The 72,089-nt window shown below is 32.2% G+C and overlaps 2 protein-coding genes across 2 annotated transcripts; one reads left to right on the forward strand and one right to left on the reverse strand.

Annotated features, from left to right (window-relative positions):
- Positions 1-10,044: 10,044 nt before the first annotated feature.
- LOC120214129 lies at positions 10,045-10,719 on the reverse strand. The gene is made up of 3 exons (XM_039212099.1): positions 10,529-10,719; positions 10,343-10,448; positions 10,045-10,269 (listed from the first exon to the last, which is right to left on the reverse strand). The coding sequence occupies exons 1-3, from the start codon at positions 10,565-10,567 to the stop codon at positions 10,139-10,141; spliced, it is 276 nt and encodes a 91-aa protein (XP_039068030.1). The 5' UTR covers positions 10,568-10,719; the 3' UTR covers positions 10,045-10,138.
- Positions 10,720-26,498: 15,779 nt separating this feature from the next.
- On the forward strand, positions 26,499-27,404 carry LOC120214124 (zinc finger protein ZAT11-like). The gene has a single exon (XM_039212095.1). It carries the CDS (start codon positions 26,874-26,876, stop codon positions 27,378-27,380), a length of 507 nt encoding a protein of 168 aa, XP_039068026.1. The 5' UTR covers positions 26,499-26,873; the 3' UTR covers positions 27,381-27,404.
- Positions 27,405-72,089: the final 44,685 nt, after the last annotated feature.

Raw genomic sequence — 72,089 nt, forward strand, 5'->3', positions numbered from 1 at the left:
TCTTCTATGAACTCAAATTTATTAGAGTTTGGCTCGAATTCAAATAGGCACAAATTAATATTTAAATTTTAAAAAGTAAGAATCCTAGTTTAATTAAAAGTAGATGACTAGATTTCTATTATATTTAGTTTTTCTTTGTTATCAAGTATCTAGACCTATAAATAGATACTAAAGGTAAGAGTTAGATATCAAATTTTTTTTCTTTCACCAAAATCCTCTTGTATTTTCTTCTTTCATATCACTTAAATTCTTCTCATCTACATGTGGAGTTTTCATGTAAATCTTAGTGTTTTTTCAATTGTTGATAATAGTTTCGATATTATAACAAAATCGTTAGTTAACAATTAATTAACGCTCCAAAATAAAGTATTTTTATCCTAAATAAAACATTGAGTGTCAAAATGCTCCAAAGAAAAAAAGAATAAGGGCTAAAATGACATTAAGTCAAATGTCAGAGGTATGTTTGCCCTAAAATAAATTGTTAGAGTCAAAATGCTCAAAAAAATAATAGGATCCAAAATGAACATTTTGGCAAACTTAGAGCTTAATTTTAGCATTATGTTATTTCTATTGATAATCTAATTTCACACTCCTAAAATTTTGTAATTTATTTCCTCCTAAATTTTAAATATAAGTTCTTAAGTTTATACCCATAGAAAATTCTACAACGTTCGATGAACACTAATGAGCACCATTAACAATGAGTGTCATTAATTTAATTTATAAAAATTAAAAATTCTAAATGATTCAATGTATAATTATAAATTAGATAAAGTTTAAAGGTAAATTATTTAAAATAAAGGGTCAATTATACCAGTGACCACCTAACTATTGCCCATTTTCATTTTGACCACTATTTTTAAAATTTTATCAATCATATCACTCAACTATTTAAATGCATTCAATTTAGTCACTTGCCATTAATATTTAACATAGACATTGATGTGACAGTTAAAATATTTGGTATAATTACACATTTGGTCACTGTTACTTATATAATCTATCAATTTGGTCCTAATTTTAATAAATTAAAATAAGCTTAACCCCCAAATCAAATGGTGTCATGTGTCACTGGTGCCAAGTGTAATGAAATGTGTCATCATTCGATTGAATGATTAAATTTATTTTAATTTATTTTTAATTTAATATTTGGTATAATTTATTTTAATTTATGTAATAAGTTAAGATAAAATAAATATATGTTTTAAGTTAAGACAAAGACTAAAATATATTTTTAAGTTAAAATAAGAATAAAATATATTTTTAGGTTAAGATAAGAATAAAATATATTTAATAAGTTAATATAAAAATAAAATATTTTAAATGTTAAGATGTAAAATTAATTTAATACGTGAATTTAAGTTAAGACATATAAAGTATTAAGAATTTAAGTTTAAACTAATATATACTATAAGTAACGTATGTAATCAAATTTAAACCAATTAACTACTTCGGCTTAATGGTTGGGCCTTGCTTAACAACCCAAAAATCCCGTGTTCAATTTCCGTAGGTATTATTTAAGCGCCCAAAATTTTCTTTTCCCAAATTGGGGAGTGTTATTTCAACAAATAAACCCCTCAAGTATGTAAATGAAGCAATGCCTTCAAGTTTGTCTCTTTCCTCTCAGCATTTTCTCCCAAATTGCAATAAATTTTCTTTACCTATTATCCTACATGATTGGTATGGGCAGGCCAAACCCATACCAAATATATGAGACAGGAAATGCAAAAATATTAGGCCAAGAAGCAATCCTTTTTGGTGATGTTTGTTTCTTGTTGTGTCCCAAAAAAGCAATCTTTTTTACTGTGTATTCCATCAAGGCATATGATTAGTTATGAACACCTTTACTTCAGTGTAAAAAGGCAAAGGCAAAACAAAAGAGTAGCACAAGAAGAAGAAGAATGATGGTTGTCTCTCAGGTCTACACGATTAAGAGTTGATTAAAGCTAAGTTCCGCTCTTCCATTCCATCACAATGATGGAAATTGGAGAATGGAGAGTGCTTTTTTCCCTATGATATGGGATCCAAAGGTTGATTTGTATCAACATGTCGATGAAACAAGGTTTGAGAAATTTTCCATGCTAATTATGATAGCTTAAATTGAAGATATTAACAATATAAATACATAACTTAAATCCTAAAGTTGATTCAAGTGCTAGGATGAACAATATTTTCAGCTACATGAATGAAAGAAGCACTAATTCAGGCGGACATGGCCTGTCCTGTATGTGCATGAATGTTTCTCCTATCAATTGCTCAGCAATTACTATGAAATATCATTATTTTTTTGTTGCTTGCTAGAAAAACAAGAAAAATGGGAAAAGAGAGAGATGGTCAAACATCAACTAAACCCTAAAAGCTAAAGCTAAATAGATTTGACTAGAGTTGAACCGGAGGCCGAAATCATGGCTTTTTGAATCACTGAGTATAATTATTTGATACATTTTGACAGACAAATTAGCTTAATTAAGAAGCAAAAAGATGCCCACAAATAAATACTAGGCTAATCAAGTAGAAATATGGGTTAGTTTTCATCGTTCGTCTCACGTTAATCTTTCACTTCATAACATGTTATTTGGTTCGATGATATTATTGAAAGAATAATCATGAACTTCTGAACATAAAACGGATCGAACACAAATATAAAAATATATTAAAAAGGACGGAGTGGATTCATTGACATTAAAAGGTTGGGTATCGGAACATCCACAAAATAGGAGTTGTGATTTATAATAAAGAAGCTCCAAGTAGTGTAAATATACATACATACATGCATGCAACGCAAGTTGCCAACTTGCATTATATGGTGTACATGGTTGACTCAACTCTGAATCAACTTTGGCAGTACGAGAACCCCAATAAAAAGGAGTCCCCTTGCCCATATGAAACTCCAGTCTATATAATTCTAGAATTTAAATTAAATACAATATTTTTATTTATATAATTCGAGTTACGATCTCTAAAAAATCATTTGATTCCTCTTAAGGGATGGCCTATACTTAAGTTGATCAAATGAAGATGATGAGGATGATATTGATAGGGAAGGTGAAGCCATGAGGGAAGGTAACGTGAATGGTGAGAAATTGAGAATGAATCGAACTTAAAATTGACATGGAATTTAAAATTTATTAATTTAAACTTGAATTGAGATAAAATTTGAATGATTCAATCTTATTTGTTGAAGTGTTTGTTTTAATAAAATTGATAAGCTTAGTTCGTTTTTTTTTATAGAAACAACTAATTTTATTTAAAATAGGAAATATCCCAAATTACAATAAAGATTTACAATCACAATCGTAAATTAAACACATAATTAGGACAAGTTCCTACAAAGATTGAAACAAAACTAGTAGGTTAAGATCACATAAGAACCATACAAGGAAAGATTAAAATCTAAACAAGAAACTCAAACAAAGATAGATACAAATAGATTTGATCGTATCGACAAATGAACCACAAAAAGGGATGAAATTATTGAAAGACTACCGATAAACCGTAAATCAGTCTCGAGCGATGTGAAAGCTATCTACAAACGCAAATCGGGTATCCAAATGCAATCCGAAAGTCTAAAGTAGGGAAGATCAAGAAGATATCAAATAAGCGCTATTTTAATCAGTCGTGACGATATCAAATCAATCTTTAGAAAAATAAAAAGAAAAAAACCCGACCAAACGACCAAAAAGCATGCCACTAAGACAGATGAGAACATACCATTAAAGAAGATGAAAACATGTCATAAAGACAAATGAAAATACCCCGTAAAAACAGATAAAAACGTGCTATACAAACATACTTATTGAACATAAAAAACAAAAAATAAAATACAACATAAGAAAAGAAAAAAATAATAAATAATACTGATAGTCGACAACTAATTTTAAAATTAATATAATTATCTATCAATAAATACAAAAAAGAAAAGAGATGAGGAATTCACTGAAAACTAGGTTTTTTTAACTTAATTCACATTCTTTACTTCAAACGTAATTATTGAATTCTGAGTATGAATTGATTTTTAATAATAATTAAAAATAAAAGGAATTGTATCAAGCACTAAAGTACTTATTGTGAACCATAAAAATAGTTAAAAAAAAAAGAGAAAATAGAGAATCCATAATATCTTTTCAACATGAAGTGTATACAAAATATTCTTTAAACTAGGGGATGTTTAAGGTACAACAGTCATAATAAACGATTAAAGAAAGACGTTACTGGAAATATTAATATTCTTTTAACATTTTCGGTAAGACGTTTCCTAAAATATTATTTTTTTCGACCGAAAATATTAATATTGGGCGTTACCTAAAATGTTATTTTTTCTATCAGAAATTAGGTAACGAAATTAACATTTCAGGTAAAAAAAACTATTATTTCAGATAGCGTTTTACCGAAAATGTTAAAAAAGTATTAACATTTCCGATAAAATTTTTCCTTAACTGTATATTAAGACTGTCGTACAACAAAACTATTCCCTCGTTCACCCAAGAAAAAGGGAAACTACAAAGCGGCACGTGATAGTGGAGATGCCCAATGGTTTATGGTTTGAAATGCAACGTTTTACACATTTGGATTTGAAGTTCCCAGTGATACTTGTTCCACGCTATTAGACCTGTAAAAGCCCAATTTTAGCAATTTTCCTTTTCAAATTCTTTTCTATCTTTTTCAATTTTATAAATGGAAAATTATTATCGAAAATTATTGTATTTATTTTAAATATATAATATTATCTTTTAGTATAAGTAGGGGTATTGAATTTTTATCTGATTAATCTAGATTAAGTATTGTAACCATTCATATGAGGACAATATCTTTTTGTTGCTGTCTCGGATCTTAGTGTTTCGTCTTGGTTAATTTAGATTGATCCATATTGTACACTTGATTTTGGTGGGTGAGTCTCTCAATATAATTTTTTTAGATACAAAAAGACTCGAACTTGAAACATACTTAAACGATATCAATCTGTTTACCACTTGAACTAACACTATTAGTATTATTTCAACCTAACATATAATCCAATTTTTCAAATGAATTTTAATTTCATTAATAAAATATATTTATATAATTTATAGTATTTATATTTTAATTTCATTAATCAAACGGTCCATATATGTGTTTAAAATTGTATTCTTGGGTCAAATTATTTTATTAAAAAATCTTGAAATACTATTAAAATATTTAAAATATATTTTTAATAAGGATAAAGCAAAAGCCATTACATTAAGCTCTTTTGAAGCGGGTATAGGGAGGATAAGAGAGGTCTCTCTGAAGTAAACTAAGGGTACGTTTGTTTTACTAAAAACGTTTTTTTGAAAAATGTTTACCGTAAAATGAATTACATTTTATGAAAAATATTTTTTGAAAAACGTTTTACGATGTTTGAAAGATGTTGTTTAAAGCGTTTTTCCACTAGTTCATGAATTTTTTAAAAATTATTTATTACAAATGTTAAATACAATAAATAATATTATTTATCATAAAACTTATTATTATTTTTTTAAAATATTATATAATTTATTTATTATTAAAATGTTATTTTTATAATTTTATTAATAAAAATATTAATATTTTTATATTTTATTGAAATAAAAATATTATAAATTATATTAATTATTTATTAAAGTAATAGTGTTATATTATATTTTAAAAATATTAATTAGTATATTTTAAATATATTTATTAAAATATTATTTTATTAATATTAAATATATAAATAATATTATTCATTATTAAAAAATTAATAATATTATTTCTATGAAATTAATAAGTAATATAAATTTTATTAATAATTTATTATATTTATTAAAAAAAATATAATATCTTATATTATTATAATATAGTTGATTATTTGATGAAGTAGCTACAGGTGTAATATTGGAAGCAATTGCATGACCAGAAATATGTTGATTTGGAAGAGCAGAAGAAGGTCTTCTCTGTGGAGCAAGAGCTTCATTGTTATCCACATTATAAATAGGGTTAACCCTAGATGAATTACCTTGTAGGCTGGGTGAGGATTTAGAAGGAGGGGGAACAACCGTGGAAAAGTGTTGGAATTTCCTATTCACGTATCCATGGCCCATAAGGTTCTTGAGGGGCTGGGGGAACAATGAGGGTGGGAGTCAAAGTAACAGTTGTCATATTATCCGAAGTATTCGATTTGGGGCAGAGCACCTCAGTATGGTCAAAAATACCACAACCAAAACAAACCACGAAGAGGGATTAATATTCAACCACTTGCGTTCTTACGTTGATGAGAATTTTGAATATCAAAGGTTGACGTAAATTAATCTTGATGTCCATTCTAACAAAATGCCCACGATTACCATTATCGGTTTAGAAGTAGATTTTAACAATGGTACCAATTGGGCTACCAATGGTTTCAGTAAAACTTCGCTTATAGCTAGTGATCGGCAATCCCAGAAGGCAAATCCATGCAATAGTGCGATTGGGGTGGGATTGATTGGTGCTAAAATCAGTCGGCCATGGTTCAACAGTGATATAATGGCGTAATATTGTCCATGGTCCATCAGTGAGAACTTTGAGATAGTCACTACGAGAGACAAACTTTACTAAGAAAGAATCATTTTCAATATCGATTAGTTTCAGAGGATGGGAAGGCTTTTAAATATTAAATATTCGATTGAACACCGTGCTGAAACTGACTCGGCGGCTGAGGATTTAACAACCAGGGTTAACTCCATGCTTTTGAGGGCCAGTTCCTACACTCGGTCTGAGAAGTCGATTGCTGGAATGCCATCGATAACACTCATTCGAACATCCTCATAAAGGATTTCTATATCATCGTCATCTAATGGATAAAGTTCATCATCAAGGCTATCATTAGAGGACCCGGTGACCTTGTCCTTGTAAGAGACTTGGACGAGGGTTGAGAAATCGCAATCCATGCTAGCTGGCGGTCCAGGCAGTTGGAGGGAGGAATTCGGATGGAGATTCATTAGGGTTTTTATATTTAGTTTTTTTTAATAAAATGTTAAATTTAAAAAAAATGTGAGCATTCGAAAATATGAATTAAACTTTAAAAGCAATCATTCAAAGTTCAAACTAATTTTACATTGTTTTATGTGTTAATTCATATTGTTCCATTAAATCTGTTTTTTTTATTAACTTTTTTTTAATTTTTTTCTTAATTTTGATTCATTAATTTTTAAAATTTATTATTGATAAAAATACGTGAAAATATATTTTAAAAATTTTCAATCAAAAAATTTTTAAATATAAATTTTGTAAAATTTAATTATTTAAAATAATAATGATTAAACTTTAAATTTTTAAATTTTTAAAATGACAAGTTTAGTATAACGAAGTAGGGCTGTTCATGGACGGTTAACCGTACCGTTTAGCCTAAATGGTCGGTTAACCATTATAACCGCTAATGGTTAATCATTATCAACGGTTCGATTATAGGTGTAAGTGAATAAAATAAACAAGTGTATCACTTAACACATACTTACACCGGTGTAAGTGAATAAAACAAAAAAGTGTAGCACTTAACTCATACTACACTGGTGTAAGTGAATAAAATAAAAAAAATGTAGCACTTAACACATTCTTACAACGGTATAAGTAAATAAAATAAAAAAGTGTAGCACTTAACACGTACTTACACCGATGTAAGTAGGCACATCTTCCAATACATCTTTCATTATCTTAGTATCTAACAATAAACATATAATTATATTGGTGTAAGTATGTTTCTATATTTTTAAAGAAATAAAAAATAAAAAATATATTAAGTTATTTGTATACAAATTTTATTAAAAAATATATATAAATTATAAATAATAGAAAATTATATTAAATTTTTTATGTAAAATATAATAAATTATAAATATAATTATAAATTTCATTTATTAACGGTTAACCGTTTATCAAAATTTGTAACCGTAACCTTAATCGTTAACCATCATTTTTAGCGGTTCGGTTAGCCAAAACCATTTAATATTAACGGTTCGATTAATTAACCTGTTAAATATAACGGTTATACTGGTTAACGATTACGGTTAACGATTTCGGGTTTTTTTGAACACTCTAGAACGAAGTGAATAATATATATGATAGTGTATGATATCATATACTGTAAGTGAACATATAATTAAAAGCAAATTTAATTTTAAATTTTTATAATAATTTATTAATATTTAATTATATTTAGAATTTTTTTAATGTATTTGTATATCTTTACAAACACAATTGTATTATTTGGGGTTGATTACATAAGATTATAATACTATACTTTTTTAGGTTTCATAATTTCGTTTAATAGTCTCTCTACCATGATTCTTTCTTTCGTATGAGCTTGTATGTTTCCAACAACAAGAATAGAATATATATAATTTGTCTGCAAATTTTCAGCGAATAAAAACAATTTTCGATTGATATTTTACGTTTCAGTGTGTGATGATTGTTTTTATTAGTGGATTGTTGACTATTACCGGGGCAATTTTCCCCCTTTGAAGCATTACTATAAAATAGGTTTGTAGTAACATTTTTAGCGCCGTTTCGAGAAAAAAACGTCATTAAATTTACACATAACATTATGTTATTATAATTTTGACTTTATTAAGTCACGTGATCGAGAGCATATTTATTGTGCTAATAGGAAACAATAAAAGTTTACTGACACAACTGGATCGAAGAGCTTTACTCATGTAACTCATAAGGAAGTATTCTTTTTTATTATTATGATTATTCAATAGTGACGAATATTTTTTCCTATTATTTATTATTTTTTGTAAGTACTAATTTATATTATACATTGTAGGAAATTACGTCTGGTAATAAAGTTGGATGAATAAAGTTATTCAAAATGACACATACAAAAAAAATGTCTCCCCTATAGCTCCTGAAGCTATAGAAATCATGGTATATTTATTGGACTTAAAATTTGAATTATGTTATACTTATAGTTATAGTATAACATTTTTATTTTAAGTAATGTTAGAATTCGTTCTAAATTCTTAATTGATTTTTAGGAAAAATTGAGTGATAAAAGGATGGAGTATGAAGCTATAGGTTCATCTTATGGTTCCATTAATGTGGACGATATTGAAAATTAAGTTATTGTTGAAGTTTCCGGTCTTGAAAGATATGATCGAATTCTTTGTCAGGGATAATTTATTAACCCATCCAAATATTTTTGAATCTAGTTTGTCTCAGTACATGCTATCACAGAGTCAATCTTCTCAAACATAATTTATTCGATTAAAACAACAGTTGACTGAAATGAATAAAAAATTTGCTCAACTGAAAGACGAAGCTGAAGCGAGAGAAGTAAAGAGAAGCAACATATCAGAAAAATACGATGAACTTAAAAAACAACTTGAAGTTGTGAAGCAGATGATGCAGCAAAATCAAATGAGAAATTCATTACCCTATGTGATTTCTTAGGTTCATGCCTTGTTTATTCTAGTTGTTAAATTGTATTACATTTCACTTGAATGTTGAACTACATTACTTGAATGCTTGTAAACTTTTATTTATTTATGTTGTTAAATATTTTTACTTAATTCGAGTCATATCAAGGTTATTATTGGATATTGTTATAGGATATATTAAATTTAATATCTGTAAAATAGTTTCGATTAACAACATTTTAAGATGAAAAACGTCACTAAAGGACTATACATTTGCGACATTTTAGCTCTCAAACGCCAATATATGGCCTAACATTTTGTGGTGTGTTATTATCACAAACGCCGCTAAATATCATGGTATATAGCGTTTTATTCACAAACGTTGCTAAATGATCTAACCTTTTGGGGTGTTTTTGATTTACAAAAGCCACTAGTTTTTGTGATATTAGCTTTAGTGGTGTTTTTCGTGATGCTTTTTTTATATTAAGAAGTTTTTTTGCGGTGCTTAAAAACGCCACTATATAATTAAAAAATCGTCGCTATTGAATTGTCTGTGAAGTTTTATTCTAAAACGATAAAACTATATGCGGAGAAGAACAGATGAATCCTTGATTCTTGATAATTAATCCATCTGTTGTCTGAAACTGTTATTATACTATCACGATATCGTAATAACACCTATTATTATCATCGTAGTTTTAATAAATGTAACCGAAAATAAGATTGCAATTTTAACCGTACTTTAAATGGCTGAATCAGTCCTGCCATTATTCTCCCTTGTGTAAGCATTCAGACTGTTCTGGATCCTGTCTTTTCTGTATTTCAGTAGCTCTTTCATGGCTTCCCTTTGTGTAAGCCTCAAAGAAGTCTTTGTTCTCTTTCTCCAACTCATTCCAAACTGTAATCAAATCACAGATTCTATTATGTAGTAATGCAAAACCCTTTCTTCCATTTATAAATATACAAATTACCTGTACAAGTGATGACTGGTTTTATATTTGCATGCTTAGACAAAGCTTCCATGCACTCTTCTTTGCTCATGTTAAATATCAAACATTCTTCTATCAGACGGTGCACCTGCGTTTATATATTGTTCTTAAAATCATATTTGATCATCTTAATTAACCAACAAAAATATAAATAAATACAAGATTTACCATGTGGATATACGAAGAAGACGAAGAGGAGTCAGCCATAATAGAAGCTCTTCAGCTGGAGTTAGGGTTATAGGTAGAACTAGAAATCTGGAAAACTGGGAAAGTGCATATCAATAAGAGAGATGAAGAAGAAACTAGAGAACGAAGGGTCACAGAAAAATAGAAAGTAAGAGGGTAGAGAAGGGATAACATGGCAGATTTCAAAATTCAAGAGAATGCCCTATATATATATATATATATATTAAATGCAGGAATGATCAAAATTTTTAGAAATTTGTTTTTCAGTATAAGACCTTACATCCGTTAAAAGATGAGTAAGAAAATCGAAAAACTGATCTAAATTATATTATATGGATTAATTTAGTTCAATTTTTTTTATTATTGGATTTATATTTAATAATTCGATTTAATAATTTTAATTTTTTTCATATATAACATATTTATTTCAAATTAAATCAAATTAAAAAATATATTCAAATCAAATCAATTTTAAATAAAATTAATAATATTATTTTATAAATTTAAATTTGTGTGTTTATATTTGATCTAAACTTGATAGTTTTTAATTAAATCTGATAAAAATTACAAAAACGAATTAATAAATCAAAAATTGCTTTTTTATCAATTTTATTTTATTTTAAAAATTACATAATATAATTTAATTAATCTTTTATAAAAATAAATAAAATCTAATTAAATCGAATACGCTTATAACGTCTGTCCCTGATTATGTTGGATAAGTTTTGAATTGGAAAATAAAATAATAAAACTTTGTTGTTATTATTTTGATACTATGAACGATATCATAGATTGTTTGGCGGGGACCAAAGTGGCACGTGGAACGACGTCTTTGATTGGTGGAGCTGACATTTTTTACTCGTTTGTCTCTTACGTGGACATTATGCCATCCTCCACGTGACGCTTGGACCCACTCACCTTCTTTCTTTATAAGCAATTCTTTACTTGGTATATAAATAAACTCAATATTTGTATTATTATTAGTAGTCGAAAATAGTACAATGTTTTCAGAACAACCGTAATAACAATCATTGTAGTCAAAGATGAATCGATACGGCGGATTGGCCGGTCGTATCATTTAAAAATTTTAAATTATTATTATTATTATTCCAAATTTGGTTTAATATAAAATAAATATTTTAACTTTACCTCAAAATACGATTTGGTATTTAAATAATTTTTTATTAAAAATAGGCATATAACATTTTCTCGGTTATATTTTTAGGTTCCTACTGTTATATTTTTTAAATTTTAATAATAAAAATATTTTTTAAAAGAAGAAAAAAGTTTAATTTATTTATAAAAACCCTAATTTTTTATTAAAAAAAACTAAAATCTCTCATTTCAATCACCATTACCAATCGTCGTCGGCCATCTTCGGCTACCATTATTATAGCCGAACGATCACCCACTCATCATCCCCCACCCATTGATTAATTGTCACCCTTATTATCACCCAAATCCCCTAAATCTCTAAAATTCCCAATATCCAAATCCCTAATCCTTTAAAATCCTAATCCCCACAATGGAACGACGGAGGAGCACAGACAAAGTGATGGCGAGGAACACGACCACTTGGGTTTTGATCGGAATTGCACAGTAGATCAAATGATGGTGGCAGTGTGGCTTATGGACGTCAAGATCAGCCAGAGTTGATGAAGAACAACGAAGGTGACTTAAAATCTGATGAATCTTAGAACGTTTCTCCACGATAAACGGTGGCAGATTACGACGAAAGGCAACAAGAATTTGATCAGGGGTTGACGATGGTGTTGATGATGGTAGCGGTGACGGTGACGATCATAGCTGGCTAATGATTATGGAAGGGGGAATGGAGAAGGAGAGGGGGAGGGGAGTACGGGTTATTTAGTTTTTTTAATAATTTTTTTTTATTTTTTTATTTTTTAAATAAATTCTCAAAATTACCAGAATATGACATGTGTCACTTAACGAAGATTTTTAATGACGGTTAATGCCCAGACACCTAAAAGTATAACGTTGGAAACATTAGACACTTATTTTTAGCGAAAATTTCTTTAGACACTAAAACATTTTTCGAAATATAGTTTGGCCACTTATTTTTGTATTGAGCATTTTATTTTTTTTATTTTCTATTACAAATTTGTTTCCATCCTTCTGAAATTTTATAAGATCAAGTTCGTCCTTAAAATTTTAAAAGTTCAAGTACGCTCTCATAACATAAAATTTTGTGTCTGCGCCAGATTGTAGCCACATTTATCTTTATTTTGTATTTTTATTCTATTTTTGTACAAATATAACACCCCAAATTTTGAGTTATTAGTTTGGGATCTACCCGAGAGGTATATGGACCTCTTGGAGTCTACAATTAAAGTCGTTGGGCCGAGTGAGAGTGTATTCGATTTGTAAACTTTGAGTTGTGTTATTTGATTTGAAATATGTGTCATGAAGCTCCGGTTTATAAAATTATTTTGCAACTGTTTTAGTATGTCATATTTGGTACCACATAATATGTTTTAAAATGGAAAGAAACATGTTTTAAAATTGTGGGTTAGTTACTTTAGTGATTATGTGTGACACTTAGATCATCCAGACTTATATCGAATTCGAATTTGGGTGTCAACAAATGTACTCCGAAGGTTGTTAGAAATTTATACACAAAAAAATAATAAGAATATGATTAATATAAAATAAGATTCATATAATAGATAATACTTGAAGTGATTTTATTTTATCTATTTATAAGAATGAGAAAAATAAATAATTTATTTATAGAAATAAAGATCAAAAAAAATATAAAAATAGATGACATCATCCCTTATCACTGTACTTCTCTTTAAGGTCTAATTTGATGTTTTCTATATACTCTCTCTTTATAATACTTCGTTTTGTTATTTTTTAATGTTTCCTCACCATAAATGAATCCTTTATGACCTAAAAGTCAAATCAATTCGATTTGATCAAATTTATTAAATTTTTTAATTGTTCATTTTAATTAAATATAAATAATTATAATATTTTTAATAATTTAACAGAAGACAGCTTAATTGTATTCTATTCCATTAACAGCAGCGACGGTAACCAGTTTCTGAACCTATATCATATTCTTCCAATCTTACCCAAACATCTACCAATCTTCAATAAATTTCCTTCGTCGAGATTACCCAGACAGGACCCTTTATTTCATCAGTTTCTACCCTTTGTGCTTCGCACTTCACGTGAAAGCAGAGCCACCCTCCCATTTGTGTTTTGTTTATTAACGAAAAAGGTTGGAATAATTATGGCGTTCCTTTGATTTGTTCTTAAAATATTAACTTACCTAAAGCATTACACATTAAAATATGTTTGTTGGTGCTATTACAGCTAGAAACCATAACCCCAAAGATGTCTTGTCGGGTTTCATTATTATTAACAGTCGATTACTCTTTGAAGTTTCCACGTAACGCACATATTTAACACGATTAACATGATACATTTTGTTCATATATCGCTTTCCTTACTAAGATTTTGATTCATTTAATAAGTTTCCATGTGTTCAAGAAATTTATATACAACGATAGTCTTCTTAGTTTCTCGGTCTATTCGGTGCTGGATGAGGATGAATATGTATTTCCTCTAAAATTAAATTATTTATTTTATTAATTGTGTTTATTTTTAAATTTTATTTGTACTTATCATACAAATTTTTATCTTATTAATACATATGTTTATCTTTAAAAAATATTTTTAATCCATCACGGGTTCTATCCTTAGATGAATGGAAAAGGAAAGTGGTAATGAGCCCAAAGTTCTGCGCTTTGGAGGCTATATTAACAAGACAATAGGCTTCCATTGAATCACATGAAAAACAGCATACGTTAGCTGCTCTAAGTTATCATGAGTACAATTCAATGGGACCACAATGCATGTTAAGAACCAATCCAAAAAATCCACCCGGATTGAAATATCAAAATGCAATGTTTGACTAAAACACCCTCATATCAATGTTAGAGCTACTGGACCGTTTAACAGTCAAAAGCTAAGAAAAATTAATTTTTTTATTAAACCTTTTAAACAGTAAAACAATTATAAATAAACATACAAGTTCAGAAAAATTGTTCATATGTTAAAAACGGAAATTTCAATAGTATACAATATCATACAAGTTTCAGACTCAATATAAAAACAAATGTGACATGCATGTCTCCTAACTATATGAGTATCATACTCCGTAAGTTACGCTGAAGGAACTCCCATTACTGATGTCGATAATTGAACAAATCAAACCTTTTTAACATGAAATGGTAAGTAACTCAAAGCTTACTAATACAGAAATACCAGATGATGCTAAAGAATAAGTAAATATATGGTAAAACATAAAACTTTCTTGTTGTGTCGCAGTGGTGTAAGATATCACGTTGCTCCTCTTCGGGGACGCACCAGCGAATTATTTGATCGGAATATTGCTTGAATAAGTACGGCTCATCCCAAAAAATAGAACTTGGCATCATGCAGAAACCTCTTTTTGTTCTGGCTGTTTAGTTCATAAGGAAAAACACCACTAACAAGAAAATTAACCAGGTCAGCGTACCACGAAATTGCCGTGGCATATAAAATTTTCTTGTCAGGGAATTCTTCTTTAATATAAAAAATGTCATGGCATTCTGAAATGTTTTCTAGCCTAGATAGGTGGTCTGCAACCTGATTCTCAGTACCTTTCCTATCGATTACCTCTAAGTCGAATTCTTGCAAGAGTAATATCCACCTAATCAATCTAGGCTTGGCATCTTTCTTGTTCACTAAGTATTTTATAGCTGAATGATCAGTGTGAACTATGACTTTGGTGCCTATCAAGTATAGCCTAAACTTGTCAAATGCAAATACCACGGCAAGTAATTCTTTCTCAGTTGGTAGTGTAATTCATTTGTGCGTCATTTAAGGTACGACTAGCATAGTATATAACATGAAATATCTTACCTCTACGTTGCCCGACCACAACTCCCACGGTAAAATCACTTGCATCGCACATTAATTCGAACGAGGTCGTCCAATCTGGGGGAACTACGATCGGCGCAGAGATGAGTCTTTGCTTCAGTTCTTTGAATGCGCCATGACATTTCTGATCGAACATAAATGGTTGGTTCTGTTGCAGCATGGTACACAAGGGCTTGGATAGTGTGGAGAAATCCTTGATGAATCATCTATAAAATCCAGCATGTCCAAGGAAACTCCGAATGCCCTTTACGGAATTTGGTGGGGGAGCTTCTCGATCACCTCGATCTTGGCCTTGTCTACTTCAATGCCCTTTGCAGAGATCTTGTGGCCTAGAACAATGCATTCGGTCACCATGAAATGGTATTTTTCCCAGTTCAACAGTAGATCAACCTCTTCGCATCGCTTCAATACCATTTCCAGATTGCTGATGCATTTTTGAAAGTCGTCTCCAGAAACAGAAAAATCGTCCATAAAAATTTCCAAAAATTCCTCAACCATGTCCGAAAATATGGCTTGCATGCAGCGTTGAAAAGTTGTTGGGGGCATTACAAAGTCCAAAAGGCATTTTTCGAAAAGCATAAGTTCCATAAGGGCACGTGAATGTGGTCTTCTCTTGGTCATCTGGTGCGATGACAATATGGTTATACCCTGAGTAACTGTCCAATAAATAATAAAATGCCTTGCCAGCAAGCCGATCCAGTATTTGATCGATGAATGGCAGAGGGAAGTGATCCTTCTTGGTGGCCTTGTTGAGTTTGCGGTAGTCCATGTAGATTCGCCACCTGGTGACCATGTGAGTAGGTATCAACTCATTGTCTTCACTCGTCACCACGGTCATGCCTCCCTTCTTTGGCACGCATTGAACGAGACTCACCCATGAACTATCCAAACTAGGGTATATTACTCCAGCGTCAAGCCATTTGAGAATCTCTTTCATAACTACTTGTTTCATGATTGGGTTTAATCTTCGATGTGGTTCTATGGACTTGTCGTGGCATTCTTCTAGTAGGACTTTGTGAATGCAGATTGTTAGACTTATTCCCTTGAGATCTGTCATCATCCACCCTAACGCTTTCTTATGATGTGACAAAATACTTAGCAAACTAGATTCTTGGTTAGGAGTAAGAGCAGAGGAAATAATCACAGGCAAAGTTTCATTACTACCCAGATAAGCATATTTAAGATGCTGAGGCAAATGTTTAAGTTCAAGGGTAGGTGCATGCTGTAATGAGGGCTTGGGAGGAAAAAACTCTTCGAAATTAAGAGGTTTAAAATGTGTACCTGGGCTAGATTAAAGGAAGCTAGCCTGCTGCTCCTCGGAAGAAAAATCATTAGGCTCGCCGTCCTTTAAGTCTTCAAATAACCTCTCATCCGGGTCTAGCTGAATGAAATTGTCTTGGCAAAATTGATCTCATTCTTTTTCAACTGCTGTATCTACTTCAAAAATGCTTTGGCATTCTTCAGAATCATCCATGTACTTGAGAGATCAGAAGACATTCACAGTGACATGTTGATCGGCCACTCGCATGGTTAGCTCACCCCTCTCGTTGTCAATGAGAATACGACCGGTAGCTAAGAATGGTCCTCCCAAGATGATGGGTGCTTTGGCGTCAACCTCACAGTCCAGAATCAAAAAATCGACAGGAAAAATGAATTTGTCAATCCGCACGATGACATCTTCAATTCGCCCTTCAGGACGCACATGTGAACGATCGGTTAATTGCAAGATGATGGATGTGGGTATTGCAATTCCTATCCCAAGCTTTACGAAAATTGACTTAGGCATCAAGTTTACACTTGAGCCAAGGTCACATAATGCCTTCCCAACGAACTTGTCTCCTATCGAACATGAGATGATAAAACTGCCCGGATCATGTCTCTTCGGTGGCAGCTTGCTTAAGGAGAAGCAAAATTCTTTTACCGTGGTAATTGTTTCATACTGCTCATCCTTTCTCTTCTTGGTAACAATTTCCTTGAGAAATTTATCATAGGTGGGCATTTGTTCCATAGCCTCCAAAAAAGGAACATTAATTTGTAGTTGACTCAGAATGTCAACAAACTTTTTAAACTGGATATCTTTCGTTATGCTTCTTCAGTCTTTGTGGAAAATGAGGCGAGGGTCTAGCTTCCTGTACTAACGGGTTGCGAAAAGAAGTTACCCTAGCATTTTTATTTTCCCCGAACCCCTCAGCCTTATCCCCTTCTACTGGTACTTCTTCCGGCACTTCTTGTTCAGCGTGATTGGTCTTAGGGGGTGAATCATCTTTTGGTCTTCCCCTAAACTTATCCTCAATATTAATTTGTGTACCAATTCGAAGAGTTAGCACACTGCATTGCTCATTTCCATGAGGTTTTGTGACTTCAGTGTCACTCGGAAAATGTTCTGGTATGCGTTCTTGTAATGCCGCGACAATTTAACCAATCTGACTTTCCAGCGCCCTTAGTGACGAACTGTGGATTTGAAGCAGGGCTCCTTGATTTTTGATGGAGGTCGGATGGTCTTGCAGCATTGTCTTCATTGTTGCAATGAACTCTTGCATTGTGGCTTCCAAAGAACTTGTGGTCGATGAAGATGGCCCTCCCTTGTTAGAATTATGCCATGGCATATTCGATTGATAACCCTGGGAGTCATTGAAATTCTGCTGTCGAGTTGGTTGATGGGAATTGATGGTTCCTTGATTTTCCCATGAAAATTTTGGATGCTGACGCCATCCATGATTATAGGTGTTGGAATAGGGGTTGTTGTTACCTCGGTTGAAGTTGCCCACAAAGTTGATAGATTCTTGATTGGTCAGACAGTCACTCTCATTGTGATTGTCATGACATAATAGACATGTTGAATGGGTTACCTTTACTTCTCTCACCTCACTTGGCCTTTGTAAATTCTTTAACATGTTGGTGATAGCAGCAAGTTGGACGGACACGCTATCTTTAGAATCTAGCTCGAAAACTCCATGTGATTTTCACCCAAGCCCAAGCCTTGTGGATGGAAACTGATAATCATTGGTGGCAATCCTATCCAGAATGTCAAATGCTTCAGCTAGTGATTTGTCAAGTAACGTCCCATTTGCCGAGGCATCTAGCATCATCATCGTGGGTGCGTTTACTCCATTGTAGAACATCACTACTTGTGTCCAATCTTGAAAACCATGGTTTGAGCACTTGCGAAGCAATGCCTTGTATCGATCCCAGCATTCATACATCGATTCGTCATCATCTTGACGACAGGAAGCAATGTCGTTCCTCAGTTGGGTGTTCATGTTCAGAGGATTATACCGCAACAAAAAAAATTTTGCACAGATCATTCCACGACTCCATTGAACCTGCTGGAACTCCACTCAACCATGCCCTTGCTCGGTCATGCAGGGAATATATAAATAACTTTAATTTTAGAATATCTTCGTGCACCCCTTGTTGGCGAAAAGAATCGCACACCTCCAAGAAGTTACGAATGTACTGCCTAGCATCTTTATTTGACATGCCCCCAAACTGCTCTATAGAATTTAACATGTTGAACATGACAGGTTTGAGCTCGAAGTGGGCTGCCTGAATTTCTGGGGCCACTATTCCAGGATTTAGATCATCTAAGATCGGGTTTAAGTGATCACGAATAGCGCGAGGCCTGGCTATATTTCTAGCATTTGGTTTTGCCCCGGCATTCTGATCTTCCTCATGACCAATGCCTTGATTTCCGATTTGGTACATATTTACACGTTGAGCATGTCTTCTTTGCCTAAAAAGCCTCTCGATTTCAGGATCAATCGGTTCTAATGGCTCTTCAGGGTTGCTTCTGGTCATGTACCTAGAGAAACAAATGAAAAAAGTTAAGGAAAATTTTAAAAGTAAAGCTAACTGAATAGAAAATATGAACAAGTAAAATAAAAATGCTATGACAAATCAATTTAACTTCCAGTTGCCAATTCCCCGGTAACGGCGCCAAAAACTTGTCCGCTCTTTGTGGGTACTATAAATGAGTGCGGATATGTGTGCAAGTATACACAATCGAACAAGTAATAAAGTGATAAGTTGAGTATCGTCTCCACAGGGAATTAGAGAAATCAAATAAATTTGTCACGACACTTTACTTTGTCACCTAAGTAAAGTTAATAATGGTAAATACAAATGATAATGCTTTGGCAAAATGGAATGACTGATATGAAAATGGAACAATGGCAGTGTGGTAGCAAATGGATATGTCATGACAAAATGAATTGTGTTCAGTACCAACAAATGAAAATGTCAAAGAAAAATGAAATGTAAATAGACTATAATTAAGTAATATGACTTTGTCTTTCTCACACAACAAGCTACTATAGGAATGAGTGATGGGAGTCACTAAGGATAATCTAAGTCTATTTCTCAGAATGGTCTTGCTTCTATACCTAGTCTGCCCGACAGAGTATACTAAGGTGCCCTATGCTATTTCTAGTAAGGGACTCGATAGATTGAAGATGCCCTGGCAAAACCGATTGGCGTGAACCCCTGCAGTGATCCTATTGGTCCAGATAACATAATATGTCTCGACAATACCTTTTTGCGGCAACATTAATATCTAACCTATCATTTTTTTATAGCTCCTTTTAGTCGAATGAAATTCTAGCCTTATCTCTAAGGTGGATTAGGCCTAGTTACTACCTAGAACCCCTTATTTATATAGTTCCTCCCTAGCTTCTCTCAAATACTAAGGATATTTTTCCAATGTATTCTCTTAAACCCTAAAAACCTCCTAAGAAAAGACTACTCTTGTAGCTCCTACAACCTTAAGGCATTAAGTTTCATAAACAAAACATAATAAAGCATAGAAAAACAACCATTCATTGAAATAAAAACTTAAACATCCAAGCGAACTCCCACAAAATAGGATTAGTTCATGGTGGGGTTCGAAATAAACAAGCACAAAGCAATTATCATTCGTTCCTTACAACTCGAATAAGAAAATATGAAAGCAAAGAACTAAGGGAAGAAGGCAAAGCCTTCAACGTGCATTGCTGGATGCTCTCCTCGACCACCACGAACTGCCCCTAACGAACTAGCTCCTCTCGGATGCTTAGAACGACACTCCCTCAAGCTTGTCACAAAGAAATGTCATGGCAAAATGGATTGGCGGAGAACGTTTTCTCCGAATTTTAGGCTCTTGGCGGCTTTTTCCAAAGTCCCCCTTCATTGTGGCTTTATCCTCTATCTATAATGGGAGAAAAACCCTAGGAATTGATGTTGAAATTCCTAGGATACCCCCAACTCTTCTTGGTTCTTGCGATAATTGGGCAGTGGTCCAACATGGGGCAGTGGTCCAGCATGGGTGGTTGACTGAGCACCTTACAGGATCCTATTGCAGCAGGTTAGATCTGCAGCAGGGCAGCGTAACAGCACTGATCCAGGCACCCGACAGGATCCTGCTGCAGCAGATAAGATCTGCTGCAGGGCGGCGTGGTAGCACTGATCCAGGCGGATTTCTCGGTCATGGTCAGAGATCACGTGCAAATAGGGAACATCTGGCTTCACAAATATCTTCTTTCACTTTGTGCGCTCTCAAAATGGCATTCCAACTCGACATTTTCATTCTGCTCAGCAGTCTCCTTATATCACGATATTTTCTTTTTTCTTTTCCTTGCTCTCAAATCCTGTACATAATCAAGCAAACACCTTCCCCATAAAGCAGCATTGATGACAAATTAAAATGTCGCGGCAAACCGAGTTCTACCACATGCAACTATATGCTCCTAAATGCATCTAAATGGTCCTAAATGAGCTCTTAGACATTCAATAACTTAAGTGAAAAGGTCCCAAAATATGATCTTTTTACGGAGTTATCAAGGAGCTTAGGCACAATCAAGAGTATGTTTATCTGTTTTGTGACAGTCAAAGCGCCTTGCATCTAGCAAGAAATCCAACATTTCATTCAAGGAAAAAACACATATGAGTTCAGTACCATTTCATTCGTGAAAAGGTGAAAGAATTGATGGTAGATATGCAGAAGATCCAAACCAAAGACAACATAGCAGATTTCATGAAGAAGACGATCAATGCTGATAAATTTACTTGGTGTCGATCCTCTTGTGGCCTGTCAGAGACGTAAGCAACATGATGGTACAAGGTAGAAAGAATTGTGTGCAGATATGATTGTTCCAATCAAATCTTCAAGTGGGAGATTGTTGCAAAGTCAAAAAGGAGAACGGTGCATTAATGAATTCGGTGCAAGTGGTGCAATTGGCATGACTTTTGTAAATGGTAAAAATGCTAATTTAGTCATTGTACTTTAGGATATTTATAAGATTAGTCCTTAAGCTTCAACTATAAATACCCTAGCTCATTTAGCTTCAAAACCATCCCAAATCATTCTAGCTTTCTCCCAATACTAGAGAATTTAGAGAGTTTTCTTGAGAGTTGTTTTCTCCTTTTTATCAAGAGAGAATTATCATTGTTTTCTCCTTGGTAGATCGAGAGAAGTTATAATTCCTATTTTCTCATAGTGAAATTCTTCTACCGTTGCCTGTGGTTTTTACCTTATATTATTTAGGTGTTTTCCACGTAAATTTTGTGTCTTCTTTATCTTCATTTTTTATTTTCTCAAATTATCAGTTGCGATTTTGCTCTATCCGATAGCCGTCTTCCGCAACAAAAATTCTCGTAAATGAAAAGTAATATAAGATGGTAATATAACAGAGGTGGGTACTCCTGAAGAGACCTAAAACATAACTAACAATACAACTCTAGAAGAGTTTCAGATGGTTGAAAATGAAAATGATGAAGAGATCTCGATAAGTTATGTCATTAAGAGAAAAAAATAGAACCAAAATAATAAAGTTGTCGACAATGATTTTACAAACAATATTTTTATAGAAGTAAAAAATGATGATCTTGAATTGAAATCTCTTTAGGAGTATAGATGTGAAAATAATTAAGATACATGGAAAGACATTATTCAAGAGAAGTTATATCAACTTCCAAAACATGTACAAACACCTAAAGGTGTAATGTAAGGTATAAATAAGTAGTCGTAAAATATACAACACGACTTGAATCATAAAAACTTTAAATTCGTGGTAGATGCAATTACTTTATTACTCTGGTAGTTATTGAAAATTTTTATAATGCGTCTAATGATTTGTGGATCCATATATAATGATATTTATCCATGAAAGATTTAAATGTTAGAATCGTTTAAAAATTCCTAAGAAATTTATACAAATATATTAGTTAAATATTTAGATGAAATAAATTGATCTAAGTGTGTATGATATATTCGAATAGATGAGTGTCCTCTAGCTTATATGTCTTTATAAAGACATCAATATCAAATTATGATAATTATTGTATACTTTGAATTTGATCTCTTAAAGAATTTTAAAATAGAATTCCTAAAGAATTCAAAAATATCTTGATCGTTTAAAGTAATATTTGAGATAAAGAATCATAAAATCAAGTTTTTGTCTTAACCTACAGATCAAGTACTTAAATTAGATCAATTAAAAAGATGATACATCAAATGAAACATATTTTTCTAAAGTTTTCTCCCCCATGATCTTCAAAAGAAGAGTAATGTAAATATTTGATGAATTCGTTCAAGTGATAATTTGAAAAGATATATTCATTGATGTATTGTTTACTTGAACATTTGAAGATTTTATTCAAGATTGAGTTGTACTATCCAAAGATATTATGTGATATTATCATGAGGGGAGTAAATACATGGTATACTATTTTTCCTTAACCAAGGTTTTGTCCCACTTGATTTTTTTGGTAAGGTTTTTAATGAGGCAACATGTTATACATATTAAAGATATGTGTATTTTTTTCCCTTCATTTTTCCCTAACCAAGGTTTTGTCCCACTTGGTTTTCCTGGTAAGATTTTTAATGAGGCAACATGTTATGCTTATTAAAGGTATGTGTATTTTTTTCCCTTCATTAAGATATTTTTGTTTCCACGGGATTTTATCTTAATAAGGTTTTAACGAGTCACATTATCTTCATAAACATCCAAGGGGGAGTATTATGAATATTTATGTATGTGAATGTCTTTCTCTATCTTTTATCTCTATCTGTAAGATATGATTTTGATATACTTTATTATTAGGACTTTAATATTTATTAGAGTTAGCGTTTTATATAATATCTACAGCTAATAAATATAGAGTTCACAGAAAGCATTGTATACAATTTATATTGATATAATAATAATACAATTCTTTCCTTTTATCTTTATATCTCTTCTCCCTATCGTTCTTCTTATTATTTTGTTTAGATTATTTTATAATATATATATATATATATATATATATATATATATATATATATATATATATATAATTCTCAAAAATATTTTTGGACATGATTATTATCTGTCCCAATTAATACTTCCATCATATTATAAGAAAAGTGTCGATTTTAGTCATATGATAAAATCGAAGCTGTAAAATAAAGGAAAAGGTTGAAAATTAGATATTTTCTATTGAGTGCAACCATTTTCAAGATTTAGACCATAAAAGAATGAAGATTAACTTTATATATATATATACAAAGAGGCTGTTTGACTTCAACTCCTGGCGTTTTTATCGAAATATCACGTTAGATTTAATATTTACCTATCAGACACCCTCTCCCCAAATATTATTGATCTAACACCCTTTCTGACACGGTGTTAATAAAACGTGGATCATCAGTCACGCCTTCGCGGGGTTTTGTTCGAGCTGGCGCCACGTAAAAAAAGACGCGGATGCCTTCGCTGAACCTCTGACACGTACCGAAGGCGAGAATCATGATGAATGTCTCCCCATTGAACTTGATGGGATGACACCATGACGTGGATTTCATATTAACGAGTTAAAATCATTACACATTATTTGAGTTAGGCTGTCAACTTGATCAACTTGTTGAGCAAACTCATAGTGGGAGCATAATGACATACCACGAACCATAGACACTTCAACAAATGTCGCATATATCTATGTATCGACGACTGAATATTGATTCTAAGAATTAACCATCATAGCAACATCGTCATCGTTGGAGAGTTCGAACGATATATAAGTTAACGGAAATACTGCGGTTGGAAATCTGTATTGAAGTGATGACAGTCTTCTAGTACTTCCAACATGAACATTTCTTGAAATTTTAGTGATAATCTCCTCAAGAGTGATGTTTCTCTTGATGGATATTTTGACAAAATGATTTGATGCGAAGACGCCGCCGGTTTCATCTTCCTGAATTTCTCCATAATAGTAAACAATAGCTTAAATATGCGTCATTTTGAGAGTTTGAAAGATTAAGAGTCTTATATCTGCAAAAACAATAGCTGAAATACGTCTAATTAAATAAATAGTATATGAATTAAAATATAAACTAATCAAAAAAATTAAAAAATTTCACAATAATTTAAATAACACAATTTCATATTGTTACCGTGTCGGTAAAATGTCTCGAGGTATGATCCTGCTTTCCAATTTTACAACAGTAAAAATAATACAAAATAATTAGTACAATAAAAATTTTAAATAATTAAATAAAAAATAATTCTACCTTATAAAAACAATAACAAAATCTATTTAACTTGATAGAATGAATTGATAAAAGTGAGAATGAGCAAGTAATTTAGGTGTGGTGATTGTTATTAATAGGGGAGGGGAGCATTTAAAAGTCGAATTTTCAAGCTCGGGTAATAATGGAGTACCAATAATTCAACGTGCATAATAGAAGGCGCAAATCATGATTCAAACCTTCGGTACGTGTCAGAGGTTCAACGAAGGTGCGAATCTTTCTTACGTGGCGTCAGCTCAGACAGAACCCCGCGAAGGCGCGAATGACGATCCGCGCTTTATTGTCAGTGTGTTAGAAAGGGTACTAGATCGGTAATATTAGGAGAGATGGTGCATGACAAATAATTATTGAGTCTAAGATGATATTTCGGTAAAAACCCCTAAACTCCTTGCAGGAATACCAATCTGTTGGCAAAAAGAGTGTTTTTTCTTCATTTCAGACTGCACTAAACGAAGTATAATGATAATTAATATTTTTGTTAGTTAACCTCTTTCTATTTATTAGGGGATTTAAATAATTAATCATAAAAAATTAAATAAAAATAATAAAATTTTCTCATTAAATATTTGATATTATTATATTATTAAACTTTAGAATCTAAAATCTTTATTAAACTGAAATAATCTCATTCGAGTTATGCTTAATTTCTGTGGATTATGCTTAATTAACAAAATGGAAGGGATTGCGGTCTAGAAACAGCCCACAGTGAGCAACAAATCAACGTCTGCTGCCCATTTTGCTTGACAAAAACTTGGGAAAAAGAGGCCTGCAACAGGCAGCTGGTTTATCTGCATTCTTATCAACAAAAATAAAACAATAAGGGTTTGAACATTGAAAATTTCTTTTGTTTTGACCAAATTACAGCTTTCATTTCAGATTTCAATTCCTTCACGTTATTTGACTCATGCTTATCACTTTTGAGTTATGAATATCATCATCACATCTCAAGTAAAAGCATATTCTCTATTCAAGTAAAAGCATATTCTCTATTCTCTTGAATTGATTTAATTTTAGAGTTAATCATTTGATCTTAGAGTTCAGGTTAGGGATGACACAATGTTAGATTAGATTTTTGATCCATTCAAATCCTAATTAAAAAATTATAATCTTCTATCTGCATTTTAACATATTTGACTTCAAGATATTTTATTGATATTTTAAGTAAAAATCTACACGCGAACCTATATGTAATTCATTTTTATTAGATAAAATAATTATATAATTGAAAAAATATAATAGAAAAATACATTATTCTAATTATTCTTAAATATATAAAAAAATATTTATAATATTATATTAGATCTGATCAAATTTTTTTCACTTTAAACACGTACTCAAATTTAATCCGACCACACCTTAAAAATTCATCCCAAATCAAACTCAAACTTTTAAATTAAAAATCGATCCCACTGGAAGAGATCAAATCAGAACCCATTTACTATCCCGAGTTTAGGTACTAATAGTTGGTGCTTTACCTAATACAACATTAGATGTCGGAGAACAAAAAGTAGGCGAAGCTTCAGCGAGTCACCGTTATAGCTCGCCACTCGTGACCTTGTCTCTACTACATTTCCTCTCGTTCGACCATATCCAGGCTTATTACTTTTTTATTACAGGACAACACTTCGAAGGGTTTCATTTAAAGCTCAGGATTCAACTTCCATGTCTCCGCAGACACATGGGGTTGTTTTGTTTCTCTCTTTTAGAATAGTCAACTTTGCAGTCAAACTTCCCACCCTATTCAGAGTATAATTGAGCTTTCCATTCTTTATATACACCTCAAACACCCGTTTTCCATTTCCCATTTCCTTTAGCCATAAACCCAGAATTCATATCGAGATGAAAAGAGGAAGAGATAGTGTAGAGATTCAGGGTTTCAACATTGCAAAATGTCTGATGCTGCTATCTCAAGGCCTAGAAACTGAGCAAAAACACCATTCGGCCAGCGAGGTGTTCGAGTGCAAAACTTGTCACCGGAGCTTCCCGTCGTTCCAGGCATTGGGGGGTCACCGAGCAAGCCACAAGAGACCCAAATTGGTGGGGGACAAACCAAACAAAACAACGCATTTCCTTAGTTTATCATCCACCGAGTCCAAGGCTCATGAGTGCTCCATTTGCGGTAAAGTGTTTTCAATGGGACAAGCTTTGGGTGGTCATATGAGGAGGCATCGGATCACCATGAACGAATGCTTCTCGCCGTTTCCGCTCGCTTTGACGGTGCCGGTGTTGAAGAGATCAAATAGCAATCGGAGGGTTGTTTGCTTGGACCTGAATTTGACGCCGTTGGAGAATGATTTGCAAGTTTTGTTTGGGAACAAGGCTCCCAAGGTTGATCTTTGCATTTGATACAACATGTGAATGTTTTTATTTCCTCTCTTCTTTTGATTTGTTTATTCCTCGTATGTTCATCTGTTGTAGTTGAAATAGAAATTTTTAATAATATTATTACATTCACTTCCCCCTTAAAATATCATGATTCTAACCACATAATAACTTATAATAGGCTGATTTTAAAATTTAAGATAGTTAAGACACCAAAAAATAATTACACGTTATAATGAACGTTCAAATATCTTTGTAAATGCTAATGTTTGAACATAAAACCTCTAATAACAACAAAATCATTTTTTTGGTCAAAATATAAAAAAATTCAATTTATCAATAAATTTTAGACATTGAATATTTTTACTTAACCGTTATCTCTTTACATTGTACTAGTTTGATACTTTTTATTATTAATTTTTCAGCCACTTAGATACTAATTTAGATTTTGATCATGATTTATCGCGATCGATCGCCGTATTGACCTTCATCGTTGATGATTATTATATTTAAAATTTTTAAATATTTTATTTTGATCTAAATCCTAGTGGTATGTGACTTTGATCAATCATAATGTTAATAAGATGAAAATTAGAAGAAGAGGGGAGCTTGGACTTTATTAATCTGAGAATTTTTTTTTTTGCTATAATGAACCATAACCATTATCATAAGAAATAATCAAGGTAGAATAAACAACAGATCGTAAAGCTCTCTACTGCATAACAAACAAAATATTTATGTAATTCGAATACATATATATATAAAAAGCCAAAAACACCATACTACTGAGACCTCCAATGTTACGGTACAAGAATGCCTTAATACGATCATCGTATGTACGTGTTGTTACTGTTGTCATTTGACTTTGATTATATTTGTATGTTTGATAGCGCGTTTGTTTTTCTAAAAAAAATGCCTTAATAATCTGGGTATGTAAAAAGTACGTACAATATAGCATCTGTTTAAAGATAACTCTTATTTTTTTATATTGAACGCTTATACCTTTAACATTTATGATGCTCGAATCCGGGTCATCAAGAATGATCAATAATTCCTTTAACATGGAAATCACTTGATATGTCCTCATATTTGTTAAATATAAAAATTGAATTAACTAATCCAATCCAGCAAAACTTTTTCTTAATTGCTTTGTTTGTACGTGTGGTCACACTATTATGTTCACTAGAAATGCCCTTTGGGGACCATAGATTTGCCCACAAACATAATAATATTTCCGAAATTTAAGTGCTCGTTCACGGCCATAGCAGCTCGCCATTTGTGAATTTGCTTTTGCGTAATGGTTACGCAAGTTGCATTCAATTCCTTCCGTCTGCTAAAAAAGAAAGCACCCAAATTTATTTAATGCCACAAAAGACCAGCCTTTGTACTTTTAGTTTCAGTCAAATAGAAGATCCTTGGTACAAATTATGCATATAAATACAAGCTCTAATGTTTCATAGTCATCAACCTAAAACATTACCTCTAATTGTGGTCTTAAAAACCAACAAATGTTTCGTTACATTTTGTTGGTTAGAGATGAAGAGAAGTCTTGAAAATGAAGAGAGAGTGATACTCGAGTCCATCGACATTACAAAATGTCTGATATTTATGTCTCAAAGCCCAGAAGCCAAGCCAAAACCAAACCATTTGATCGACGACTATGTTTTTGAGTGTAAAACTTGCCGTTGTCGATTCTCGTCTTCCAAGCGCTGGGAGGCCATAGGGCGAGCCATAAGAAATCCATATTGACAAGGGATAATGAAGGATTGGCAAATGGATCAAAAGGAAAAGATCCACGAGTGTGCAATATACGGCAAAGGGTTCGCAATGGGTAAAGAGTTTCCATTAATGAAACTTTGATGACGCCTGTTTTGCCTTCAAATCTGCCTTTGTTGAGCAGATCGAATGGCGAAAGTTTGGATTTGGACTTGAATTTGACTCCTTTGGAGAATGGTTTGCGAGCCATTTTTGGGAAAATGGCTCCCAAATTTGATCTTAGCATTTGTTTTCGCTCCACTTGATAATATATCTACACAAGGACCGAATTACGATCAAACTAGAAACAAAAAGGAATGCATATGGCAACTAGACATTCAATTTGTTTAGATATTTTTAATGTCATTCCCTTACTTAAATTATGTATATGTGCTTTATGTTCATCATTACTTGTATATAATAGTAATCAGCTTTTGATTGAAGGAATACTGGAATGACTTGGCTTCAATTTAAACAATGTTTAAGCATTAATTTTTCTTCAAAAAGATCAAGCTTCATAAATGTTTATTATATCCAAATAAATCTTTAACAACAATGGTCAATTTGATACGTCATTAATTTATAATAATCCCCTGGACCTGGAAGCCCTTTCCCTTTTCAAAAATACAAACATTAATGTCTAACGATTAAATATTAGATGTATTTAAAAAATGATAGCATAATTCTCCAACAATGAAAAACCTTTCACGCACTAAAAGATTCAAAAATATTTTTCAGAATGATATATATTAATAATATATTTTTTATATAGGGTGGGCACAAATAAGATTTCAGAGTGTGAAATTGTTATAATATCTAAACGATTATCGGCAAACGAATAAACACGATTAAAAAAACAAAAACAAATAACACGAAGATTTAGGTGAAAAACCCAAAGGAAAAAAAACCATAGGAAAGTAGAAGAATTTCGCTAATATGAAGAAAGAAAATGCAAGAGAAAGAAAGAAAAACATAATATCTAATTGTTACCCTTAGTATTTATTTATAGGGATATATAATTAATTACAAAGGAAACTAAATAAAGTAAAAAATACTTTATAAAAAGTTATTTTAATAAAGTTCTCTACTTTTAATCAAACTACGTTTATTACTTTCGCAATTAAATTGTGTCACTTTAAATTTGAATCAAACTTTAACAAATCTCCACATTGACACAAATTCTAAAAGTGCAAAGGATTCGAGACAAAACACTTAAATTTTATGAGGCACAAAAAAAATAATTCTTCACTTCAATGAACAAGTTCTTCACCTCTTTCACAACACCTCTCCAAGGGGTAATCTTCAATATTGAATACCGACCAAGTTCAAGCAATGCTCAAACTTTTGTAGGGAACAATTTGGTCATCAACTTAGCATGATTTTCGTTAGTACTAACTTTTCTCACAACAATGTCACCTTGAGTAATCACATCGCGCACAAAGTGATAACAAATATCAACATGTTTCATCCGCTCATGAAACATTTGATCTTTCATTAAGAATATAGCGCTTTGACTATCACAGAACATTATATTAATCTAAAGGTTTTCACTAAGTTCACCAAAGAGTCTCTTCAATCAAATTGCTTCCTTACAAACTTTAGTGATCACCATGCACTTCCTTCTATCGTTGACAAGGCGATTGTATTCTAGAGAGTTACTTTCCAACTAATGGTTCATCCTTCAACCACAAAGACATATCCCATAAGTGATCCCCTCTTTCCAAGATCTCCTATAAAAATAGAATCAACATATCCCACAATTTCATCTCTAGTTCGCCCGTACTACAAGCAAACATCACTAGTACCACGAAGTACCTAAAAATCCATTGGACAACTTTTCAATGTTCTTTATCGGGATTTGCTATGTATCTACTCACTAAACTGATAACATACACTAAATTTGGAAGCATACGAACCATAACATACATTAGAGATCCTATCGTATTAGAATATGGAACATGTGACATGTACTCTACCTTCTTTATGAATTTGTCGAATAATATGATGAAATTATAAAGTGAGCTACTAGCGAAGTGCTCACAGGCTTTTCACACTATATATTAAGCATGCAAAGAACCTTTTCAATGTACCCTTTGTGACTTAGATATAATTTACCTACTTTTTTGTCTCTTATAATCTCTATTCCAAAGATCTTCTTTGTAGAACCCAAATCTTTCATCTCAAACTATGATAGAGAAGTGGCAGCGGATGATGAATGTTGCTCTTCATTGAAGAATTAAACCTAGAAAACTTTAGACTCAATCAAAGAATGAGATGATAAAAGAAAGATGTGGGTGGTAATAAGGTACTTGGATTAGGGTTTTGAGTTACTGGTTTTAAGATAAAGAATAAGAGGTTAAGATAATAAAAATAAGGGTAACAGAATTCTAATGAAATTAGGATAAGGGAAAAACAAGGGTAATGAAATAAACTAAAGATAAAATATGTAATAAAGGAATTAAGCTTATCTCCCTTGTAATGAGCGGGAAAGGGGATGTTTTTGCTAGATTTTGATGGATGAGTACTCGTTGAAAATATAACAAGATAAGGATTGCAACGTAGAAGACGGATCGGAATTCTGGCGGTCGGATCTTTGTAAACAGTGATTTGAAAATTTACCCCCAGTAGTATGATGCTTAACGCAAACCCTAGGGTTTGTGTATGGTGATGGCGTGATGATGGAAGAAGAATATGGTGGCTTTTGGAAGATGAAGATAAATGGATATGCCTTATCTAACCCTCCTGGTCACAATGAGAAGGAAAACTCGATAATATGGCTCTAACCGGCCTTTCTAATCGCAATGAGAAGGCAAACCAAAGTGTGAAGATCTTTCTCTCAAGAACTTGAAAAGAATTCAAAGGAAAAGAATCTTAAAAGGCACAAGGCATTCAACTCTTGAAAAAATGTACTCACATTGGTTATTATTTAAACAAAAGATGATTACAATGAAGGGAATGAGCCTCCTTATATAGGTTTTGAGGAATCCTTGTAGTAACATGACTAACTAATAAAATACTAATAAACTAATGTTTTAACTTGATCTTAATTCTAAAATAATAATAAATATAATCATAAAAGATAATGCATCATCCTATTTTAAATTATATTACAAATAATCAATAAAAATATTAAAAATTCATAATATTTACAAAATCTCATATTAATCTCGTATAGGATTTTCTGTATGCGATGTCTTCACTAAAATGGACATATCTCGAGTTCTCGATATCGAATTTTGGTGATTCAAAACTGTTGGAAAGCTAAGAGATAGCCAGTAGTAATTACAAAAGAACCAAATAACATCAGGATCCCATTCAAAAAGCAGTTGCAAGTCTGCTATTATGTTGTTCTTCTTTTCCAATACTTTGTCACGTGGATCACTTAGAAGCATTAGTCAATCTTCCTTTGATGTGAGCTTTGTGATGCATGTATCATACTCTGCCTCTTTGTAAGGGTTCAACCTCGAATCTAAAACATCAAAGGGAGAAACATCAGAGCCTTTTAAGAATTCACTCACATTATAATTACCGAGAATATATGATTTGAATCTTCGAGACTTTGTTCTTCTAGTAGGTTAGAGTAGAAAAAATAGTCCAAAGAAGCATGTGTTATCATCATTATGGATTCTAATACATATATCATTCCCTTTCTCCTGAGAATGACTATCCACAAATCTAAAAATCCAAGAGAAAAAATGATTAGATGTGTGGAAAGGAAAAATTGTAAAACACTTACCCGAATCGATGTGATGTGTCTTTATGCACTTTAGTAGAGGTTTCAGTTGTAAAACAAAAATCTTGAAATTCTTTTTTGAACACAATTCTTGAAATCCAGTGTTTCAGTTGAAATTGAACATGGCGTCGACCATTGTTGGTTTTATTTGTGATTGCCTCATATGTCATTTCCATGGTTTTACTCTTGTGTGGCGATAAAGAGTGTTTAAAAACCATGCCAAGTGGTTCATGAAAGTAATCCATGAAGTCTCCTAAGTTTGATTCATGAGTTGAGGATTCTTGTGATGAGTTTTATGCACTGTATAACTTGTTCAGTTGAAACAGAAACACATCTACAAGATAAAACTCATTAAAAGAACTTTTAAAAGAATAGGTATATATATTAGAAATATCCTAGTCATCTTGATGTACATCTTTAATATGTTCAATTATCAAAATAGTAGTACACGTTTGATAGGTAGGAGTGTACCTTCAGGATAGTGCATCTTCTACTATGTTTTTCTTATATCGGTCTTTTAACCACTTAAAGAATTCATGGTTAGTGTGTATAAAAAAACTCTGTAGGAAGAAGATAGTGTTTCCATATTTCGAGTTCACGAACTAATGACTGTTCTTTGTCATAGGTAGAATAATTCAATTGTACAGCTTTTAACTTCTTGCTAAAGTAAGTTATAGGTTGTCTTTCCTGCATAAGAATTGCTCCTATGTTTGTACCTGAAGCATAACATTCTAGCTCGAAAGTGCTAGAAAAATCGAGAAGATGGAGAATGGGTGTAGAATTTAACTTACCTTTGGGCAGTTTGAATGCCTCTTGTTGTTGCGGTCTCCATTTGAATTTGACTGACTTCTTCATTATTTCCTTCAAAGGTGTAGTAATAGTGGAAGAGGCCTTAACAAAGCGGTGGTAGAAGCTTGCTATGCCATGGAAGGATCTTATCGTAGTGACAGAAGACGGTGTGGGTCATTCTTGAATTGCTTTGACCTTTTCTTTATGGACATGGATGACAACTTTTGTGATTCATCACTGAGATGACACAATGAGTAAGGCTTTCATGGATGTAGCCTTTTTGTCACAAGTCTAACGCTTTGGTTCCTTCGAGATTGTTTGTTGGAAGAGGTATGATATAATCTTGAATTGTATTTGTTTGATGTTGTTTCCCACTTTCTTGTGTAATCTGTTAGGTGGATCACCTAACACTTCTCAAAAATCTTGTAAGAGAGAAATAAACACACTACACAAATATTTTTTAATGTTAGAAATCGAAACAATTGGTTCTGAAAGTGAACAAGGATGCAAGGCTTTTTGTGAAGAATGTTCACTCTCAATACTTTTTTCTCGCATCTATGTCTTAAGTCACTCTTTTTTCTCACAAATAGGTTCACTCACCACCCGTGGGTCATGTTCTTGGCTTTTATGGGTTGTGACCTCTTTAGTTTTTGCCTCTTTTTCATTGTCTTTTTCTTTTTATGTTTACACACCCTCCTCACAAAGTGTCATCACTTGATTTTCAAGTGCATCTTTTGATTCCAATGGTGTAAGGCTAAGTGATTGGATATTGATATCTTCTATTACAAGGATGCTACCATTCATCGTTGTCACTGTCTAATTCATTATCTATGGTAGAAAGTGGAGTTAGAAGATGAAGTGGAAGTTGATAAATGATCATGGTAAGTAGATGAAGTACCTTGGTAAGTGTCTCGGAAAAGATACCTCATTTAAAGGGTTGATTTGATTGTCATTGCTTTCTTCACTGTATCTTCAAGGTTTTCATAACCATGTAAGTCAAGGAGATAAACGATGTTTGGATGTAATCCAGTGACAAATCTGTTCACTATATATCCTTCTACTTCATGTATGTCTGTACGATTCATTAAGGATATCATCTCCTTGTAGTAGTCTTCCACTGAACTTTGACCTTGTCGTAGTTGATGAATTTGTTGCTTTATGTCACGAATATAGTGTGTAGTTAAGAAATGGGACCACAAAATTCTTTTATCGTCTTTCATGTTTGCTTCTACCAAGTGATAGCATAACCTTAGAATTATGAGGTGATCAATGGTATTTGTTCTTTCATGCGACAATTGCAGTGAGAAAACATGAAGTCGACTTTGCTCTCACAATCTATGTAGTCACCCGGATCATAATCTCCTTATAATTGTGGAATTATGAACTTCAATTTTGTAAACAGTTCTGGCATTTGAAATCAAGGTTTTCCTTTCCTATGAATCGTCACATTGTTCAGTTGGTTTTCGTCAGCTTGTCTATGTCAATCAATCGGTGGTGGTTGTTGTTGTTGTCTTATGGTGAATTTGAGTTCATCCATTCGTTGTTAAAGTCCATTAAGCACGTTCATGTGTTGAGAAATGGCGTTCATGAGGTCTCATAATGCCTCAGATTTTTTTATATTTTCTGTCATCCTGAAAGTCACAACACTAAAAAAATTAAAGTGAAAAAAGGAAAACAAGAAAAACAAGAAAACTCACAATTCACTCCAAAGATGTAACATAACGAGAGGCAAGAAATCTGATCTTATACTCTTTAAAATTATATTCTTCAAAAAGCTTTTCAATGTTCGTATCAGAGTTCAATTGCTAACAAAGGAAAAAAAACATTACTTAAAAGCGTTAAGAGGCCAAAGAAAGGTATGATTCCAAGAGAACGAGAATGCAAGGGAGAAGAAGTATGCAAACTCTTTGAATTCTACTAACACAAGTAAGAAAAATGTGTTAAATTATGTAGATGAACAAGGAAAAGGCAAGACAAAAGAACCTAAGGCAATAAGAGTCAAGCAAAAGTTTGGAAAAATCTAAACCTTGAAAAATCTAGATTGCTGGATCAACTTGAGCAATGTTTTTAAGGTGGTTTTTGATCTCCAAAAATTCTAAAACTTTTTTTGGATGTCTTACAATGAGTTTAGTTTGGATCTAGAAAATTGTAGCACCAAAACCTTTATGGAATATTCTGAAAAAAAATTCGCCAATGACAAGTCCCCAAATTTAACGATCAAACACAAGATCAAGTTGAGAAATGCTTATGAAGGAGTTTTCAATCTCTAAAAATTCTTAAATTTTTTATATATGTCTTAAAATGGATCTAGTTTCAATATGAAAAAAATTTAGAATCAAATTATTTCTATAAAATTCTACGAAAATTCATCAAGGATCGGCGTTCAAATCTGTTAAACAATCTTGAACAATAGATCAGAGGGGGTCTATTGATGTCTTATTGACCTGAATTTTGGAATTTAGATCTCTCTTAGAATGAATAATGTTACTGTAAAAAATTAGCCATAAATTCCTTCGTTTATAATTTTTGGGGTTTTTATTTTTATTTTTATTTTTTCTCTCTTTTTTCCTTTTTTTTTTATTTTCAGTAAAAAAAACAGAAAACTAACAAGAAGGAACTGAAACTAAACTGAAAATTTTGAAAATAACCTGAAAATGATGAACTTGCCTCAACTAGCCCCGTTGGGATACCTTGATGAAGTATGCTTGCAAGAACAATCAAAAGTGATTGATTCTCCATAAGAATCATCCTAAATCTGATACCAATTAATAGAAAAGTGGCATAGGATGATGAACGTTTCTCTTCGGTGAAGAATCAAAGCTAGAAAGCTCTAGACTCGATCAAAGAATGAGAGAATGGAAGAAAGATTTGGGCAGCGACAAGGTACTTGGATTAGGGTTTTGAGTTGATGATTTTAAGACAAATAATAATAGGTTAAGATAATAAAATCAAGGGTAATAGAATTCTAATGAAATTAGGACAAGGGAAAAACAAGGGTAATGAAACAAACTAAAGATAAAACATGTAATAAAGGAATTAAGCTTATTTCCCTTGTAATGGGTGGAAAAAGAGATGTTTTTGCTGGATTTTGATGGATGAATACTCGTTGTAAAGATAAAGAGATAAGGATTGTAACGGAGAAGGCGGATCAACATTTTGATAGTTGGATCTTTGTAAAAAGTGATTTGAAAATTTACCAACGCAAATCATGGGGTTTGTGTATTGTGATGGTGTGATGATGGAATAAGAATATAGTGGCTTGTGGAAGATGGATTTAGATGTATATTTCCTATCGAACCCTCCTAGTCATAATGAAAAGGCAAACTCGACAATACGGCTCTAACCAATCAGAGTGTGAAGATCTTTCTCTCAAGAACTTGAAAAGAACTCAAAGGAAAAAAAATCTTCGAAGGCACAAGGCAATCAGCTCTTGTAAAAACGTACTCACGTTGTATTATTATTTAAAGAAAGGATGATTACAAGAAAGGGAATGAGCCTCCTTATATATGTTTGGAGGAATCCTTGTAGTAATATTACTAACTAATAAACTAATATTTTAACTTGATCTTAATTATAAAATAATAATAAAATATAATCCTAAAAGATAATGCATCTTCTTATGTTAAATTATATTATAAATAATCAACAAAAATATTAAAAATTCATAATATTTACAAAATCCCATATTAATCCCGTATAGGATTTTCTACATATAATATCTTCACTAAAATAGACATATCTTGAGTTCCTGATATTGGATCGAGGCGATTCAAGAATTGTTGGAAATATAAGAGATAGGCGGTCATAATTTTAGAAGACTTATTGACCAAATAACATCAGTATCCCATTCAAAAAGTAGTCACAAGTTTGTTGCTCTGTTGTTATTCTTTTTCAATACTTTGTCGTGTGGATCACTTAGAAGCATTGGTCTATCTTTCTTTGATGTGAGCCTTGTGATGCATGTATCAAACGATTTATTAAGTTGAGTATTCAACTGTCTTATCACTTTTTAATTATTCATAGTTATTAACATGTCATCAACGTAAAGAAACAGATATATGTATGAACCATCGCGACCCTTTTTGAAGTAAACACAACTATCAAAGTTACTTCATTTAAACTCAAGATAAACCATAAAATAATCAAACCTCTTATACCATTATATGGGTGATCATTTAAGTCTATAAAGATATTTCTTCAATAAACATACATGGTCCTCATTTCTTGAGACCATGAAACTCTATGACACTTCATGTAAATTTCTCCAAGTTTGCCATGCAAGAACGTCATTTTCACGTGTAGCTGCTCAAGCTCAAGGTCTCACATAGCAACTATTCCAAGCAAAGCTCTAATAGAACTATGCTTTACCACTATAGAAAATACGCCATTAAAGTCAATTCCAAGGATTTGGTTGAACCCTTACATAATCAGTCTTGCCTTGTATCTGGACTTTTCAACGCTTAGAAGCTCTTCTTTCATTTTCTACACCCCTTACATTGAATAGCTCATTTTTCGCTAGGAAGTTTTACTAAATTTCAAGTGTCATTCGTATAAAGTGTCTCTATTTCCTCATGCATTGCAATCATCCACTTGTTTGAGTCTTAGCAACTAATTGCCTTTGAATAGGATGGTGGCTCTTAGTTTGCATCGATATCTTTCATAACACTCAGAGCGTATGTAACTAGATTAGTCTCTACGTAACTTTACAAACGCTTAATTTCCCTTTTGGTTATATTTCATGTAATAAATGATAACGAATTAGACTATTATATAGTAGTTTTATTCTCTATAGATATGTCAAATGTAAACCTTATTTCAAATTAAAACTCCATATTTTTTTTGTCGACACTAGTTCTTACAAATCTTTAGTAGTTTTATTGAGGGTTGATCCTCACAACATAGTAGATTCATCAAATATATCATCTCTTCTAGTATCTACCTTTCTGGTTTTGAGATACCATAATTTATAACCTTTTACTCCCGATTTATGTCATATGAATATGTACTTCATGGATCTAGGCTCAAATTTACCATTGTTTACATAAACATACGCAGTACAGCCAAATATCTTTAAATTAGAGTAATTCGTAGCTTGCCAGACCATACCTCTTGCGAGACTATACCTCTTGCGGAGTCTTTTTTATCGATGGTCATGGATGGAGACATGTTAATCAGAAAACATGTTAACGAAGCTATTTTGGTCCAAAATGATTTTTTATACCAGAATTGGAGAGTATACAATGAACCCTCTCTATTTTCATTCTATACTTAGTAATTTCATTTTTTATTGTGGTTATCCGCTCGGTATGAGTACTATAATTGAGTGTGGATATATGTGCAAGTATACATAATCGAACTAGTAATACAGTGATAAGTTGAGTATCGTCTCCATAGGGAATTGAGGAAATCAAATAAGTTTGTCAAGGCACTTTACTTTGTCATCTAAGTAAAGTTAGTGATGGTATGTACAAATGAGAATGTTGTGGCAAAATGGAATGACTGATGTGAAAATGGAATTATGGTATTGTGGTCACAATTGAATATGTCGTGGCAAGTTGGATGAAATGTCGTGGCAAATTCAATTGTGATAAGTGCAAACAAATGGAAATGTCTAGGAAAAACAAAATGTAAATACTAGATTTAAAATGTAGGACTTTAGCTTTCTTACACGACAAGCTGCTATGGGAATGAGTGATAGGAGTCACTAGGAAAATCTAAGTCTATTTCTCTAAATGGTATTTCTTCTATGCCTAGCCTGCCCGACAGAGTATACTAAGGTGCCTTATGCTATCTCTAGTAAGGGACTCGACAGACCTTTGCAGTGATCCTATTGGTCCAGATAACAGGATATGTCTCGGCAATACCTTTTTGCGGCAGCATTAACATCTAACCTATCGATCTTGCACATCTTCTTTTAGTAGAATAAAATCCTAACCTTATCTCTAAGGTTTATTAGGCCTAGTTACTACCTAGAACCCCTTGTTTATGTAGTTCCTCCCTAGTTTCTCTCAAATACTAAGGATATTTTGCCAAGGCATTCTCTCGAACCATCAAAACCTCCTAAGGAAATACTACTCTCATAGCTTCTACAACCTTAAGGCATTAAGTTTCATAAAAAATAGAATATAGCATAGAAAAGCAATCATTCATTGATATAAAAACTTAAACATCCAAGCGATCACTGCAGAGCAAGCGGTGTGGTCACCAGGATCGGCTGTAGCAGTGCCGACCCCTCCAGGCGGATCTTCGAGGCAGATATCACGGAAAGTAGGAGACATCTGGCTAAAAATATCTTCTTGCACTTGGCTCGCTTTCGAAATGCCAATCCAACTCGACATTTTCATTCTGCTTAACAGTCTCCTTATGTCACGATATTTCCTTTTCTCTTTTCTTTGCTCTCAATTCCTGCACATCATTAGAAAAACACCTTCCCCTTAAGGTAGCACTGATGACAAATTAAAATGTCGCAGCAAACCGAATTCCACCACATGCAACTAAATACTTCTAAATACATATATATGGTCCTAAATGAACTCTTAAACATTCAATAACTTAAGTGAAAAGATCCCAAAATGTGACATTTTTACGGAGTTATCACACCCCCAAACTTAAGCTATTGCTTATCCTTAAGCAGTGGATAATATTAAGCAAAACAAAAATACCATGACAAGTTCAAAAGCAGAATAGTTTATGGGATAAAATTTCAGCCCTCAGCACATATGGCTTCAACATGCTAGACTAGGTCGAGAACTCTAGAACTATCCCCTAGGGCAAGATTCTTTGTGTGGGTGTGTGCGTGTTTGTATCCAGTCCATGCTTAATAAACTTAAAAATTTTCTAATCAAGTTTTCTTAATTTGCCATGACATTTATAAATTTTTACTCCCACATTGCTTTCTTTTCTTTAATTCTGCTACGAGGGGAGTCAGCCCATCACTTTACCATCCCACACTCTAGGTGAAAATGAACATACCTTTCACCCCCAAGCTAGTCAGTTAGAGTCATCCCGTGACATCTTTCATTCACTCATATGTCATGGCATAGCAGAGTGTCAGTCTACAGATATGCCGAGGCATTTATTCATAACTTCATTCATTTATTTTCATTTTTTGGTGGTTTTCATCATTCAAAGTTTTATGCCATGACATTTAATAATTCTCTTATAAAAAATTTCTAAGTTTCTCAAGCATGAAAAGCATACAATCGTGTGTTCAAGGGTTTCAAAGAAACAAGTCCTAGAGTTGGTTCTATCATAATCAACCAGTCATGTACATTTTATCCTAGCCATCAAGAATTCATCATCATTGGGCATCCTTAACTAATTCCAGAAAACTGTTCAAACACTTACTAATGTCATGGCATATTTATTTTACTAATACTATCATGCAATGATACGAGAACCCTACTTCCCCCAAACTTAAGACAAGCATTATCCCCAATGCTTACTAAAACAAAAGAAAATGAAACTACATGCTATGAATGCAATGCAATGCAAGGTACCTTGACTTTAGGCGGGTAGTGGTGCAGCGGTCGCGCGACAAGTGCGCTTTCTCAGTTTGGCGTGGTTGGAGTGTTTGAAGTCAGAGGCGGGTACAGCCGGAGGAGTACTGGGACCTTCTGGGATGGTTGAGAGCTAGGTCTCCTCGCGCTTAGATGCCTTCTTCAGGCGATGTATGCTCCTACGCAAGGGAACTTCCCGTGGCATCTCAGATTGTGTCTCCTCCGTTGACTCGGTGGGCTGCGGAATGAGATCCATGAAGGCTATTGCCACATCCTCATCCCGCCGCTTGATATAGGAAAAGAAGGTCATCAGGTTTCTGGTCAGATTCGCCACTTGATCTTGGGTCTGCTTGGCCAGAAGTGTTGCAATTTGTCGTGACATTTGTGCATATGGGTGGACATTATCAGCAATGTCATCGGTTGTGCCAACACCAATTGAGTCTTCTTTCTAAGTGGGTACAACTTCTGTAGGGCCTTTACCCTTGTCCACATGTTTGAGAGTATGTGCTTTCCGAAACATCTCAAATTGTTATGGCATTTTTATCTTGTTCGATTGAAGCACCAATGTAGACCAAAATGCCCCACACATATATTAATTATGCCTTCAAAATATTTTGCCCTCGCATTTTGGGTCTTTCACATCTGAATTGTAGGACCTTTGCAGTAGTCCTTTCTTCTTCAAAGTATTCTCTGCGTGAAGCTGAAAGGTAGTGGAATAAGATCTCTTTTCGCTTCTTTTTGCTATGGAAACTTGAAATCATTTGGGCAACAAATTCGTTGGAGAGGTCGAGGTCATCCCTATGCCAGTAGCCACCATCGTGTATGACCTTGTTCTTTCCTAGGCTAGTCAAGTAAGGAAGCAAAATAAAACTAACGAGAAAATTGACAATGTTAGCATGCCACAAAATTGCCGTGGCAAATAATAATTTCTCATTAGGGAATTTTTCCTTAATCTCCATTTCATTCCTTAATTCTTTTATAATTTCTAGCCTAGATAGGTGATCAATCACTTGAGGTTTAGGATGAGTGAGTTCAATAGAATCCAAAGGTTCAAATTTCATACTTGGTCTAGCTATGGGCAAGCTAGACTGACTCATCTCCTTTGGAATATGTAACATCATCAATTCCAGGTTAGTGACCAAATTGTAAAGTTTTAGAAATTGGTGATTAAAGTAGGATAATTGAATAGTTCAATGATTTATTGGAAATATGATGAAGGTTATTTAGTAATTATTGAATGAATTAAAGGGTAAAATGATCAATTGACAAGTAAGAGTTTTATATTCCTTTTATAAGATAAAGAACCACGTGGGAAAAGAGAGAATTATCCAGAGTTTTCTTCCTTCTTCTTCCTCCTCCCGTATCTTCAAGCTCAAAGGTGAGTTTCTTTGTTTATGAATTAATTAATGATTTTAAGGTTGGGTTTTGATTATTAGACGATAACTAAGCTTAAGGAAAGTTTAAGTTATCTTAAAATCAAAGTATGATGGAGTTAAGAGGGATTAAAGATTTGAGGTTCTTAGGTGAAATCTTGAAATAGAGTTCATAACTAGAGTTGGAAGTTAAATTTGACTTGTCAATGGTCTAATTATGAAGTTAGAAGCCATAGAATTGGAATTAAAACATATTACAAAGTTGGTTTAATTCTTGAGTTACATATGAGGAAAAGAATTTTGAAGCTAAAAATGGTTTATATGGATATAAATTGGTTTAAGCATGTGTATATGAGTTGAGAACATGAAAGGGGTTGAAAGATGAAGTATTTGAGTTGATTTGAGTAGATTTCGGGTTTAAAAATGAATTTTGGGATATGTGCATCGATGCACATTCAATGTGCACCGATGCATCAAGGGTAAATTTCCAGAAATTGTTCAGTGTGTATCGATGCACATGAAGTGCATCGATGCACCCTTAAAAATGGAAACATCGAATGCAATTAATGCATCGATGCATAAGGAGTGCATCGATGCACATGTTAAGGGATGCATCGATACACTGTAGAATGCATCGATGCACTTCAAGGGAAATAGAATTATACCTTTCTTTTGGTCTAAGAAATGATAGATTAGTGTATATCAATTGGATACTAATATGTATCAATGTATGATTATATAGATATCGAGCACGAACAAGTCCCGGAGTGATTATCAAGTTATGATTCGATCGCAAGAGAGGAAATTATAAAAATTGATGGGAACTTAGTGAGGCCAAGGTGAGTGCGTATTATTTTATATATGATGTTTAATGGGAAATAAGACTTGTGACAAGTCTAATTTCTATAGTATTGTGCATGAAGCATGAACATGAACATGTGGTTGTTATGAGTGTCTGAGTTATATGTTATGATATGTGTTGACATGTTATTGTATATGTATTTCATGGTTGATGTGAATATATGTTATGTTATGATGATATGATAAGAAATTATATGAATATAAAAGAGAAGTTATGTGATAAGATTTTTGAGATATATAGAAATGGAATATAAGATTACGCGAATATATGATATGGGATAAATTAGGTAATAATATGGGAATATGGTAAAAAGCGAGTTTAGAAGAAATGATGGGAATGAAGTACTCAAGTGTAAAGGTTATATAAACAATAAGAATGTGAGTTGGGTAAGTGAATAGTGGTATGAACATTTATGTGAAATAGTAAAATAGAATTATATCATTGAATGAGAATTGAAACAAGATAGATAATATTGACCTATATGATTATATGAGACTTGAACATAAGCGATAATCGGAACATATAAGATGAGTTAGATGGGAAAGATACACATGCTTAAATAAAATTATGATATATGGGTTGTATGATGGAAATCTACGTAGTCATATTAGAAAGTTATAGGTACTATATGAATTGAATTAGGTAAATAGATTAGATTAGTATATAAATGAAATAATAGAAGTGACATATGTTTATGAGTGTGCCAGATGTGATATGATTTAGCTGAATATCATAGAATGAGGTATAAGCTATATGATATGAGATAAGTTATTTTATACATATATGATATAAGCTATTAATCAGGACATATGAGATTATGAGAAGGAGAATATAAATGATGTGAATACAAGTATAGGAAAAATGATATATATATATATATATATATATATATATATATATATGAAGATGAATTATATGAATACACATTTAGATGATGAAATGATGGATTATACGAACATGTGAATATATATATATATATATATATATATATATAGGAAAAGACATAAAAGTAAGATATAAGCAATGTGACAATAAATGTTAATTAGTATAAAAAGTGAATATAAGCTACGTGATATGTGAAAGTGACTTACGTATTTTTACGTATATGTGATTCAACTTATGTGACATAATCTACGTTCTTTGTGAAAGTGAACTACGTGTTTATGTGAAAATGTGAAATGACATAAATGATGATGCCTATGTTATGTGTCATGAGATCTAGGGTATAGTTGGCATGCCAAGAGTCGAGGGTCTACGCGGTCCTTCGGGACATATATGTATTCTTTGGAACATGTGTGAGGTCTTTTAAGACACATACTTGATCCTTGGCATATATATATGATTCTTAAGGAATGATATGTGGTCCTTAGGGACAATCTTATATGGCACTTCGGTGCATTTCTACGCGGCACTACGGTGCAATTCTACGTGGCACTTCGGTGCATTTATACGAGCTGTGGTGACAACATTAGTGCACAACCTCTATAGGCTCATATATCTATAGTTCTCACATGTGTACATGGGCTAATAAGAAAAACAACAAATATATTACATGTGATTTGTATGCTTTTGTGATATGAATGGTATTAGATGATTTATATGATGATATGTGGATTGTATGATTAAATGAGGCAAATGTTGGTTAAAATGTTAGGTATAAGAGGATATGTATTAAGTGATATAAACGATAATAATATGATTAATGAAATAAGGCTAATGATGGAAATGATGAGTGATGAATATATGTGTGTATATATTTTTATATGTGTAATGATATATATTGCATATGTGTTATAGGGATTTGTTACATGAATAAGGGTATGAGTGATAGTAGTAATTGTTCATGCATGATTACAAGCTATAGTTATATTTTATGTTTATTACCTCACTAAGTCATCGACTTAGCGTGTGATTATTTCACACGTAGGTTACCGAAGTGAGAAGAGTAAAGAGCAATGTGGAGCAAGACATGTCAGTTCTCCTTACCAAAGGTCAGATCAGAAGAAAGGTGAATAATATGTATTTTAATACATAAAGTTCTAGTTGACATGTATTCAAAATAATATATTGTATAATCTCTGAATAGTTTGATAAAGGTTTTGAATAAGTTATATGTAATAATAAATTTTAATTACTCACTATTTTATACAAGTAAAGGTTTTTGAAAAGTCAATGTGACACTTCGGACTCGGATACGGGTCAGATACGGGTTGGGGTGTTACATTTAATGGTATCAGAGCTACAGTTTAGCCGATTCTCGGCATAAACTAAAGTCCAAAGTGTCATAAAATGTGTACATGCCAACACAGAGTGAAAAATTTCTGATTTGATAGGGTAAGGAGTATGTTGTCTTGCCAATAAAACAAAATTTGTATAATATAGCAGAAATTGATTATAGAAATTGTCGAAGTGAATCGATAACTGACAAATCTGATGGTGATAGCAATTCACCTGCCCTGGACAGGCAGGATGAAGAGCAGAAACCTCAGAAAGTGTTTTATAAGATTAAAGGTTGATTTCAGAAATTGAAATCATATTTGAATAGTGATAAAAGGTTTTCACTGTTTCAAATCGAAAAAGTGAGATAAAGAAATTTTGTTATAAAGTGAATAAGATAGAATATGGTGAGCAAGTGTCACCATAAGGACGTTAGAAGATCTAAAGATGTGATTAGAATTTGTGGAGAATTCGAGAATAAGTGCATCAGTGACAAGCGTATAAGATATATACAGCCAGAGTTGATGAGTTTGAAATAAAGGAATAGTACCGTGTATAAGCAAGAATGTGGATAGAATAAGGGTTTGCATTTTGGATGGATAGAGTTAGCGTTGGCTAACCAGATTATGTGATGGAAAAGGTATATAATTTAATATTTTGAGATGTTGTCAGGATAATACAACCAAATATAAAATGGATATGGATACAGTTGTATATTTGGACCATAGTAAGGTGATATAGTAAAGGAAATAAGGATTTGTATATTTGAGTAAAGCTGAGGATTGATAAGAAGAGTTTGAGAATGCATGTATCAATGATCAATTTATAAGACAAAGGAAGTTATGATGTTGAGTTTGAATAACGGAAATTTCAGGATGTATGAGAATGGAGGTGAAATTGACAAGTTAAGTAAACGAATTTTGAGATAATTTCGATTGGAAAGGATGTATGTGATTGGTTGACTAGGGTTTGTGCCCTCGATTGGACAGATGTTATTGACTAATTATCAGAGTAAAGGTTATAAGACTGGAAAAAAATGTAAAGTTGAGTTAATCAATTATGATGGGAAATGAATGTAGTTGTATATTCTGACCAGATAGCTATGATGTAGAAAAAAAGATAAGTATTTCAATAGAACCTTAAGGAAGGAAAATACACGTATAAGAATGATAAAGAATGAAATTTTGTATAAGTAAATGAGTTATCAAAGTTATGAGGATGTCATAAATATTGGTACATAGAGATGAGTATAAGTGATAAGACAAGTGTATGTGAAATCATATTTAAAGAAGATTTAAGGTCGTGTTTTTGGTTAAATGATGATGGAAACGAATTTGATTATTATTGTAAGGCATTTAGAGAAGAAATTATGATGTTGAGTGGTGAAAACGGATGTTACTGTGTACATGATTAGTGATATTATATGAAGTCGCAAAAATGGTCAAAGGAAAATGCATAATGGAAGGAAAGAAAAGACAAAAAGCGATTAAAGTTACTTGTTACTGTTTATATGATCAGTGACAGTAGATAAATGTATAAAGGAAAAAGGTAGTTGAAGAAATAAAGGAAAAAATATTAAGAAAGGAGGTAATATGAGAACAATAGAAGATGTGTTCTTATTGATTTGTTCAGTGAAAATTCGAGGACAAATTTCCTTTAAAGGAGGGGAGATTTGTAACATCCTCAATACCGGGTTAGTGACCAAATTGTAAAGTTTTAGAAATTGGTGATTAAAGTAGGATAATTGAATAGTTCAATGATTTATTGGAAATAAGATGAAGGTTATTTAGTAATTATTGAATGAATTAAAGGGTAAAATAGTCAATTGACAAGTAAGATTTTTATATTCCTTTTATAAGATAAAGAAACACGTGGGAAAAGAGAGAATTATCCAGAGTTTTCTTCTTTCTTCCTTCTCCTCCCGTATCTCCAAGCTCAAAGGTGAGTTTCTTTGTTTATGAATTAATTGTTGATTTTAAGGTTGGGTTTTGATTATTAGATGATAACTAAGCTTAAGGAAAGTTTAAGTTATCTTAAAATCAAAGTATGATGGAGTTAGGAGGGATTAAAGATTTGAGGTTCTTAGATGAAATCTTGAAATAGAGTTCATAACTAGAGTTGGAAGTTAAATTTGACTTCTCAAGGGTCTAATTAAGAAGTTAGAAGCCATAGAATTGGAATTAAAACATATTGCAAAGTTGGTTTAATTCTTGAGTTACATATGAGGAAAAGAATTTTGAAGCTAAAGATGGTTTATATGGATATAAATTGGTTTAAACATGTGTATATGAGTTGAGAACATGAAAGGGGTTGAAAGATGAAGTATTTGAGTTGATTTGAGTAGATTTCGGGTTTAAAAATGAATTCTGGGATATGTGCATCGCTGCACATTCAATGTGCACCGATGTATCAAGGGTAAATTTTCAGAAATTGTTCAGTGTGTATCGATGCACAGGAAGTGCATCGATGCACCCTTAAAAATGGAAACATCGAATGCAACTAATGCATCGATGCATAAGGAGTGCATCGATGCACATGTTAAGGGATGCATCGATACACTGTAGAATGTATCGATGCACTTCAAGGGAAATAGAATTATACCTTTCTTTTGGTCTAAGAAATGATAGATCAGTGTATATCAATTGGATACTAATATGTATCAATATATGATTATATAGATATCGAGCACGAACAAGTCCCGGAGCGATTATAAAGTTATGATTCGATCGCAAGAGAGGAAATTATAAAAAATGGATGGGAACTTAGTGAGGCCAAGGTGAGTGCGTATTATTTTATATATGATGTTTAATGGGAAATAACACTTGTGACAAGTCTAATTTCTATAGTATTGTGCATGAAGCATGAACATGAACGTGTGGTTGTTATGAGTGTCTGAGTTATATGTTATGGTATGTGTTGACATGTTATTGTATATGTATTTCATGGTTGATGTGAATATATGCTATGTTATGATGATATGATAAGAAATTATATGAATATAAAAGAGAAGTTATGTGATTAGATTTTTGAGATATATAGAAATGGAATATAAGATTACGCGAATACATGATATGGGATAAATTAGGTAATAATATGGGAATATGGTAAAAAGCGAGTTTAGAAGAAATGATGGGAATAAAGTACTCAAGTGTAAAAGTTATATAAACAATAAGAATGTGAGTTGGGTAAGTGAATAGTGGTATGAACATTTATGTGAAATAGTAAAATAGAATTATATCATTGAATGAGAATTGAAACAAGATAGATAATATTGACCGATATGATGATATGAGACTTGAACATAAGTGATAATCGCAACATATAAGATGAGTTCGATGGGAAAGATACACATGATTAAATAAAATTATGATATATGGGTTGTATGATGGAAATCTACGTAGTCATATTAGAAAGTTATAGGTACTATATGAATTGAATTAGGTAAATAGATTAGATTAATATATAAATGAAATAATAGAAGTGACATATGTTTATGAGTGTGACAGATGTGATATGATCTAGGTGAATATCATAGAATGAGGTATAAGCTATATGGTATGAGATAAGTTATTTTATACATATATGATATAAGCTATTAATCAGGACATATGAGATTATGAGAAGGAGAATATAAATGATGTGAATACAAGTATAGGGAAAATGATATATATATGTAGGAAGATGAATTATATGAATACACATTTAGATGATGAAATGATGGATTATACGAACATGTGAATATATATATATATATATATATATATATATATATATATATATATATATATATATATATATATACGATAAGACATAAAAGTAAGATATAAGCAATGTGACAAGAAATGTTAATTAGTATAAAAAATGAATATGAGCTACGTGATATGTGAAAGTGACTTACGTATTTTTACGTATATGTGATTCAACTTATGTGACATAATCTAAGTGCTTTGTGAAAGTGAACTACATGTTTATGTGAAAATATGAAATGACATAAATGATGATGCCTATGTTATGTGTCATGAGAGCTAGGGTATAGTTGGCATGCCAAGAGTCGAGGGTCTACGCGGTCCTTCGGGACATATATATATTATTTGGAACATGTTTGAGGTCTTTTGAGACACATACTTGATCCTTGGCATATGTATATGATTCTTAAGGAATGATATGTGGTCCTTAGGGACAATCTTATATGGCACTTCGGTGCATTTCTACGCGGCACTACAGTGCAATTCTACGTGGCACTTCGGTGCATTTATACGAGTTGTGGTGACAGTATTAGTGCACAACCTCTATAGGCTCATATATCTATAGTTCTCACATGTGTACATGGGCTAATAAGAAAAACAACAAATATATTACATGTGATTTGTATGCTTTTGTGATATGAATGGTATTAGATGATTTATATGATGATAAGTGGATTGTATGATTAAATGAGGCAAATGTTGGTTAAAATGCTAGGTATAAGAGGATATGTATTAAGTGATATAAACGATAATAATATTGATAATGAAATAAGGCTAATGATGGAAATGATGAGTGATGAATATATGTGTGTATATGTTTTTATATGTGTAATGATATATATTGCATATGTGTTATAGGGATTTGTTACATGAATAAGGGTATGAGTGATAGTAGTAATTGTTCATGCATGATTACAAGCTATAGTTATATTTTATGTTTATTGCCTCACTAAGTCATCGACTTAGCGTGTGATTATTTCACACGTAGGTTACTGAAGTGAGAAGAGTAAAGAGCAATGTGGAGCAAGACATGTCAGTTCTCCTTACCAAAGGTCAGATCAGAAGAAAGGTGAATAATATGTATTTTAATACATAAAGTTCTAGTTGGCATGTATTCAAAATATTATATTGTATAAGCTCTGAATAGTTCGATAAAGGTTTTGAATAAGTTATATGTAATAATAAATTTTAATTACTCACTATTTTATACAAGTAAAGGTTTTTGAAAAGTCAATGTGACACTTCGGACTCGGATCTGGGTCGGATACGGGTTGGGGGTGTTACAGAATATCCTCAAGCTCCTCTTTATCTTCTTCATCAAGCTTCAAGTGATTATTAGTGCATAAAAATTTGTTGCGAAAAAATTCTGAAGCTTTCCTTTGGTCATCAACTCCTATTGATGGGGGTTTTTCTTTTGGCGTGGCAAAATTTTTCTTGTCTTCATTGGCTGCACTCGTCAAACCTTCATCATTATTTTCCAGTGAATGTGAATCTTCTTGCATCTTCTGATCTTCATGCACAATCTCATGACCAGGCTCTCCGAGTGTTACCCCCCAAACTTAGCATCTTTATATATTTTGGTGCCACTCCTTAAGGTGAATGTACCATAATGCTCCACGTCTTGAGCCTTAGTGAATTCAGTATCACTAGGAAGACCGCCATGTGGGTGAGACTGTAATGACGTGGTGATTTGACTAACCTGGCCCTCCAAGGCCCTCAAAGATGAGCTATGGCTTTGAAGCAAAGCTTTTTGGTTTTTTATAGAGGTCGCATAGTCATGCATCATGGTTTTCGTGGTTGCTATAAAATCTAGCATTGTGGCTTCCAAAGAGCTTGTGTTAGATGAAGATGGTAATCCCTCATTTGAATTATGCCATGGCATATTCATTTGGAAACCCTGAGAGCCACTGAAGTTTTATTGCCTAGCAGGCTGACTAGGATTGATGGTTCATTAATTTCCCTAAAAGAAGTTTGGACGCTGACACCATTCAAGATTGTTAAAATAGGGCTTGTTGTTGCCTCGATTATTGTTATCTACATAGTGGATGAATTCCAGATTGGTCGGACAATCGCTCTCGTTGTGATTGCCATGGCATAATAAACATGCTGAATTGGATGCCTTTACTTCTCTCACCTCACTTGGCCTTTGCAAATTCTTCAACATATTGGTGATAACAGCAAGTTAGGTGGACACCAAATCTTTAGAATCTAGCTCGAAATCTCCATGTACTTTTCGCCCAAGGCCAAGCCTTGTAGATAAAAATTGGTAATCGTTAGTGGCAATCCTATCCAGAATTTCAAATGCCTCTACTGGTGATTTTTCAAGTAATGTCCCATTTGCCGAGGCATCTAGCATCATCTTCGTGGGTGCATTGACTCCATTGTAGAACATCACAACTTGAGTCCAGTCGAGAAATCCATGATTGGGGCACTTGAGAAGCAAACTTTTGTATCGATCCCAGCACTCATACATAGACTATTCATCGCCTTGGTGAAAAGATGCTATGGCATTTCTAATATGGTTGTTCATATTGGGTTGATTATGCCATAGCAAAAAAAAATTGAACAAGTCAGCCCCAAGACCTTATCGAGCCGGAAGGTAATCCATTGAGCCATGCCCTGGCGTGATCTTTCAAAGAATACGGAAATAAATTCAATTTCAGCACATCTTCATGCACACCTTGTTGTCGAAAGGAGTAACAGACCTCTAAAAATTCCCGAACATGTTGCCTTGCATCCTCCTAAGGAGTACCACCAAACTGTCCAATAGAGTCCAACATATCGAACATAACCGGTTTGAGCTCAAAGTCGGCTGCCTGAATCATGGGTGCCACAATTCTTGAATTTAGATTGTCCATGATATGGTTTAAATGATCTCGAATACTATGAGGTCTAGCTGCATTCCCAGCATTCAAAATTTCCTCGACTTTTTGATATTCCTCTTGACCAATTCCTTGATTTCTGATCTGATACATATTTGCTTGAGCACGTAAAATAAAAACCTGAAAAAGACAAGGAAAATACAAGTAAAACTATACAAAAAAATGAACAAGTAAAATAAAAATGATTTGACAAAACAAATTAACTTCCAGTTGCCAATCCCCCGGCAACGGCGCCAAAAACTTATCCGCTCGGTATGAGTACTATAATTGAGTGTGAATATATGTGCAATTATACACAATTGAACAAGTAATATAGTGATAAGTTGAGTATCGTCTCCACAGGGAATTGGGGAAATCAAATAAGTTTGTCAAGGCACTTTACTTTGTCATCTAAGTAAAGTTAGTAATGGTATGTACAAATGAGAATGTTGTTGCAAAATGGAATGACTGATGTGAAAATAGAATGGTAGTAGTGTGGTCGCAATTGAATATGTCATGGCAAGTTGGATGAAATGTCGTGGCAAATTCAATTGTGATAAGTGCAAACAAATGGAAATGTCAAGGCAAAATAAAATGTAAATACTAGATTTAAAATGTAGGACTTTAGCTTTCTCACACGACAAGATACTATGGGAATGAGTGATAGGAGTCACTAGGAAAATCTAAGTTTATTTCTCTGAATAGTATTTCTTCTATGCTTAGCCTGCCCGACAGAGTCTACTAAGGTGCCCTATGCTATCTCTAGTAAGGGACTCGACAGATTAAAGATGCCCTGTAAAACCGATTGGCGTAAACCCCTGTAGTGATCCTATTGGTCCAGATAACAAGATATGTGCAATACCTTTTTACGGTAGTATTAATATCTAACCTATCGGTCTTGCACAGCTCCTTTTAGTCGAATGAAATCCTAACCTTATCTCTAAGGTGGATTAGGCCTAGTTACTACCTAGAACCCCTTGTTTATGTAGTTCCTCCCTAGTTTCTCTCGAAAATAAGGATATTTTGCCAATGAATTCTGTCGAACCCTCAAGACCTCCTAAGGAAAGGCTACTGTCATAGCTCTTACAACCTTAAGGCATTAAGTTTCATAAACAAAACAGAATATAGCATAGAAAAGTAACCATTCATTGAAATAAAAATTTAAACATCCAAGCGAACTCCCACCAAATAGGATTAGTTCATGGTGGGGTTCGAAATAAACAAGCACAAAACAAGTTTCATTCGTTCCTTACAACCCAACAACAAAATATGAAAGTAAAGAACTAAGGGGGGAGAGAAAGCCTTCGACGTGCACTACCCAATGCTTCCCTCGGCCACCAAGAACTGCTCCCAGTGAACTGGCTTTTCTCGGACGCTCAGGACGCCACTCCCTCAAGCTTGTCAAGGAGAAATGTCACGATAAGTAGGATTGACAGAGAAATATAAGACTCTCTCTCTCTAACTTTTTAAGCTCAAATATGGGTGGAACCAAAGTCTCTAACATTGTGGCTTCATCCTCTATTTATAGGGGAAAATTAACCCTAGGACTTGGTGTTAAAATTCTTAGGAAACCTTAAACCATACTTAAATCACGTGGATATCGGGCAGAGCATAGCAGTGATCCAGTATGGGTTGCCGACTGAGTACCTGGCATAATCCCGCTGCAGACTCCCAAGGACAGACAAAATCTGCAGAGCAAGCGGCGTGGTCAGCAGGATCGGCTGTAGCAGCACCGACCTCTCCAGGCAGATCTTCGAGGCAGATTTCTCGGGCAAAAATCACAGAAAGTAGGAGACAGCTGGCTAAAAATATCTTCTTGCACTTGGCTCGCTTTCAAAATGCCAATCCAACTCGGTATTTTCATTCTGCTCAGCAGTCTCCTTATGTCACGACATTTCCTTTTCTCTTTTCCTTGCTCTCAATTCCTGCACATCATTAGACAAACACCTTCACTTTTGTGGTAGCACTTATGACAAATTAAAATGCCGCGACAAACCGAATTCCACCACATGGAACTAAATGCTTCTAAATTCATCTACATGGTCCTAAATGAGCTCTTAAACATTCAATAACTTAAGTGAAAAGGTCCCAAAATGTGACCTTTTTACGGAGTTATCAGTGGCATATGGTAAACTGTCAATTGTCTCGCAATCCCTTCTTCCTTGCATAACTTAATAAATTTATCATAATAGAACTCTAAGTCATTATCAATATGAAGAAATTTAACTTGCCTTTTAGTATGTTTCTCAATCATTTTCTTACAATTCTTGAATGTGGCCATCACATCACTCTTCTACTTCAAGAAGAACGACCAAACATTTATGGAATAGTCATCAATTATTGTCAACATGTAGTTTACGGTTCCATGAGAGGATACTCTAGATGAATCCAATAGATCAGAATGAATGTAGTATAACTTTCCCTTTATGTTATGGGTGTCTTTGGTAAAGTGGACTCTTCTATATTTTCCAAACATGCAATGTTTGCATAATGCTATCTTGTAAATTCCTTGTTCATTAAAGAGACCTATTCTTCTCAACTTTTTAATCCAAGTTTGATCATATACCTTAAACGCATATGCCAAATGATGGTTACAACTTCTTTTGATAATGCAGATAATGCAATAGCAACATCACCAGTAACTATAGACCTTGAAAAACATACAATCTTTCATTCTTTCTCTTTGCCTTCATCTCAACAAGTAAACCATTGCTAACATTTAAAATTTCACCTTCAATGGAGTACTTATACCCTTTTATGTTGAGGGTACTTAGCGAGATTAGGTTACGCTTCAAATCTGGAGTATGGCGAACATCACTCAGGTTTCTAACAATGCTAACATGGATCTTAACATTGACACTGCCAATACTTGTAATCTTATATGAAGCATTATTACCTATCAATATAACATCTACTAACACAACTTCATAGGTCGCAAACCATTCGCGGTCAAGGATCCACTTCTCGTTAGCCTTTGCATTACCATCAGAAGCCACTAGAAGTTCACACGCAACATCTTATACAGCGTCCGTAACACCAAATCTCTCTGCAAACTATTCTTTAACCTTTCTCTTATTCTACAACTTGTAACACTCTACTTTAATATGACCTTTCTTTTATAAAAGCGATAGGTTTTACCTCTATTGGAAGATTTTAATATGCATATTCCTTTACTACCAAAAGAACACTTGTATTTTTTTCACAATCTGAGCTAGTTGATCCATACACCACAAGACTCTATGTATAGAGCTCAAAACCCAAAACAAGATGCTTCATCTTCTTGAATGAGTATATGCCATTGTGCATCTCTTTAAAATAGAGTGTTTTACGATTGTACAAAATTGTCTTTGAAAGATAAGTAGGAAGAAGACAATGAATATAATAGGATCAGTCCTAAGTCTTCTTGATCATACTTCAATTCTAAAATCTCTAGATCAGAGATAATTTTCTTAAATGTGGTTAGATGTTCTTTAAGAGACGAACCTTTCATTAACTTGAACGAATAAATACATTACTTTAAGTGCAACTTTTTGGTCAACAAATTTCTGCATGCATAATTGCTTTAACTTCACCCACAACGAAGTAGATTTTACTCATTCAAGACATCTTGCAAAATCTAATTTGATAGGTTTAAATGAATCTACGAAAGAGCTTTACGATCCTTACGTTTTTCTTCATTCATCCATCATGTTGTCGACTTCTTATCAAATCATTTTATTGCATCGTCAAGATCTAACTGTGTAAGAATATCCTAAATATTCACTTATTATAGCGAGAACCTGATATTTTGATCCAACAACGAAATGACATGCTTCCTTGTTATCATAATTTTGAACTCGAAGCTCTGATACTAATTTGTTATGATATCGGAACAAGTATTGACAAACAAATTAATACAATCGAAAGGAAAACAAAAACAAAGAACACCAAGATTTACGTGAAAACCCCAAAAGGGAAAAACCACAGGCAAATGAGAAGAAATTCACTAATTACAATAGTAGAAAAATAAAAACCTAATATCTAACCATTACCCTTATTATCTATTTATAAAGATAGATATTTGATTATAAAGGAAACTAAATAAAGTATAAAGGTTACTTTATAAAAAGCTACATTAATAAAGTTATCTACTTTTAATCAAACTAAGTTTATTAATTTCTCATTAAATTGTACTACTTTGAATTCGAGTCAAACTAAATTTTAGAGTGTACACAATCAATAAAATAGACAACTAACATAAAAAAAAATTGAGGTGATCACAAACACATATATCCACCACTTCATTAATCCATTTCTATTACAGTTACAAATGAATTTTTATCAAATATATAATTTGATACATTTTAATTAAATGTATAATATGATATATAAATTAGGATTTGAAATATTTAATTTATATAAAGGGAGGTAGTTTCCACCCATGAGTGTTGTACATATGTAATGGAATTTTAACTTTGATTCAATTATATATATATTGAAAATCGATAAATAAATATATCTATTTGTTTTAATATTGAATAAGTATACAATATTTAAATATAAAATGATGCTATGCGGATAAAAGTTTTAATAATTTGTAAAAATTAAATGAAATTAAAATTCCATGTATACAATTCTACGAAATTAAAGTTCATGTACCTCATTGTACATTTGAACAAAGTTTATGTACAATCTTAATAAGAGTAAACTACACATAGTCATTGAACTTTATGCTTTATCTCGTTTTGGTCACTAAACAATAAGAAATTTCAATTTTTGTCATTGAACTTTTTGAATTAATATTTTAGTCGATGGGTTGCTAAATCATTAATGGTGTGATAATTTGGTTTTTATATTCCCCATTTTCTATACAAAACTATTAATTCTTTCAGTTGCCATCATCGATCACTGTTTGTAGTAAGATCAGTAAAATAAACATTACATTTATCTATTATTTCTTCTCCTCAAACTAATTTTCTATGAAACTCTTTCAAAATCGATAAAATCTCATAAAACGTTTAGTGTCGTGATCTCCTATGTTACTATCTAATGTTATTCAAAATAACAATTTGAGACAAAATCTAACCTAAGAAAATAAAACTAAAAATTTAACTTCTTATAAAATAAAATAAAATATATGAAAAATACTCTCTTGTTTGATCTTTTGATCGGAAATAGTTGAGGTTTGTCGCTACACGATTTCCTTAATATAGATTTTGAGTCACTCCTTTGGTGCTCAAGATCTTTTAGCCATATGTCTCCCAGAATACAACAACTTGATGATCAACGAACAATAACATGGTTTCCCTGAAACTATTTTTTGAATTCTAAGATATATTTAACCTAGAAGGCTAACACTATTTATAGGGGATTCTTAAAAGGAGATTTTACTAAAATTAGTGTTATTTATTAATATTTAAACTCTAAAAGATAATATCTTTTAATATATAATATCTTTTAATTTAAATATTTAAAGATATATTGATATCTTTTTAATATTTAAAATAAAAAGATAATAAATATTTATTAATTTAAATGTTTAAAAAGATATTGATATCTTTTTAATATCTTTTAATATTTAAATTTAAAAAGATAATAAATATCTTTTACTTTGAGATATTTAAAATAATATAATTATCTTATTAATATTCAAATGTAAAGAGATAAGAAATATCTTTTAATTTAGAATATTTCATCAATAAATTCACTTCGTTTTCTAACATTTAATAAACTTAATTTCGAGGTTTGTTATTCGTATTCTAGTAATAATTTTTCTCATCATTCGGGTAATAAATATCATAAATCCCTTAAATTTGAGAAAATCTTCAAATTTTTTAAAAAAAATTATGTTTTTAAGTTTAGTTTTATAAAATTTTTATTAAAAAAAATCTAAATTGATAAAATGATAAATGACATGCTACAAATTGATTAATGTTTAGGATTTTCCCAGAAGACACATAAAAACAATTATTCCAATGATAGATAAAAATTAGGGGGGGAAGCTCTACGTGTTGATGAAAAAGATAATGCAATAGAAAAAATTAGAAGAAAAATATCACGTCAATGCAAATGTGAAAAAAATAACTTCCACGTCAGCACCAAAATGTCATATCATTTGATTGTTAATGATTTAACAATTCAACAACAAAAAATTCTATTCGGAAAGTTCAATGGTAAAATTGAACCAAAATGAGGTAGATCCTAAACTTTAGTGACTAATGTTGTAGTTTACTATTTTTAATACTCATTCCCTTGAATAGCAATCGGCAAGTTGAAATTTTCTTTTCTTCATTTTTATCACTTTTCTCCGTACGGATATATCAAAAAGTTGTTGAAATTTCACTTCCCTCATAATTCAAACTCCATCTGCACTTTGGCCATTCGAAAAGAACCATTTGCATTTTGGTTTGAGCATTCCAACGTATCACATGGTGGTGATAGGAATGGTATTTGAATCTGACCGGTTCTATCTGACTGGATTGAGTTTTTTTAAAAATAAATTTGGGCTAGAATCGAATTGTATCAGATTTTTTTAAAGATTATATTCGGGTCAATTCGTATTTAGGTTGAAAAATATTTGACATGATCTAAAAAAATATAATTTTACATTATATATTTAAGGATAATTATAATAATATCCCTTTATATATTATTATTTTTCAATTAAACTTCTATTTTTATTGAATAAAAGTAATATTATTAAATAAATATATTATTTCGGATCGGGTCAGATCAAGTCAGATTTTATTTTAAAAAATCAGGTTAGGTTCAATTCGAATAAAAGATATATATTTTTCAACTCATATTATATTCAATAAAAAATGTATAATTTTTTAATAATATCGAATGGACTGAAAATCTGACATGATGTAACACGTGTCCATTCCTGTATCCACGTGGAAATCGTTCCTTTCAGAGATGAATCTACAGAGTGCTTCTGCATTGCACGAACATATAATTTTATAATTTATGTTAGAGTAAATATCTAAAATTTTAGATATTGCAAACTTATGAAACTTCACGAGAATAAAATAAAATTATCAATAAATATATATATATATATATATATATAATTGAATATGTGATTATTTAATATTTTTAAGAAAATTATTATCCCCGATCGTTTCCTCGGGCTTTGGTCCATCTCTACTTCTCCGGTTGGTTTCATTACTAACATGATAGACTGAGGGGACAAGTAGAGACAGTTGGCCCATTGAAAATTTAAAAATCTTATATATTTTAAATTTTTTATGTATTTTTTTATTAAAAATTTATTTTTATCTTCTGAAATTATACAAGTTTATCCATTTTTAAAAGCTTAAAATATCATCCTTTAATAAAATTTTATATCTGCCCTGATTACGAAGTTGGTGGAGATGAAACAGGAGCTCCTCTTATGTTTTTAGACACACATTGCCATTGGTATTGCATCCAACACAAATTGTTGGTCCAAGTTGAGATTTTCCATTTGGGGTTGCCTCCTCACATTGGATCCATGATGATTAGGTTTTGATATTAAATGGGCGTAGCTTCAAGCTGTTACTTGTAGAGTCCCCCCCCCCCCAATATAACAGCTCCAAAACAAAATTTGTAAGATAAGTTTGTGAGACTTTTAATTTAGAATTTACGGAATTTGCTTTTGTTTTTAAATATTAGATAAATTAGTATTTGTATTTTGAGTTTTGAGTGATTTTGTTTAATTTAGGGTGAATACAAGGTAATATTTTTACAAAGATTTTCAATTATTTGACAATGAACACTCATATCCCTACATACGTGCTTCAACTCGGGACCTCAAGGATAACAACAACACCTTAATCACTAAGGTCACTTGGTTCATGCCGAATTTCGAGTTTAAATACCTAATAAATTTTTATATTTTTCTTAAATAGTCTAATATTCCGGCCTCTCCTAACCCCGACCCTTTATCTGGGGTAAAGACTTACCCTATGCACAAAGTAGAGGAGCCTGCGATAAGATCTTACAAGTCATAGAATAAGCCTGATATACTTCAATAATACCCTCAACTATATAGAAAATATGCATGTATTTGAGTAAAAAGGGTAATTTAATTCATTAAAGTATGCAAACATTCTATATTCCAAAATCAAATACAAAAATACGATAATCATAGATTGTGTCAGAAATATACGGTAAATCAAATATCAAAACCCAATGCATATGGTAAATCAAATATCATGCCATCAAAATATTTAATAGGATCATAATTCCAAGACAATAATGACCATCCAGCTCAGTTGGTAGAGCACAAGGTTCTTAACCTTGAGGTCGTTGGATCGAGTCCCATGGAGGGTATTTTATAATTTGGAGGTCTCCCATGTAGAGCACAAGGCTCTCAACCTAGTGTTGTGGGCAGCCTACTATCTTACCTCTCCCTTACCCCATTACATATGGGAACAAGGGACAGCCATTTTATAATTCCAAGATTAGTTCAGATAGGTAATTTAAAACAATAATGTAACATCATCATGAATACACTTGTATCGGTCTAAGAAGTTGGATAAGGTAATCTATTGATGGGTTTGCCTATCACGATCAAAAGGAGTAACTCTACTTAAACAATTTGCGAAACCTACGAGTAACTCTAGAAGAACGTGAACTATACGAATATGCTAGATGGGAAGCACATAATCTAGTCGACCCTCGATCGGGGAAAATGCTAGTATCTTCATAAAAATATGTTCTCAAATCATTACTATATTCAAAATTCAAATAATCATGCACACATATTAAAAATGCCAAGCTTTTTCGGGTTAATGGGCTTATTTTGGGGCTTTCGGGTCAGAATTTGATAAAATAAATTGTAAAATTAGACTCATGACGTCGAAAAATGTCAAGGAGGTTTTCGAAAAACTTCAATGTCAATCAACGGTCAAAATCAACGCCGATCAACGATTAATGATGGAGGTCAATGATCAACGGCGGTAGCCAAAGGCTCATAGCGACGCAATTCAACTCGACTCGATGCGGTTTGACTCGGGTGAACCGATTCGGTTCGGTGAAGGAACTCGGACAGGATGATTAGGTACATGTCGGGTCACAAATTTAACTCATGATGAAAAATAATAAGGGCCAAATTAACAATATATATATATATATATATATATATATATATATATATATATATATATATATATATATATATAACCACACTGGCTAAAATTTTCATTTTACCTTCCTTTTTTAGCGTAAATGATTATGTATTCGATCCAGTTGTTTTAAAAATGATTAATTTTCTTAAATATTTTCCCATTTTGTTGGGGTTGGTTCAATGACTAGGAAAATCATTGATCCATTGCAGTGCAGCAGATAAGATGAGAAAACCATTCACTAATCTTTGCCAAACGCATTAACCATGTTTCTTTTTCCTTCTCTTTTAGCTTCAGGAGCATGCCTTTCTCCCCAAGTATTTTCCAACGAATCATATATATATTAACAAAGTTTATGAGAGGGTCTTAATAGTGCAAACATAATTTAAAACTGGAAACGAGAATCCAGAGCTCATTAATTGTTGGTGCACAACTCACAAAAGTGCAGCTAAACGTCATTGCTTACCCAATTCATACCACGATTTTACCAATAGCAGGGCAAACATGTGATTGGACCCAAGTGCCATAAACACGGCGTAGACACTCATTTTCGTCTGAATTTAAACTTTTTATTCATTTATTTTTATTATAATAATATAGTATAATTTTTAAAAATGTTTTTGAAAAATATAGTATATAGTTTTTCAAAAACAAATTTTGAAATATATATTATATAGTTTTTTAAAACGTTTTTGAAAACTTATATACAATATATAAGTTTTAAAACATTTTGAAAATTATATAGTATATAGTTTTGAAATCATTTTGAAAATATAATATATAGTTTTTAAAAAAAACATTTTTAAAAAATTTATATAATATATAGTTTAAAAAAAACATTTTGAAAAGCTTATATAATATTTTTAAAATCAATTTTGAAAACTATATAATATCTAGTTTTAAAAACATTTTAAATATAATATATAGTTTAAAAAATATATTTTTTGAAACATATATTATATAATATATATTATTATTAATATTTATTTTATTTTATTTCATTTCATTAATTTAATTTAATTTAATTCCGTTTAATTTATTTTTGTCAGAGCCCAAACGGGGTCCAAAAACAAAGTCCAAACAAGTCCGAAATCTGGGCCTGAACCAGCCCAGTAGCATCTTAGGTTTCACATCCAGTTTGAACCAAGGCGCCGCACGACCCAGGCAACCAAGAGCCACGCGAAACAGACGGGCAACACTGTCAACGACGGCCGAGATCCCCGGGACTGACCCATCCCGGTGTGACCGGTCACGAGCGCCCCTATTTCGGGACCACAACGGCCGACGAAGGCCTATAAATACCAAGCATCAACAAGGCCAGAGGGGGAGGACGGTATCACACAAAACAGAACCCACAGATAGCATCATCAACAGAACAAACAAAACCAAAGCCATACAGAGATACACACAGTACCAATACAGAAGGCACGAAGAACAAACGACCATCAAGAGTAAACCCAAATGATGAACATTGAGCACTGCCAATAGTGAGACCACGAAAACAAAACCACGATGAGACATCACCGAAAGCCTTTGAAACCAACAAACAACAGAGACACAACCACAAACAAAACGCAACCGTCAACTAAAAACCAAGACAGCAAAAAACGAAGCAAGCATATTCCAAACAGCAAAGAACAGAACCCAAAAGGTATTGTTTTTGAACCATTCTGGAAGGGAACACGGCCGCGGAGCACTAAAGGTCGCCGGAAAAGCGAGAGGTCGATGCAAAAGGTACAAAACCCGAAGGGTTTTTCCTAGATCTACGCCGGTGAGGGCATTGTTTGGGTGTTTTGGCTTAGAATTTGGGTTAACGGTGGCGAGAGGAGTCGTTTAGGCGAGTTTCTATTTTTCCTGCCGCCGCGAGCGGCGGTCTTCGGCGACGGAAGGCGGCTGGTCACCCGCTCCGGTGAGAAATGTAGAGAGAGGGCGGAGAGAACTTTGTTCTCTCATTTGAGAGAGAGAGGAAGAAATGGTGAGAATGAGGGGAGATGGGGTGAGAAAAGCCTAGTTTTAGGCTTAAATAACCGAACCAAAACTGCGTCGTTTTGGCCCCAAACCCACCGTGTTTTTGAGCAAAAAGGGGAAAAATCTATTTTAGTCCCCCTTATTTTATAATCCTGCTCTTTGACCATTTATGCAGCTTTCTGATATTTCGATTTGAGCCTAAACGTTTTGGATATTTTCATTGCAGTCCTTAATCTACGTATCATTTTTACTTTCATTATTTTTTAATTTTTCTTCATATTGCTTTTGTTTTATTTAACATTTATTATTATTGTTGTTATTATCATTATTATTCATTTGTTTATTTCTTTTATTTCTTTGTCTTGTTTCCCCTAAATTCATCATTTTTTTATTTGTTTTTTTACCTAACCTTTTCGACTTTTTTTCAAACACAGTTCAATCAATCAAAGGTAAGTAATCTGAATCGGTTTTTAAATTTTAATTTAAATTCCTAATTTTTTACAATTAAAGACAATCGACGAATTAATTGGTACCGAAAGGGCAGTTCAAGGGTGCTAATCATTCCTTGACCGTAATCGACTCCCGAACTCGACACGTTTCTGGTAAAACGCAGATCAGGGAAGAGATAGGGTATCCGATCAACCCATTTGTTTTAAAATAAATGATCAGTGGCGACTTCAATCCACATTTTTTAAGTCGAAGCCCGATTCCGGGGCCCAACCGAAAGACGGTTCCGACACCCTGCACGTCAGGTTAAAGTTTTAATATATACACTCACAACTAACACTTCTTAACATGCAAGCTTTCGTGAAATAATGCTTCACGCTTGTCTATAGAGTAGTTTGATTGCAGGTTCTTATGATTGATTATGATTTGCTTTATGTTGTTTATCGACAGTTGCATTTTGGGAACCCATTTTCTATTGTGAAGCCATGTTCTTTTATGTACCTTTCTTTTTCTTTTCAACCATAATCGATTGATTTTTTCTTTCTTTTAAAGCCCAAAGTGGAAAAAGGCCAAACTTGAGGACCATAATGGCACTTAGTTCTCAACGGTGGTCCATGATAATAATGCTTCAATTCATTACCGAAACTCACAAGTGTCTTCACCCCGTTGATAAAAGTTGAACCAGTTTTAATTATATAACTTATAATGATTAATTTTGATGGTAAATGTCATTCTAATTAAATATCATAATTTCAAAAAGTATCGTTAATGAATCTTGTTAATGGGACAAAATAAATTATAACAGTTATAGGTAGTTCATTCCTTTAAATTCTGGCGGAATGTCATAATCGGTGATAGATTAACCGTTGATTGATTTTAAATTTTTTTTATCTCCATAATGGCACTTAGTTCTCAACGGTGGTCCATGATAATAATGCTTCAATTCATTACCGAAACTCACAAGTGTCTTCACCCCGTTGATAAAAGTTGAACCAGTTTTAATTATATAACTTATAATGATTAATTTTGATGGTAAATGTCATTCTAATTAAATATCATAATTTCAAAAAGTATCGTTAATGAATCTTGTTAATGGGACAAAATAAATTATAACAGTTATAGGTAGTTCATTCCTTTAAATTCTGGCGGAATGTCATAATCGGTGATAGATTAACCGTTGATTGATTTTAAATTTTTTTTATCTCCATAAGAGGTAGAACATAGATGAATTACAGTGAGATGATTTAATCTAGGTCGCGTCTCTTCTCACAGTTTTAAGCGAGAGCTTTTATATATAGTGAGTTTTGTGAACGGTGTCCGGCATAAATTCATTATAACTACTTGTTGACAGGTATATTTGGTTTTGATAAATGATTTGAACCCGTCAAAGGTCATGTTGACAGGTCACGGCTTCCTTAAGAATGTTAGATATTCGAGATCCTTCTTCTGAGGACGTTCTTTCTACGTCTTCTAAAATTTTTATGTATCAAAGATTCAGTAAATACGAGGCGTGAAAAATAATATTCAAATCATCTTTTTTAACTTCCTGAAAGATACTAGATATTAGAGATTCTTCATATAAGAACATTCTCTCTATATTTGCTTTTCAAAATTTTCTAAATACCAGAGCTTCAATGACTTTTCTAAGTCCTGCGAACACGAGGTACGAAAATAATATCTAGAAAATCCTTCGTGGGTACAACAAATCTCAAAATCATAACGGGAATTGTATGGAGACCCCATATAATTGATGTTGTGGTGTTAATGATTAGATACTTAACTCTAATCATGTCAATCTAATCACAGATTAATTGGATGCATTAAGTTGCAGTTGAACTTTTCTATTAACTAATCCACGTTTACTTGTATTATATAAGTCATGGCCCAAAGCTAGCTTAAAGTAGGGTTTCACATGCGATTAATCACCGTCTCCGTACCTACTTTGTAGTTGTTTGAATGTATAATATGGGATCCAACCGATGGAGCAAAAATTCCTTGGACATTTCCTTTTTCTCCAAATAGATTAGGTTGATAATTTTATATAAATATATAAGTGAATCGAGTTACGTTTAAACTCATGTGATAATATATTTTACTTTCTTAAACATGAATAAGGTTGGATTCAAATTTTATATTTTGTATATTTATAATCAAATTTAGATACTGTTATAGTATTTAAATTATAATTTAAATAAACTCAAATTATTCAATAATAGTATGATCCTACCATTTTTCTTCTAAAAATATAAATTAATTATAAAATTAGAGTTCAAAAATGGGGATTATTTTTTTTATATATATAATTCCATTTCATTGCCCAAGAAAACATGAAACCTGCTACATAAAACAGTTAACAACATAAACATCAACTTAGCACATGTTGTGCAGCCAACACAAACAGCGAAAGAACAAGAGAACAAATACACTCGAACTTAAGAGATACCCTAATTTACACAGAGGGCGTCATTTCTCGGGTCAGCTCTACTGATAGTCCAATCCTGCAGTCGAATCTGGACGGCTTCTTTAACATCTTTCAACACATGATCCACCGATCTTGTTCTACCCCCAAACAATCTACTATTTCTCTCCTTCCAAATGCCATACACATGACCAGCCCATGCAAGCTTTAAAACAATGAATAGCCCATGCCAGTTCCCTTTCCCAACTGCTAACTCTACGATTCACACCACATAAAGCCAGTATGGCACCCCATAACTCCCTCGCAAAACCACACTCAAATAACAAATGATCTCTAGACTCAACCTCAATACCACAATGCACACATTTATCATTATCTATATTTAATCCCATTCTCAAAAGCTTTACCCGAGTAAGAAGTCTATTTAATATAACCATCCACACAATGATGATATGCTTTGGGATATACTTTGGGATACGCCCAAGAAACCAAACCAAATGATGCCATGAGACCTTAGGAACCTTAATACGCATATTCTCCCAAATTCGCCTTGTATTAAGGTCTCTAACTGGACCAGCAAAAAGGTGAGAAACAGCAGCTTTACTTTCAAAATACATTTGAAGCTCCAGCTGACATTAGTGGGATATTCATTTGCCAAAAACCAGCATTCCTAATCATTATTAGTGACCGTTGATAATATTCAAAAAAATTTAATATCCTCATTTTATTCCGTTTTTTATCCTAGGATAAAAAATAAGATTAGCTTTCACAAAACACCAATGTATTTAACAATTTCGAAGAAAAAGATTGTAATAATTTTAGGTTTTTTGAATATTCATTTCGTGCTTTTTGGTATCTTTCTAATATAAACCGGTTTGTTTGTTTTTTTATTAAACTAAGGTGATTACAAAATAATATATGTTCTAAATAATAATGAACGCTTAATTACCTTGATGCAGTCGTTGGTGTTCGAACTCGTGACCTCTATGAACAACAACAATTCTTTTAATCACTGAGGTAAAATTGTTTGTGCATATACACTGTTTTTTTTGGTTGTTTTGGGAACTAAAGTGAATGAATATGTAACCTGATTTAAAATTCATTTAATCCTCTAACGATAAATCCATTTGCTACTCAAATCTTTAATGTTATTAAGCAACAAAACAAACTAATAATTCTCAGCATATTATTATTTGATTGAAGAAAATCCCGCAATAGATTTACGAGTGAAAATAAATAAATGCATCTAAGTTTCTAAAGAACATGATTGGACCACGAGGCTGCATGCCTGCCCTTTCATCATACCATTTGTCAAAAAAGTGTTTCTATACGGAAATTAACCTTTGAGTCTTTGACTTACGTACTTTGGTTTCGTGTCATTACCCGACTCTTGGGTTAAATACTAAGCTAGTATAGTATTAATTAATATTCATAGTTTACCGATTGAACCACTTATTGAATTTATTGGTACTTAAACATTCGTTTTGGGACTGTTCTCAGTTCAAATTGTAACATAATTTATTTAATTATAAGGATAAATAAGTTTATGCCATGTGTAATACTGATTTGTTCCTGTTAACAGTAAAGAAACAGACTGTGATGTAAAGAAAACTGACCTTTTCCAAATTCAAGAGGCAATATAGAAAAAAAATTGACAAGTACTCCTATTAGTTTGAATAAAAAAAGTAAACCTAATTAAGCTTTAATTAATGGGGTTATAAGATAAGCTCATGTTTATCAAAGTCAAAAAATCTCAATGTGGGAAAATCGAATGTATCTAAGATAAAAGGTTAATAATCCTGAGAATCTAAGTGAAAAAGTAGGAAAAAGTGCAGCAATTTGACCGGAAAATTCCACGGCCGTGACGAAACCTTAATGTCTCACCTCTAGGTGTCCCTTAAAATCTGGGCTACACGTAAACTTTATCTTAAAATAAAAGATTTTAGTTTTGTTTATAGGGTCACGCACATTTGGGATTAGGTTGTAGGCATGATTTCATGATGGATCTTCCATGACACTCTGCTATCACCCATTGGCTAATCACATTTGTTTAATCGCAGATCATTGCTTATATCAAAGGGAACAGGAATTAAAGCACTTGAGACTTTATCGTAGCCATTACAAAAGCCTAGGATTGATGATAGGTGTCGTTGGATGGCCTAAGCATTTTGTTTTATGGAGCTAATACACGTGTTTAAAGCGAAATTAGGCTGCTATTCTCATATTCAATGTCAAGATTGGTTCAAAGTATATTGCATTTTAAGTAAGAGTTTTTATATATAAATATTTTTAATTAAATGAAGAGATGCTTATATTTTCAAAATAAATATCAAAATCAAATTCACGTAAAATAAAATAATATGAACATCTTTAATTATTCAGTTAATTAATGGATCTCCATTTTAAATAAAATATTGTTTAGAGAACGTAGAGACATTAATGAACTATGTTGAAGAAGGCAAGTTTAGTCAAGAAGACAGTTTATGCACTTTCATTGGTCAAATTATGTTTTTCGTCCATGACCTATAACTAATTTATGCTATACAAGTAATAATAAGGGGGGAATTTTAGTTCTTACATGAGTTTAAAAATACTTTATTAAAATATAAATAAATATCACTACACATCTAAATTTAAAATAGAAAAAGACAAGTAAATATAATATTTATTATTTAATTTATTCAAATAAATCAGCCAAATGATTAAAAAATAAAAATGAATTAATTTATTATTAGTCCACATACTAAATTATATGCAATAAATAGTACTCGACCCGAAATAGCATTAAAATTTTAATTTAATATAATATGACTAATTTATTGTTATTAATACAATGTATAGATTTTAAGGTTTAGAAAAATGGTAGTCGGCTGAAGTTGCATAATGTTTTAAGAGTGATTAATTAATATATTTGTAGGAGTACAACAATTCGCCACCCATGGTTTTCTTTGCAATTCTGATTAAATCCCATTTCCATGCATGAACCTAAAAAAACCCTAAAATTGTATTTTCCCGACAAAGGGGAGGAAGAAAATTATACAAAAACAGCAAAGATGACTCTATGCAGCTGCCAAAGTCAAAACATGTTTAGCTTTAATTATGAGTCTCTTTGACATTTTGATTTGATAATTTATGTGTATGGTGTTCAGCCAAATGGCAAGTCCTTGGCAGCCGGTAGCAGTCATTGTAATAGGTCCGAGATTTGAAATTTTAATAGAATCTTAGTCCCTATTAACCATGGGGGCCAACCGGAGATATTAAGATTAGGCTCACCCACCCCTAGGGCTGAAGCTCAATCAATGAACAGTCTTATAACTAGAAAAGGAAAATTAGGGTTTCAAAAGTTAAGCTGTTGTTGCTAACCAAACTAAAATAATAAACAGTCTTATAACTAGAAAAGGAAAATTAGGGATGATGGTTTCATGCACGGTGGTACCTAAGTCTAATTACAGATGTTTTTGGTATAAACATTATCAAACTTAGTGACGGGATAGGGATGAGTATGAGGATGGGGTCGAATAAAGTTTTTGTACATCTAATTTCGATATGAGTTTAAGGAAGTTTCACCAACATGAAACCTAACCTAATTTTTAAGGTAAAAATATGCATCCCGTCATATATATATATATATATATATATATTTTTTTAACTTTTATTGGGTAAGATATGGATCTAATTAAAAAATGGTAAAGTACACTAATGGTCCCTCGACTATATAGTGATGCTTTTGGTCCTCCGACTATAGAGTATTGTTTTGTTGAGTTCTTCATCTATTAAAAGTTATAAAATGATCACTCGATTATTCATACGTTCCAAAAAGTTATATTTTTTGTAAAAAAATACTACAATATGGGTTGGACGTTAACTTATTGACTAGGATATGATAAAATATAATCTCATAATCTAAAAAAACTATCATATTCCAATCAGCATGTTAACATCTAGCTCAGACGACTGTCAATTTTTTAACGAAAAATGACGAGTTTGGAACATATGAATTATCGAGTAACCATTTTGTAACTTTCAATAGTAAATGGACTCAACAAAGCAAGGTCTTATAGTCAGGGGACCATTTTATAACTTTTAACTGTCAGATAACTCAACAAAGCAATAACTTATAATCAAGGGAACATGTGTGGTCTTTATCCTTAAAATATATATAAAGAGATAATATAACAATTATCCTTTATATATATATATATATATATATATATATATATATATATATATATATATATATATATATATATATATATATAAAGGTCAATTATATTAATGAAAAAAATAAAGGTTAATTATAGTATTATTCACAGGTTGGATTGATTATCTTTTACCTTAAACTCAAACTCGACCCGATATTATCCTTACAAAAGTCATTTTAAAACCACATTTTTTTGAAATAAATTGACTCTATAAGGTCAAATCAAATCAAATTCCATCAAATTCAAACCACATCTTTAATCACATTAAGTCCATTAAATATTAAACAATGTCACTAAGACAATAGTTTGCTAAATTTATTTTGGATAATATTGCTAGAAACACACATGGAAACCTATTTTTTTATATTTCAATTTGATGGTGTATATTGTTATCCAACATGCATAAGCTTTTTTTTTAATTATTGTGCACTACCTTTTATTTTAATTATTTGACTTGAAAATTGATATATAATAAATTTGAGTTTAAAATAATCATAGTAGTTTAAAACTATTATACGTGTGAATAAACAACGTGCATGCATTTGCTCCATACAATGAAGAATAATATGTGCTGGGATAGACTTATATCAGGCAATCATCCCTTTAAAATTTAAAATTATTATATATTTTAAATGATTTTATATGTATTATATTAAAAACTTATTTTTTACTCTCTTCTAAAATTTTATAAATTTAAATTTATTTTCTTTAAAATTTTATAAATTCAAATTCAATCTGATCTAATATAAAATTTTACGTGAATCTTAGATACGTTAAAGAATCTTGTATTTATTTTGCTTTTTTCTCTCAAAGTCTGAAAACTAGTGGTAGATGATCTTGGTATTAGAAATAATTTTTTATTAATTATCGTTGAAATAATAAATCTTAAGCATATTCAATTAAACACATAGTCTGCCTGCTCTAAAGCCAGGAAATTTCTTGGAACCCTTAATAAGTTTATATATATATATATATATATATATTAGTAGAGCAAATTTTGAGGTCGTGGGATCGAGTTCCATGGAGGGCATTTCATAATTTGGAGGTCTCCTATGAAAGCTGCTCTCAACTTAGTGTTGGGGGCAACCTACTGTCTTACCTCCCCCTTACCCCATTACATATGAGAACAAGAGACATTCATTTTTTTTAGTAGATTTTAATTTACTCAAAAAATATAATATTTTTTAAGTCAACCACAATAATTATACAAGACTGCAACTTGGACAAATCAAGGAGGTGACTTAGTTGAATCAAAATGGCAGCAAAATTCTGAATCCCTAAGCATAAGTTTATATGATGTAAAATGGATTAGTTTTAATTACTATATATATTTTATATAAAACAAGTTCAATGAAGAATTTACAGAACGAATTTCATTAAATATTATTGACAGCCTGACAGGAGATGGTTATATCAACCAGTCGGATTAAGTCCTTAATTATTTGCTTGGAGTATTTAATATAATAATATATTTGATTTTATTTTGATCATTTATAATTAAAAAATTAATCATAATATTATCATATCATTATAAAATGACATCACATCGTAATTGAAAAAAAATCACATAAATAATTTTGGTTATTTTTAACTACAAAGGATCAAAATGGAGGTTTTTTTTTTATTAAAAACCCCTAAAATTCATTTTATTAGAAAAATAACCTTTAACAGAAATTATTTGAAAAAGTGCTCTTCAAGTTGTCCATATACGATTACCTCGCGTTATATAAAACGCGAATAAAGACCTCACGTTTCATGGGGCGCGAGACATCC

The sequence above is a fragment of the Hibiscus syriacus genome, unplaced genomic scaffold (assembly GCF_006381635.1).
Source record: "Hibiscus syriacus cultivar Baekdansim isolate YM2019G1 unplaced genomic scaffold, ASM638163v2 tig00110053_pilon, whole genome shotgun sequence".
Taxonomy (NCBI): Eukaryota; Viridiplantae; Streptophyta; class Magnoliopsida; order Malvales; family Malvaceae; genus Hibiscus; species Hibiscus syriacus.

Bases quoted from the DNA above. Each gene is read 5' to 3' on its own strand.
- LOC120214129 (XM_039212099.1), bottom strand. From the start codon at position 10,567: ATGGCTGACTCCTCTTCGTCTTCTTCGTATATCCACATG. The intron at 10,449-10,528 runs GTAAATCTTGTA...ATATAAACGCAG, and splicing joins CTTCTTCGTATATCCACATG to GTGCACCGTCTGATAGAAGA. The intron at 10,270-10,342 runs GTAATTTGTATA...ATTTGATTACAG, and splicing joins ACCAGTCATCACTTGTACAG to TTTGGAATGAGTTGGAGAAA.
- LOC120214124 (XM_039212095.1), top strand. From the start codon at position 26,874: ATGAAAAGAGGAAGAGATAGTGTAGAGATTCAGGGTTTCAACATTGCA.